General features: G+C 35.6%; 1 protein-coding gene across 1 annotated transcript; it reads right to left on the reverse strand.

Moving 5' to 3' along the window:
* Positions 1 to 6,799: 6,799 nt before the first annotated feature.
* LOC142355034 (uncharacterized) lies at positions 6,800 to 49,195 on the reverse strand (the record flags this gene model as incomplete). The annotated part of the gene is made up of 12 exons (XM_075407331.1): positions 49,046 to 49,195; positions 45,406 to 45,586; positions 44,517 to 44,760; positions 30,733 to 30,983; positions 29,463 to 29,697; positions 28,532 to 28,704; positions 26,330 to 26,543; positions 25,647 to 25,900; positions 17,389 to 17,594; positions 12,092 to 12,248; positions 7,758 to 7,924; positions 6,800 to 6,937 (listed from the first exon to the last, which is right to left on the reverse strand). Coding segments are annotated over exons 1-12 (2,252 nt in total), but the record flags the coding sequence as incomplete, so codon positions are not given.
* Between the last annotated feature and the right edge of the window lie 13,305 nt (positions 49,196 to 62,500).

Below are 62,500 nucleotides of genomic sequence, written 5' to 3' on the forward strand. Positions count from 1 at the left end.
TGTCTAGTATTTAATTTGAATTAAAACAAAACTGTTTCAAACAAAACTTGTTTCAAAAACTGGTTATTAAAATATTTGAAGGGAAAAATAAAAAAAAATAATGAGCGATTGAGTTAACGTATAGACTTAAGGAGTTAGGTTTTTTGTTTTCATATTTTCATTATCTGATTCTAATGCATAATAAGTTGAATTTTCGTTCTCTTTCACTTAAATAAATGAGATCACTGAATTACAAATATATAATACGGGTCTAGGAAATAAACCCCCACGGAAAAAAATCCCACTTAACTTTAGATAGGAAATAAACCCCCACGGAAATAAAACCCCCATTTTAAAATTAAATTTTGGTTCTGATAGTTTGTTCGGTTGTGATAGTTTCATATCAAATCCCATGGGCCGCTGAGGCATGGCCATGGCCCGCAAGGCATGACCAAAGGCGCTAAATGCGCAGTTCTTTAATAGTAAAGTGGGGTTTATTTCCGTGGGGGTTTATTTCCGTGGGGATTTATTTCCGTGGGGGTTTATTTCCTATCTAAAATGAAGTGGGTTTTTTTGTGGGGGTTTCTTTCCGCAACTGATATAATACAAATATATAAATATTTTTGGTCTACTCTCAAATATGTACAAGTATAAAGATGTGGAAAAGTGGTTTGCCAAAAAACGTTGATACCAACTCTTATGTGCAGAACACCATTTTTCAAATAAATTTTTTGCTTGTTGCAATATTTTGATTCGAATTTTTCTGCATAATTTTTTTAAGTAACCGTGTTTGCAAGTTTGTACTATCTTTTTTTCTGAGTGAAAGCGCTGAGTGATTCCATAAAACCATAAAAAACTGAGTATGGTCACCGAGAATCATATTTGACTTTGTATGATTACTAAGATATTTTTACAGTGTTCGAACCGTGAACTATATAACATCTGTCCGTTCTTAGAACAGAAAAAATCGATACTTTATGTATTCAAGATTTTTAAGAATCAAAGCAATTTTTCACTGTTTTTCACTTTGCAACTTGAGCCCTTGTTATCTTTATATTCACTTTATTAAAATTCGGTTATTGCGGAAAAATCATACGATTTGTTCTAATATACTTCAAAGCACATGAAAGAGGACTTGGACCAATTAATTAGTCCGTCACCACCTTCTACTTTGTTGATGTCGCGAATTGTAGACAGGTTAATAATAAATCACGGTTGATACCAAATATGATTTATGAGCTATTGTCACTATTTTAGCAGGGGTGATTTTTATGTAGGTACATATTACACCCGATCTACTGAACTAAATTTTTTGCGAAGATTTTGAGGCGATGAACGAATAGCAAACGTTAGTTTTCAACTGAGATGTAAACAGAGAAAGAAAAAAATGATACGCTAGAATGACCCATTCAACCAAAAAAGCAAGAGAATGGATGCACCCGACAAAGCAAAAAAAACTTCAGGAAAAATTAAAAATTTCGGTATGTAGTTGTTCCATTATCGATCTGGTATAATTTATGTAACGGCTCTCCATGTTTTCACAACCCAAAACTTGAAGATATTCTATTTTTTCCAGAAAGATAAGAGATGAAACAAAAGTGGATATTAATTGCGGTATTCCAAATTAATCAATTATTCCAACCTCAGAAAAATAATGAGCTCGGGGGAAAAGAATCGCATTATTTCAACCTCGGGAGAAAAGAATTGCATCTCGATGAGGCAATAATTGAGACAAGGAGGCTCGGTAATGTGCGTTCGCACATTAAGTTCCGACCCGCTCATCTACATTTTTCACTTAATTGTCTACCAAATGAGGATGAGATAAAAAAATTAACATATCAACAGATCGTTCAACAAACTACTAAAAGAAGTAAAAAAAATCTACTCTCGAGGGCCTATGAGACCTGTGACTACCATAATATGACTACCAGAAAAGACGGCAGTAAAAATCAAATAGTTTCAAATATTAATTACGACCAAAACTCCTTGTCCATTTTTTGAAACCACTTATAACCAAATCAAAATGGCATCAGATAAAATTTATACTAAGAAGGTTAACCGGTACTTTTTGGAACAAATTATGGGACTTTTCCTCAATGCGACTTGGCAACATTTCGACTAGAAATGAGGAAAAGCGTCAAATGTTTATTAAAACATCGCTTTTTTAAAAAAGAATTAAATTCGAAATGATTATGAACATTACGATTCAAATGAAATCATTGAGAGAGTCGTTTATACCTCAATAGAGAGCGACTGAGGCCTTTCATTATCCAGGATATGTCATACGACTACAAACAGAACGGCAAATACAGGCAAAAACGAAAAATTTGCACGAAAACGATGACCCCCCAATCAATTAAATATTAAGCCGATCACCAAAACCAATAAAATTCTTCGCTTGCATTTTTCGACGACATTGTAAGTCACATGACGCCCATTATTGTGATACTATGAAAAGAAAACAAAAACCTACAAAAAGGGGCAAATTTGCAAAAACCACAAAAAATGGTTTTGTGAAAACTGGTTGTTCCAAGAAGAAAGACCATTTAAGGAAAAAAACCGCTATGAAGAGCAAAAAGTATTTCAAAAAATAAAGGATGTGATTTTTATAGAGATGCTTAGCTACAATTTAACAGAAGTATAATTGGCTGATCTCAAAAATCTGTCTCTTTTTTTATTAAAAACAAATATTTTTTCAAAACTCATAGCCAACAAAAGTTTTCGACTAAAAAAGTAGACAGTTTGTCTTGCAACTACTCGGAAAAATAATTGCGACTGTTATTAATGAGACCAAATCATAAGACTATAAAATAACATTATATACAAGCTGAACTAATAAGGTTCACAAACAACTTTATAATACCACAGTTTTGAAGCCATCAAATTTTTAAGATATTAACCTCAAGAACAAAACTTCTTCATTTGCATATCCTTTGATCGTCATAATATCTTTTCAAAAACGACAATAAAAAAATGACAAAAAAAGAACCACAAAAACTGAAAAGTATCTCAACTTCACAAAATTCTTCTGAAACAATTTGTCTAAGCCCTGAAGACATCATTTTAAAAGTTTAAACAATATAAAAATTATTGTTTGATTCAAACAAAAATGGACAATCATGCGCAGAAATCAGAAAACTTTGCATGAAAACTTGTAGTACCAAAAGCAAGAAATTCTTCTGTTGGGAAATTCGGCCACAAAGTTAGTTTTTATTCTATAAGGAGGAAATATTGACCTGCACTTACTGAGAATAAGCAAAATGTTGACTAAAAGAATATAAAAAACTGACAAGTTCAAAAAATCACAGAAATTTCCGTAAAACAAATATATTCAATAACATAAGAGACATTAGGTAACAACCGAATGAATACGAAAGGTTCACTTGCAACTCTTGATGAAGAAATTTAGAACATTGAGTGGTTAATCTTAAAAATCAGACTGCCAAAAGAATGACAATTGAAGGCAAAAGACAAAAATTCAGTTAAATTTTACAAAAACTCTTCCTCAAAGCCGTAAAAACTCTTTGGTTCTCTGAAAACAAACTGTATCTACATTCGGCCTCAAATTTATGTAAATTGGAGCTGTCATTAATGGAGCCGTGAATATAAAATATTGTCAGTATTAAACATTAAAAAAAACAAAAGCAAAATATTTTGAAAAAAGCAGCATCAAATCAAAAACCAAAAAGTCTCTGATTCTATAAGTCCGTGATATTATCGAACCTCTCCTTGATTTTTTCGCGCGCCCAGCAAACCGACGAAGTGTTCCAAGTATTGGCGAATTAGACCAATTGTTGAGTGGAATTCTTCAAATATTGAAAAAAAAGATGCATTTTGTATAGTTATTGAGTTAAATCCGGCAAAACGTCAAATTTTTAATTCCAGAAGACTTTCATACGGTGCCTAATTGCAAATAGCGGTTTTTTCGAGATTAGCGAGTCTATGGTAAAGTTTCTAGGTCACTAAGTCTGGCAAACTTTAACAAAGTTTACCAAAAACATATTTTGTGCCATTTTTGATGAAAAAAGTTTGAATTTTGAAAATTTTATCAAAAATTTTAGCGAGAAAAAACTTCAATCAAACCAATTAGCAACGCTCTTCTATCTGTAACGGTAACAACAACACTCTGCCGTTAAAAATTTTAACTTATTTTGAATTATATTAGCGAAATTGTTAAAATTTTCAGCAAAAATTACTGAAAATGTGAACAAAAACAGTCGAATGTTCACAAAATTTTAAATCTCGATAACTCCCTGTAAAACACGAAAATCGAAACAATCTTTTTAATTCCGTATTCTATGCTGCACGGGCTTTTTAATGATACCACTCACATTTCTCTACGATGATTATATCGGTCGGCCAAAATTGACTGAACAAAAAAAACCCAGTTGAGTATATAGTTCCTCCCTCCCCACTAAAGTGGGGGTCGAAACAATAAAATGTCAAATAATTTTGTGGGCATAGAGTACTGGTAATTTTCGCATTTAGAGTTTGTTAGTAATGGGTTTACAGTTTGTAGGTACAATACAAAACCAGACCAAGAAAAAAATAGCCATAGAACGGAAAGCTTTTGCAGACACTTGGAGACAAAAAAAATCACACAAAATTATTATCTCGAGCTTTAATTGACAACAAATTATAAAGCGAGTCGGCGAAGTCTGCTTAATTCACATCCTGTTTAATAACCGCAAAAATTGAGTATATAAGCCCTAGTAGCCGTAATGACACAAATGAAAATGAGATTTCCAAGTGGGAAAAACAAACAATTTGGACCGCTTTACACATTTTTGGTTATAATTTTTCTTCAAACAGTAGTTATCAATAGTAATTTTCAAGGCAAATCTCTTTCAGCTACCTAAAAATATGAAATAAGATGATAACAATGGTTTCTGTTTTCTTTTCTAAGCAACTACAGCATAAATTCCAAAACTCACACTGTGTCTCAATTTTACAGAAGTGGAGGAACTCCAATTACAATAAAGGAACATGAAATTTCAAATTTACATCGAAAGTATTCATTTACTGTCAATAGTTACTGCCAACGGAGTTTCTCAAAAAAATAACAAGATACATAAACCAAACTTTTTAGGTAAAATTTTCGGAAAAAACTTACGTGTTGGTTTTGAATTTTTCGTTTTACTTTTACCTAAATACAAGAATTAAAAAGAACGAAAAACAAAGCCTTTAAAATTTTTATGCATATCAAGATCAGTTGATTGTCAAGTTCAAGTTAAAACTCAGAACAACATAGTTTTTAACGCAAGCTTGTCAATGATCATGTCATCAAAACAAAGCGAGTATTGCGGTTTTTGCAGAACACTGACAAAAGCTTCTTTTAGCCTAGTATTAAATTCGTCTCTAATCATTCTTCATTACTTAAAATCCAATTTTAACACTATTTGTTTTTAAAAAAAATTTTATGTCGATAACAGCTGACCTTAAGTTGGTATCAAACTGTGCCTAAACCCAGTCATGCAGAGGAGGAGCAAGCACATAAAGATAATATTTTGCATCATTCAGGACAAGACGGAAGACTGGCCTATTTCAATCCATTTCGTTCCTACTGATAAATTTGCAGCTTTAATCTTCATGAAATCTTTAACAGCATAGAAGGTGCAAACTTATAGAAGGTGTAGAGATTGGAACAAGCTCTACATTTTCAGCTCAAGTCTGAGTGGGCGTAATAGAATTTTGATTGAAGCTGAGCCTGAAACTTAGAAAAATCAGAAAGTTTAGTTTTCCAGTAATAACAGTTACGAAGTTTTATATATGAAATGGTGCTTATAAACGCAAGAAATTGTTCAAATTTGTGAATCTAGATAACTAGTATGAAAATGAGATTAATTGATGTAAAATCTTCCCATCATGTTTCGAATGATTATGGTACCATCGTAAACGTGAACGAATTCTCAGAAAAGTGCTAATGCCTTCTATGTATAGTATTCCTGTGACTTATTTTTAGGAACATTGCAGAAACAAACCATAATTGGTAACCCTTACGACTCCCTCTATATATCATGGTGCTACAATTAGAATTATATCTTGGCTTTTTGCTTTGATAATGGGTACATAGACAGCTGACTTTTGAGCATTTTTCATCCTTTAATCCAAATCTCCACCTTTATCTATAATTCGTATCTCTTCTGTAAATCTGTAAAGATTTGTTGTAAAATAGCATCTTGTTATTCTCTCATTTTTGAGAGATTATTTTTTTTGCTTAGTCAGAAACGTTTTTCATTCCGCCTTCAAAAGTTCTTAATTCAACAGTTTTAACCTACAAGAGTAGTATTGTAATGCAAAGTGAATTTATGCAATAATTTTTGCATTGCATTTCAATTAGTTTATGTCTTATTGAAACGTTATTTCTAGATATTGCGGCAAATTAAATCATATGTAAGGCGTAATGCGAAGAGTTATCAATAAACTATGACATGACTACTTAGACTATAGTCCTTTAACTCTTCATCTGTTAGTAAGTCTTCGTCTGTCAATTTTCTGACAAATTTTCTTAGCTGTAATAAGTATTCCTTAAAGAATTTCGCGAGATACGTTTCCAATCATGTTTATTCATAACATGTTCTCACAAAACATCTGAAATTTTGACAGTCTTATAATGGTAAGATTTAGTTGTAATGGCAACGTGCCTTTTAATAGCAATCTGTATCAACTGTTACTAAATTGATTAAGACTAATTACAATAAGAGTCACAGAATAGTTATTTTAAAATTACAGATTCAAACTTATATCTTTTTTAAGTCTCTGATGTCACAGGTGTCAGAAAAACCCCAATGACAAAATAAACGTATAATTAAGTACTAACTTGTTGTTGATGCAGTATAGTGATATTCCCGATGCGATGATCATGATGCCCATGTGAGTCATGAATATTAATGTCTCCCACAACATCCTCCTTATCATTATCCACATACTCCCCAATTTCTCATTTGCTAAGTAGAACCTTCACAAACAAATATACATAAAAATAAACAAAAAATATCTCTGAAAATCGATCATTTGGTCGATTAAGGCTGATTGACCAGAAAGTGTGTTTTCATTTCTTTGAAGCTACAGGCGCTTAGATGGAACAAAATACTGTGACAAACAAAATCAGTACTGAAACAGCATATTCACATTAAAAAGTTAGTCATTATGCTACGAAAGAAACACGAAAATTATTCAGAATGTTCAGTATAATTCATATAGAATATTTCATAACGATTTTTATTGGTTTTCTATTAATTGTAAAGAAATCGGTGTTATATTAGCCCTAGTGATGAGCGGATTCAAATTTTGCAAGAATCTTGCAAGATATTAATCCAGGCAAAACAAAATCAGAGCACTAATGTTTTAGAAAACACCTTTGAAGCAAATTTATTGTTTATTAAACAAGATACAAAACTGAAACCCATGGAAAATTAAGAAACTTTAATAAATGAACGTGATAGAGGATTCAATTAGGTAGTTGGAGGATCAAAATAATAGCCTCAGCTATCGCTGTGCGGCTATTAATCAAATGTTTCTGATCGGATTATGTCAGAAAATCGGACGGCACGCATTTCTAGATGCTAGTTCAAATATTAGAGACCCCCCCCCCCCGCCCCCACCTACTAAACCCCGGAACTAAGAACTCGCTGATAGTGGACCCGGTAACTGTTATTATCTACCGATTTATAAATGTTTATAAATTATCCATCATTTTGAAAAAAATTGTAAATATTTATAAACTATCCATTATTTTTCGACTGGGGTGTAAAACCACAAAACGGACAATTGTGAACCTTAGAAGTCTAATCCACATGAGGATAGAAGTGAGACCATAGAGTGCCCTGGCTATGGTCATAGGCCATCCGTGGTCCACAGAGCAGAAGAAAGCGACCAGACCCATTGAGAGGTAAGTGACGTCTAACAAGTTCCACTCACTCGAGCACCAGATTAGCAGCTTCACCTGTAAACAAGCAAGTGAAAACAAACAATTCCTTATGGAAGAAAAACTTTGATATCAATTCTTTTTCGTAGATATTTTGTGTCAAGTCGACACATCATCATCTTTTTTGAGCGAAAATAGCGGAATGTGAATAGATTTAGGCCAAAGCAGTGAGAGTGGCAGGAACCGCGATAAAATGAAATTGACTGAAAAAAAGCTGAAAAAATGTGAGTGAGAATGAAAATGAAACTTAAATAAAAATATCTTGTTTCCTCTAATTTGCACAAAAATTAACGATTTGATCTTTCCGCCCATGTTAATCTAGTAAACGAGAAATTTACACGAAGCTGTGCTTAGATAATGAAGTACACATTGGTCAAAAAATAAAGCAAAATTTAAAAAGATTTTTTTGAGGATCCTTGTGATATTGCTTCATATATCAGCCTATATTATACTTTATATATATATACAGTTCAACTTGATATATAATTCCTTCAGTTTAGCACTCCTTGGAAATTGCAGAATAATTACAATTTAAAATTTGTTTTCAATTTTTCTGTTCATGCACTCGTCAACGCATAGTATAGACTTATTAAGGGAATCAGTCATTCTTATTTGCTTATTAAATTTTATTTGAATTTCAACTGAGTAATTGGAAAAAACTAAAAAAAATTATTTCTGATTTGTGAAACATAAAAACTTGGAGACAGATCTTGGAAACTTAACAGGTACCAAAATTAATATCCTTTCCACTATTGCATGATTAAACAACAAATTTCTGCAAGCCTGAAAGGTATGCAGTCCATTATTGTTTTGGGAAAAAATGTCAAACAATAGAGGCTCGGTAATGAGTGTCAGCACATTAGGTTCCACATTGCTCATAAACTTTTTTTTACTTATTTGTCTACAAGATGAGGAATATATATTAGATAAGTTAATGAGTAGAACAAACACCGTTTTAATGTCAAACCACAATTTGAAATGAATAAAATCGCATTCAAAAGCCAACTCAACCCGCCATTGATTGAGACTAAGATACAAGATGAACAATATCAAAACAATCAAGAAACTATAGTTAAAGCAAATCTTCAATATATATTATGCTCAAAAACATTTAGAAACACAAAACACAATCAAATGGGTAACAGAAAATACTTCTACGGATACATACGAATACATACAATTATACGAATTAACTTGCACTTAATTAGAAAGCAGAAACTCCTGCCCTTAAAAAATAAAAAAGGGGCAAATTTCCAAAACCACATTTTTTTTGGAACAAAGTTATCTCAAAAGTCGCAACAACCAATATATTTTGCATCAAAAAAGTAAATAAACACAGATATAACACTTTAGGAAGCCACGGAGACCTGTTGTAAGTGACAATAAGTGACATTACTGCAAAAGAAAACAAACAAATTACTGATGAAACTCAAATCTTAACAATCAATTCACAAAAATTGCACAGTGTTTAAACCATTAAAACCATAAGACATCATCTGAAAAAATTATAAGTGTTCATTTGTGCCTGATTTGAACATCTATAAGTTCTCTTTGTAAATTTACCAAGTGAAAAGACAATAAAAAACAGAAATTGAACAGTATAAAAAACACACCATTTTTTTTTGAGAAAACCCAAAGCGTCAACGTCATAAAGGCATTAATTAACACACAAGTCCAAAACAATTATTAGTGACTGCTTCAGAAAAGAAATAAATGAGCCGTTTGCTACTGAGATTAAGATACTCGTCAAATGTGACACGTTCACAAAAATTTTCAGCATATAATCCTTTAAAAAACTAACCTAAAATTTTCTTGAACCTCTTTGCCGATTTTGTTTCTGGTACTTTTAAAGCATAAACAGAAAAGAAAAAAAAACTATTTTGAAGTTCAAAACCAACCAGCTATGTCTTTTTTTAAATGAAACGGATGATTTGATTAAAAATTATTACTAACCTTCACTCAAAACTTGAAATTAAAACAATTGAAGCACTGATTTATTTAAGAATCTTCTTCAAATTGGAGCTCGAAATTCTCGAGTTTGTATTTAATCAAGCCAAAAATTTACATTAATTAAATTTAAAAGTCAAGTATTTCGTCCTTTTTTATATGGTACCTCTACCCGAGAATTGATCGCGTCTTAACCATTTGCAATTTTTCTTAAATCCTAGACAATAGACGGGTCTTCTCGTGAGCACCATTATTTCTGCATCGTAATAAATGTAGAGTAGTCCCCAAAATGATTGTTGCCAATAGAATTAATCTTTAGCAAGTTCAAGCTTCTTTGTGCAGAAACTTTGTGTCTTTCAGTTTATATGGCAGATTTTTACAAATGATTTTTACAATAAAAAAGTAGAAGTCAGCTTGTTGATAGATTTTATTAATTTTTATGTAAAAATAAAGAGAAAAAATTAAAAAATTGAATATATTTCTTTCGATTTTATCTATCAGTTCAAAAGGAGAGATGGGTTCTTTAATTTTTTTTCTGATATGACCAATTGGTCTGATTTTCATTTTCAAGGGACAGTTTTTTCCATAAAGCATAACAAGACCGATAAGATATTTATCGGCCATTTTAGGCACATCAGACCAATCAACATAACTCAACCTTGAAGGCCATATTTAATTTCCATTCACCGCATAAATAATGTCCATATTTTTTATAATACACGAAATCAGCAAAAAATTTGTTTTGATATTTATTTATTTACTTTTGCTATAGATTGCTTGAAATGAGGCATGGACAGATGAAGGGAAACTGCCTCAAATATATCCGACGCGCTTTTCTGGGGAGGGGAAGGGGGTTCTTGGCCACTTTGATGGCGGGATTTCAACAAAGATAGACATTTTGTCGTGCTCAAAATTTATAACTTCCTGTTATCACAAAATAAATCATTACTTGTCGTCTGTATTTTTTCTCTAATTTCATTACTCGGATTTGCGCCTATCACAGTTGTTTATGAACTTTTCAAGGTCGCGTACATGTTAAGAGAAATTCTGACATCTGCAGTTAAAAGAGGTTATAAGAAATTCCAAGGACGAATGTTCAATTTGCATTTATTTTTATTTTTTTTTCAAAAAATTATATTTCCCCTATAGTTACTTATAGTAGATTTTTTCTCAAATCAAACAAGTGACAAAAACAGTCATGCAGTATTTATGTTGAAAAAGGGTGAAGGGGAAAGAATGGAAAATGAAAAACCGAAGAATTTAAAACTCCATTTTATTTTAAATTATCATTAGGATTCCAAGCTATCGGTAGCAGAGCTGTCTAGAAATTCAAATTTTGTTCAAATTCATTATTTATTGACATTACACAGCTTTAGGGTAAAGCTTTGCACAGCTTACAAAAACTAAAAGCTCAATTGATCCTTTTGAAAGCTTTTGCCCAAGGGGCCTAAACGATTTCACGCTCGCTTACAATTTTCATACTTCGTGGAAGTTATAAAATTGCTTTAAGGCGAATAATATTTGGGTTGCTCACTCGACTGCGCCCTACTTCCAGAAAAATTATTTAAAGTATCTTTTTTCTCGTAATAAAGTGGAGTCAGACGTAGTTTTGTGACAAGGAAAATATTCGAACGTCTCATAAGGAGTTTAAGCAATTAACCTCAAAAACATTGCCCCCTAACAGCTTTATTTGTAGAATGGATTTGAAGGTTCCTATCTTGCGTAGCCTAAAAACTAAAGGCCGAAAAAAATTGGAAGAACCATCTAAATTGTTTTTACGCCTTATGGACTCAAAAGAGATGCCTCTCAGACCTTTCTGTGAAATGCTTACCCGTACCTAAAGTTCAATGACTATCAGGACTGATTCAGAACAACTTCAGAGAAATTTCAAGTTTTAGTACTGATTCAGAAAGATTTCAGTATCAACTGTGAAGTGATTTCTGAAATTCTCTGAATCAGAGCAACATTCAGAAAAAACATTTTGTATTCTTCTGAATCCTAAGATAATTCAGATGAATCACTGAATTAGCTCTGAAGGAGACAATTTCAGTGCAAAATGTGACCTGAATTAGACTCTGATTCAGTACTGAATTCGGCTGAGAGTTAGGTACGGGTAATCACACAAAACTGAGTCAGTTAAAAATATCCTCCAGCATATAGTAATGGGAATGATTTCTTGGCTAGTTTAATTTCATTGGTGGGTTGATAAAAATAGAAGAATGTATCAATGAATAAGACCTTGATGCCGATGTCTCCCTGGTGGAAGTGCCAGATGATTTCGATGACGTAAGAGAGCATGTAGATGAAGATGGTGAGTTTCCACTTGTTGTCGAGCAGACCGGGTTTGTTCTCATAACAATAGAAGTACGTGTAGATCACCAGGAACAGAAAATACCTAAACAAACAAAAAAGAAATCAATAAACAACGTCAAAAAAATTGGGTCTGCTTGATAACACACTTCCCCCCATCTTTGAAGTAGCGGAGACGACATAAAACTTATAGTCACCTGCTAAAACTTATATTTTCCGTCCTTAATTTTGCACCAACCGTTCAATTTTGTTGGGAGCTGGAAATTTTCAAAAGCCCGACTTTTTGTGCGTTATTTTTGGCCGGCCAATCGATATCTTTAGCGGATAGATATAAAATTTGTATCAGTGAAAATCATATGGAAAAATGTCTTTTGGTGGAGAGGTAATTTTTTGTTTCTTTTGTGTAAAAGGGACTTTCCAATAATAAAGTCACTTTTCTAAGCTTCAGATGCCTCTGAGTCATAAACGCTTCACACAATTGAAATATGGTATATATGCAATAAGAGTTAAATAAAAATATTAAATAAAATATTTAGGAAATTGCTAATCCGCATTTTTCAGACTCAGAATAAGTCACTTTCTGAATCTGTTTCGATCCTTGTTAACAATCTAATTAATCAGGAACATCAATATAATTAAATTTATACACAGATGTCTCTCGAGAAAAAATTGAAAATTTAAATTCCATCTTGCACGATTCAAGTGTTGTATATAGTAGTATTAAATTTTGTATCTGAGTAATGTAATAAGGCTCAAAACATTGTCAGATTGTAGATTTATGTCACTTTTTTAATGACAATAATTGTTCCCATCGAATTAAATAAACCCGGTGAAAGCAAATGCAAATTGTTGAAATTTATATATAATTAAATATAAATTAAATATAAATTATATATATATATATATATATATATATATATATATATATATATATATATATATATTTGAGTACTTTTGGAACCTGCGGTTTTAAAACCAATAGTGTCACGCCTGCATTTTACAAATTTTAATATGAATAAATATAAATTAAATATAAATTAAAACTAAATATATATAATTAAATATAAATTAAATATAAATTATATATATATATATATATATATATATATATATATATATTTGAGTACTTTTGGAACCTGCGGTTTTAAAACCAATAGTGTCACGCCTGCATTTTACAAATTTTAATATGAATACTCTGTGTCTAAATATTGGGCTGCCTGAAGGATCAATTTAATTAACGACCACTTCTTGTGTTCAGTTTGTTAGAACCAGTAAATACGGATTTTCACAGAGATAGTAAAATTTTTTTTAAGTCACAGGGGCAAGAATATGACCACAAAATTAATTGGGCCTTCTACCGGCCTTCTATTTATTTCAAATGTTGATAAAGTCTGAATTCAAGAATCTGTCCAAATATTCTATACTCGATAGCTTTTTTGATAATACAACCTAAAAAGGCGGCTCGTTAATGTGCGTGCGCACATGATGTTCCGACCCGAGCTTATCTACATTTTGACTCAATTGTCAACCAAATGAGGAAATAACAAAAATAGATGTTTTAGCTTGAAACAATAGTTACGCAACCTATTTACTCATTGAACTACATAATGCCATGCCTTATAGCATGACAGCGCCAATAAGATCTGACCTTAAAGACACTACGAGACAAAAAAAACCAAAAAATCAGCAAAAACAAAAATTTCTCGGCAAAAACTGAATATCAAAATTTACAAGCACATAGTAACAACGTCAAAATGCAGTCAGATAAAACCTTAACTACGCAAATTTACTTTTTCCTAACTATAAAGCAGATGGAAATTCTTCCTAATGAAACTAGGTAAAAAGTCGACAAAGAGAGCGAATAATGAGGCGAAAATCAAAAATTAATCAATGTTTTTTAAACCAAGAAATTTCAAATGTCTTAAAATGGATTAGCTTTTGACTAAATAGAATTTGACAAATTTCTAAAAAGTTGTTAAGAAACGAAAAAGACCTGACTTTGGTTAGACTTAACCATAGAAACGGACTAAAGACGCGGAAAAACTCAAAAAATTACAAACGAGTTGCGAAAACACAATTTATTGATACCATTAAAATCATCAGCTATTCTCTGATTATTAAGTACTTTCAATTCAACTGTTATTTCAACTACTTCAACTGAAGGATTTATACTGAGATATTAACTAAGTTTACCTGGGCCACATTTGAAAACCATTGGGATCTGTTATTACGGGATGGTCTTGAAAGAAGAGAAAAAGAAACACAAAATTGACCAATCCCGAAACGTTTGAAAAAACGCATATTGTCCTCCAAACAAAACGTCAGTGAAAAATCGAATAAATAGATATGTTATTTTTGAAATACAAGAAATCGGACAGGACCTCTCAATGATGAAAATAAGTTACAAATTGACGAAAAGAACGACAAAGACTAAAATTTTTTGGAAAAAAAAATGAAAATGTATATCATAAACTTTAAGACCAGGCGCTATAAATTGAGTTCTTCGGGTAACATCATTCATTAAGCCTTCAATAATAAGCTTATGCGACCGGTCAGCAATTTACCGCTACCTAAAGAACAAAAAAAACAGGAAAAAACAACAAAATAAAGAAAAAAAATTGAGCGAGAAAAGTGTCGGAAGCTTTGAAAAGTAAACTTTTCAATAAAAAGTTTTCTAGTTAAAAAAAATTTTTTTGACAGCAATGGGATTATTTTTTTCAATAATATAACTTCAAAAAATCACCAAATATGAACAAATACATTAGAACCACGAAATTTTTGAGAAAACTCGTAGTATCAACTCCAAAATTAAAAAATTTCAACGGTAGCCAAAGGCGAAGCTAAATTGATTAAACGGTAAGATTTTTTGCCATTTTTATTTCTTCAATAAAACATTACAACGCGACATTGACTATGAAAACAACAACAAATAGAGGCAAAAGTGAAAAATTCAGTAGAAAAGTGCATGAAGAAAGTGTCGAAGAAATTTAAATCATAGGCTCTACTGTGAATACTTTGTCCATGATACATTGAACATCTTAAATAAACCAAGGAAAACAATCAGTATAAGGATAATTTGATAAGATTTCAAGTGGAACCAAAAATAAGAAAAAGTATCGAAAAATTAAAAAAATTATGAAAACCCGTGGCATTGAAGTCTTAAAACTATTAGGTAGAAGATAAAACCAAAAATTCAGGTTAATAGTGTGTGCAGTAGAAAAGAAGGTGGTCCTGTCAATACTGAAAAAGACTAACAGTTGACTAAAAAAACTTAGGTTGGTTAATCTTTAAAAAAATATATCAAAAATTTTTTTTTAAGGACTTAACAGCCAGCAATTTCAATAGCTTTTAACGGAAGTCAGTAATTACACTCCAATATGACCCAATGGGATAAAAGAGATTTTTTCATGCATAGTTAATCAATAAAAAATCACAATAAGTCTATGACTATGAAAACAACAACAAAAAAGGCATAAACCAAAAATTCAGTAGAAAAATGCGAGAAGAAAGCGTCGAAGCCATTTAAAACATATGCTTTTCTCTGAAAACTTTATCGGTGATCTACTGAACGTATTTTCTAAGCCAATGGGAGCTATCATTATTTGGATAATGTGATATGAGTTCAAAAGAAACCAAGAACACAAAAATAACCACAAAAATTAAAAAAAAATATGAGATCCTGTGTCATTGAAGCCATATATCCAATAGTTAGTAGATAAAACCGCTAAACAGATAAAGTTTGGTGGCAGTAGAAAAAAAGGTCCTTTCATTACTGAGACTGACTTGTATTTCAAGGAGATAAATTTATGATGGGTTAATGCTCAAAAATTTTTCGAAAAATTATGCTTAAAGACATATCAGCCATTAGCTGTCCCCTCAAAGCACTAGATATGTTCACTTAATGCTCACTACGGAACATAATGAACTCTACGGTCAAATAAAATAACGAAATCTCAGTGTCGAAGCCAAAAGAATCAGCAATTCCTTGAAAACAAACTTTTTTGTTCATTGGGCTTCATATGAATGTAAATGAGGTTTGTCGTTAGCGGAACCTCGACAAAAAAACTGACTAGTCTCGAGGTGACTTAAAAAGATTAAAAAACTGAAAAGTATTCTAAGAGATAGCTCTCAAACAGAATTCGATTTTTTTTATAGTGAACTTCTCTATGAGACCAGAACTAGTCTTTTTCCGCCTTCAGTCTATTAGGAACTCACAATTGATTCATTTTGTGGCATGAAATTTAAATTTGAAATACTATTTTAATAGAAAATATCTTAATTTGAAGAAAAATTGCACAAAAAAGGAACAAAATCATGCCAAATATCCCTTGTTCACACAAAACTTCAATCCTCGATAACTCCTCGAAAGAAACGAAATTCAAACAAATCTTTTTAGTTTTGAATTCTACGCTAGAACAGCTTTTTAATGATACCACTCACATTTCTCTACGATGAATATATCGATCGGCCAAATTTGACTGAACATAAAAAAATCAATTTGAGTATATAGTTCCTCCCCCCACAAGTGGGTCAGACCAATAACTTTTATTCTTACTGGTTGATTATCGTGTAACAATTGCTTGAAATGATTTTTGAATCACCCCAAGCCACCAATAAGATATGACCATCGAAAGGTGATATTTTGCATTTTGTTTGTATCATACAGAGATTCAAATGGCAAATTATGGGTTCTAATTTATGCAAACTTTAATTATTGGAAAAACAGGCATCATTCATTTAAAATTTTGTTCAATTCACATTAACAATTCACATTTCACAATTTCAAATTCACAGCAATTTCTACCTCTTCTTATTTTTTCAAAGCATTTCACAAAAATGCTATGAAGAAATAAAAATAGGATTAAATTGTTTACGGGTTCAAAAGGATAACATAATCTTATTTTCTTTTATCTTGCGAATGGTTTCCCTCTTTTTGACGCCTGTATGTTTAATCAACTATTTAATCAACTTCGACCAATTTTTCAAACATGTCTCTATAGTTTCATCCCGATTTTAATCCGTCATATAATTGGTACTATTAGCTTTTAACATTAGGAATATGTACGGTTTGGGCAAAAATTCCCTCGATATTGACACTCGAAGAAAGAAGGGATGTTTAGGGCGTTTGGAAAGAGTTTTGGGGTGAAAAGTTCAGGGTGAGGGGGGTATTAAAAGAAAAGGGGGTGAAGTAGAAGTAAAAAGAAGTAAAACCCTTGAGAACTTACATTGAGATGTGAAGGAAAAATTTTGTAGCAGGTGCATGGTAGAACTGTGAATAGGTTGTCTGTCTCAACTGAACACCTGTGTTATCGTCTAACTGACCCATTCCTCCAATCACACTCAGCTCATCCATTTCTCCCGTTCCCTCTAACCCCCCACCCCCGTTTTGACTTTTATCTCCAGAAGGAACTATGCTGCCGTGGGGAGATCTCTGAAACAATTTGCCACGTTGAGAAACCAGGCAAGAAACATTCTCGGATAGTAATCATTGGGTAACATGGCATTTTATACAGTGAGCCAAAAAAAACCCAATGCCATGATAGTCAAATGCTAAATAGGCGTTCTGATAATTTGAGCTATCCGGTAAAATACAGGGTAAACTTTGGTTGTTCTGGCATATGCTATGGTACCGAAAAACTATGTAAAACACAACTTGCGTTCTTTAAGCGTTATATTTACTCATTACGTTTCATTTGCGCTAAGGCGTGAAAAAATCCGGACATTTTGAAGTTTAAACCGAGGTTTGTTCTCATTTTCTCCGCATACACAGAAAATATGCTTAGGATGCTTTGCTCTTTTACTGTTCGCCACGCCGCAGTAGTTCCAAATCGACAATTTTATGGACGAAAACAAAAATAACAGCTTTAAAATCAGTACCTGGCATGCATACAAACGTTACCGAAAAGTTACAGGCTCAAGACAACTCCAGTGACACAAAACACCAAAAGATTTCTTGGCAAAGGACACGAAAAAGATTGTCAGCAGTTTGTTGAAAGACAAGGAGCAGGAGAACTATGCGTAATTTTGAAGCAACAGATACGAAACTAGACATCTCTTAGGGTAAATTTGGAAGAAAATTTGCCTGCAATTTGACGCAGGTGCCGTTTAAAAAATGTGTGAAAATTGAAAACCGTTTACTAGATGATAAAAAATTAGAAAGCGTAATGACTTGTTTCTAGAGAACTCATTTCAACTCAAAATGTATTATTTGAGGCCCGTGACTTGTCTCAAAAATTCTTTAGGTGTGGGTAGCTTTTTGCTTCCACAGTGAACGTGTGCTTAGGTTGTAAAAAGACGGACTTAAAAACACGGTGCATCAAATTTATCAATGAAGAGAGAAATAAAAAAACAACTAAACCAAAATCGAAAAAAAAATTAAACGAACTCTGAAAATTGCACTATTTTTCGGAATTTGTTTCTCTCAAGCGTTCAAATTTATGGTACTGTGCTGCGACAATCAACAGTTTGAACTTTAAAAAATAAGGAGGCTCGTTAATTTGCGTTGGCACATGATGTTCCGACCCGCGCTCATCTATATTTTTGAATTAACTGTGCTTTGACTTACATTTTTGACAAAACGCTAACGATAATCAAAAGTAGATGTTTGAGTTAAAAAAAAACTGTTACACAACCAAAATAATAATTGAATTAATTAATGCCATGCCTCATGAGAACGAGATCTGCATTGAAAAGAGTACGAGAAAAAAACAACAACTACAAAAAAGCAAAATCAAAAGTTTCAAGTCAAAAATGCAATATCTAATTTTAAAAGCACCTACAAACAACGTCAGATTACAATTAGACAAAGCCCTAACTATACCAATATAATTTTTCTTAACTACACAGAAGACGGGATTTTCTCTTACTGAGACTAGGTAACAATTCTACAAAAAAAATAATGAGGCGAAATTTAAAAATCAATCAACATTTTTTAAACCGAATAACTTCAAGTCTTAAAAATCATTAGCTTTTATAGAATTAGTTCTTAGAAAATTTATTGAAGAGTCATACTGAAACCAATAGGACTTGTCTTTGGTTTTAGACTAAGCCATAGGAATCAACTATAGAAGCAGAAAAATTACAAACCTTGCGAAAAAAACAATTTAGTGAAGCCATTAAAATATTTCTTTTTTTTTTGAATATTATATATTTTTATTTCAAAGTCCATTTATAATAATTCAGCTTATTATATACTGCATGAATAAATAAGTTGAAATGGGCCACATTTAAAAATCATTAGGATCTGTTATTACGCGATTGTGCTAAGGGAAGAGAAAAAGGAACACAAATACACCACTCACATAACTTTTTATGCAAACACATTGTCCAACAAACGGAACATTAGTTACGTCATAATATCAGTAAACTTGTTATTTTTTTTGAAAAAACATGGGACTTCTCAGTGATGAGAAGACGTTACAAGTTAACGAAAACAACAAAAACTGAAAAAATTGAAAAATCCTGTAAACCTCAAAAACGTATAAAATTAATAACTTGATGAATAATCGCTATAAACAGTCTTCTTTGGGTAGGGTTACATTATTCAATCAATTCTCACTTACAAGCTTGTGAGACCGGTCAGCATTTTATGGCTACATAAAGATTAAATAAACAGGTTAACAAAGCAAGTTGAAAAAAAAATTGAGCGAGGAAAGTGTCGAAGCCATTAAAAAATGAACTTTCCAGTTAAAATTATCCTATTTCAATTATTTTTAACATATCAAGAGGTTTTTTTAGAACATTTTGACTCTAATAAATCAACAAACATGAACAAACATTAAAACAACGAAAATTTTTTGAGAAAAACCGTAGTATCAACGCCATTAAATTCAATATCCTTCAACGGGAGCTACTGAAAACGCTAAGTTATGCCTCGATGAGACAACAAAAAAATGGCATGTTCGGAATTCATAACTCATCAATCAGACATTACAAAAAGTCATTGACTATGAAAACAACAAAAAACGCAGGCAGAAAAAAATTGGTACGAAAGTGCGCAAGGAGTGTCGAAGCCCTTTAAACCAGAAACTTTTCTCTAAAATTTTTGGTATGATCCATTGAGCGTTGTCGTCTTTGAGCCAATGAAACTATCAATATTAGTATAATGTGTTAAGATTCCAAAAGGAACCAGAATTTAAAAAAAGATAGCCAAAAACTTTAAAAAAAGTTATGAAAACTCGTGAATCGAAGTTATAACACCAATAGTTAAATTATAAAACCGCTAAACAGAATAATTTCGGTTGAATTAGAAGAGAAAGGTCTGGTTTTTAAGATCTAAGGGATAAGGGATAAAAACTAAGGGTTAAGATCGTTTAACATTAAAAAAATTTCTCGGAAAATCATTTTTAAAGTCTTAACAGCCATTAAATCCAATAGCTTTCAACGGAAGCCAATAAATACACTCAATTGTCCCTCGAATGAAAAACAAGGACATTTTTCATGCATAGGTAATCGATAAGACATCACAGCCATCATGCATAGGTAATCGATAAGACATCACAATAAATCATATGACTATGGAAACAACAACAAATACAGGCAAAAACAGAAAATTAAGTGAAAAAGTGCGCGAACAAAGTGACAAAGCTATTTAAACCATAGACTTTTCTCTGAAAACTTTGCCAGGATCCATTGAAAAATACTCTGTAAGCCAATGGGAGATATTATTATCAGGAGAATGTGAAAAGTTTTCAAGAGTTACCAATAAACAAAAAAATCCAAATTTTTTTTTAATTTCGAAGTTTTGTATCATTGAAGTCATATAACAAATAATAAGAAGATAAACCGCTGACCAGACTAATTTTGATTGCAGTAAAAAGTAAGAGGGTCGTGTCATTACTGAAGGTGACTTCTAATTCACGAGATTAGTTTATGATCGGTTAATGTTCAAAAAATTTCTCGAAAAACCATTTTTAAAGTCTTTAACAGCCATTAGCTGTCCACTCAAAGCCCTCGATAAGTTCCTTTAATGCTCATCATGAAAGATATTGCAATTTTAGAGTTTACGACAAAGGATTCCAAAAATTTAGTAAGATCTCAAAAAAACAAAATTTCATTTAAAAATCAGAGTCGCAGCCAAAAAAATACGAGCGATTCTTTGAAAAGGAATTTTTTCATGGGGCTTCATTGGACTGTGAATCAGATTTGTCATAAACGGAACCTCGAGATGAAAAGTGATTAGTGTCTATGTGATATAAGGAAAAAATCTGTTTTTTTTTTAAAAAGGAGGTCTCAAATAAAATTCGACGATTTTTTTGATAGTGAACTTCCCTATGAGACCAGAACTAGTTTTTTATCGCCTTTCGTCTATTAGAAACTCAATTTTGATTCTTTTTGTTGCGTGAAATGTAATTTTGAATCAAAATTTTTTATAAAAATTGTTTTAATTTGAAGAATTACTCTAAATTACACGTAAATTACACTAAAATTGGTCAAAATATCACAAGTTCACACAAAACTTCAATCCTCGGTAACTCCTCGAAAAAGAGGAAACACAAAAAAATCTTATGATTTCGATTTCTATGCTGGACGAGCTTTGTAATGATACCACTCACAATTCTCTACAATGAATATATCGATCGGCCAAAATTGACTGAACAAAAAAAGAACAAAAAATGATAATGCCTACAATCAGACGAAAAAAAAGTTTCAACAGGTGCACCATTTTTTTCTCAATAATTTTGTACAAAAGATATAGTTTATTCGAAGCTCATGACAAAATTTAATCCTTTCCGATTGTCAATTCTTTTACAATAAAAGCAACCACACATAAAACTCATTTGAGTATAAAAGCTTCTTGTTCGAACAAAGGTTAAACAAAGGTTATCAAAGGTAAAACAAAAAAAAAATAGAAAAGTGTACAAAGTTGACCCCGGTTTTCCCTACCTCCACATTTTCTACTAAATTAAGCACAGTCATAAAATTTTCTCAACAAAAGGTAAAATGTTGTAGCTTTCATATCTTTCAGTACCAAAAATGAAAATAGTCATTTTAAAAAGAGAATTAACATTTTAGTATTCGGGACAAATAATGGAAGTTTTTTATCTAATAGAATTGGCCGTGAAAAAAAATAACACTTTATGGATACTTTTTCTTACAGCGCTGGAGTATATATTCCCGGAAATAGCAAAGGTAATCGAATATTGAATCCCTTCACTTTAAAGCACGTTAATATTATTCTTTATATTTAACTCACTTTTTAAAAAGCGGGGGAGATTTTATTTTGAGAAATTATCTAAAACCAATGACAGTTGTAGAACAAAATGGATGTTCCAATGAAAAACACTTACCAAAATGTATTATGAAAACTATCATAAAGATTTTATATTTCAACAGGATATTTTAGAGTCAACAAATTATTCATGGCTGTCTAATAAAAAGAATTTTTTTCTGGATGGCCTTGATGTTTGAGACAGCTATGAAAGATCTGAGAGAGTTTTAAATAATATCCCAACAAAACTGTGTAATTCTTCATTTTTTCAGATCGTTTGCGCAGAAAAGACACATTTTGTAAAAACTTATAATTTATTGTTGTTCATCCTCATTTCCGTTCAATAGAGTCATAACATTTTGGAAACAAGTTTTTTAGGTACGCGCTCTTTTTTAGCGTACTTCAATCAAAATGCTTATTTCTGGAATTAGCATCTATCAGTTAGGTCAGATATGTTCTCAGAAATAGTTATGTGATTTGACGATTTAATAAACAGAAATCATATGATCATAGGTAAACACAAATTTTAAAACCCGCAATTTATCTTTCTGGTGAAAAAACTTAGATTTTTTCATCTTTCTGTTTTTTCATGTTTTTCAAATAGTAAACGTAACTTGAGGAAAGCAAAATAATCAACTTGAAAATCAATTTGAAAATAATAAATTTGAACTTATTATTTTTAAAAAATATGAAAATAGTCAAGCAAAATAGTGTCTATGTGATATAAGGAAAAAATCTGTTTTTTAAAAGGAGGTCTGAAATAGAATTGGACGATTTTTTTGATAGTGAACTTCCCTATGAGACCAGAACTAGTTTTTTTATCGCCTTTCGTCTATTAGAAACTCAGTTTTAATTCTTTTTGTTGCGTGAAATGTAATTTTGAATCAAAATTTTTTATAAAAATCGTTTTAATTTGAAGAATTACTCTAAATTACACGTAAATTCCACTAAAATTGGACAAAATATCACAAGTTCACACAAAACTTCAATCCTCGGTAACTCCTCGAAAAAGAGGAAACACAAAAAAATCTTATGATTTCGATTTCTATGCTGGACGAGCTTTGTAATGATACCACTCACAATTCTCTACGATGAATATATCGATCGGCCGAAATTGACTGAACAAAAAAAGAACAAAAAATGATAATGCCTACAATCAGACGAAAAAAAAAGTTTCAACAGGTGCACCATTTTTTTCTCAATAATTTTGTACAAAAGATATAGTTTATTCGAAGCTCATGACAAAATTTAATCCTTTCCGATTGTCAATTCTTTTACAATGAAAGCAACCACACATAAAACTCATTTGAGTATAAAAGCTTCTTGTTCGAACAAAGGTTAAACAAAGGTTATCAAAGGTAAAACAAAAAAAATAGAAAAGTGTACAAAGTTGACTCCGGTTTTCCCTACCTCCAAATTTTCTACTAACTTAAGCACAGTCATAAAATTTTCTCATCAAAAGGGAAAATGTTGTAGCTTTCATATCTTTCAGTACCAAAAATGAAAATAGTCATTTTAAAAAGAGAATTAACATTTTAGTATTCGGGACAAATAATGGAAGTTTTTTATCTAATAGAATTGGCCGTGAAAAAAATCACATTTTATGGATACTTTTTCTTACAGCCCTGGAGTATATATTCCTGGAAATAGCAAAGGTAATCGAATATTGAATCCCTTCACTTTAAAGCACGTTAATATTATTCTTTATATTTAACTCACTTTTTAAAAAGCGGGGGAGATTTTATTTTGAGAAATTATCTAAAACCAATGACAGTTGTAGAAAAGTATGGATGTTCCAATGAAAAAAACTTACCAGAATGTATTATGAAAACTATCATAAAGATTTTTTATTTGAACAGGATATTTTAGAGTCAACAAATTAATCATGGCTGCTAATAAAAAGAATTTTTTCTGGATGCCCTTGATGTTTGAGACAGCTATGAAAGATCTCAGAGAATTTTAAATAATCTCCGAACAAAACTGTATAATTCTTCATTTTTTCAGATCGTTTGCGCAGAAAAGACACATTTTGTAAAAACTTATAAACTTATTGTTGTTCATCCTCATTTCCGTTCAATAGAGTCATAACATATTGGAAACAAGTTTTTTAGGTACGCGCTCTTTTTTAGCGTACTTCAATCAAAATGCTTATTTCTGGAATTAGCATCTATCAGTTAGGTCAGATATGTTCTCAGAAATAGTTTTGTGATTTGACGATTTAATAAACAGAAATCATATGATCATAGGTAAAAACAAATTTTAAAACCCGCAATTTATCTTTTTGGTGAAAAAACTTAGATTTTTTCATCTTTCTGTTTTTTCATGTTTTTCAAATAGTAAACGTAACTTGAGGAAAGCAAGATAATCAACTTGAAAATCAATTTGAAAATAATAAATTTTAACTTATTATTTTTAAAAAATATGAAAATAGTCAAGCAAAATAACTTTGGGGTCGATCACCACAAAATAATAGTTAATTCATAAATAATTCTTTCTAATCATAATATTCTATGTATAGTTTTATGGTCTCGTAGTTACCACAGAAAGATCATATATGACTCTTCAATAATTATGCCACAATCTAAAAAATGAGCAAGTCTTTATTCTTTAGTAGGGTTACAGTTATTGCTTTTTGAACACTCAATCCGAAAAATATCGTTGAGAAAAAATGGGACAAACTATTTGTCATTGTAATTATGGTGGGAGATGTGTGTTGTACTGGTCTGAGTAATAGTTTTTTCCATTCAAATACAAACCGTTTAACATTTTTTGTTCACATAAAAAGGTTTTTTTTTGTATTCAGCATACACAGACCGCATATAGTCTTTAGATATCATTCACAGACCAAATTCGGTTCCTAGTTTATTTCTTAAGACCATATATTTAAATCATTGAAAGAGCATAAAAAGAGATTTTGGGTCTTAAATGAAACAAGACTGCTCATTGTATGATCAAAAAATGCTCAACTCGGTTTTTGTTCAATACATAAAAATATAATTGAAAAGCAGCTGTCTGACATCTTTTTCTCTCTTCGTTTTGGTTTTGGCAAAATCTGATATTTCTTTTTTTCTTAAATCAGTGCAGTATTGTACTATTTAGACCGCGAAAAGAATCATGGAAGCCGTGTTGTTGTGTGTTCCAACGACACGCATGGATGAGGCTATCAAAAATTATTCACCAAATGAGCCGTGGAAATTGGAGCATTCGACCCAAATTGGGCTATCTAGTTTCAAAATTCTACTTCTATTTGTTTTTTTTTGTTTTAAAACTAACCCCAATGCTCTTTATATCGGATAGACGGCGAAACAGAGATCCAGGAGCTGACGATGTTGACGATGTTGGTCCTGAAGACTTCTTGGGTTCAGCGAATCGCACACTTGGTAGCGAGTCGAAGTTGCAGTCGTCTTGATTGACTGATTTTTCATTCGGCTGGGAGGTCATTTCATCAAGTGCGGTATCTGTGTTGCCATCTCCACCACCGCAACCTCCGTCCGCGATGTTGCCAATCAAGCCGGCTTTCTCACCTGCTGAAAGTTGATTGAGTTAATTGAGGTAATGGAAAATTGTGTCGTAAATTCAAGAACTGCATATCGCCACATTCAACACAGTTATTTTTCGTACAGATCATTTCAAACCCAAATTCAGCTTACATTAAGCTAATGAGCTGAATAAAAAACAAGCAAATATTAGATCCACTTAAAGACTTTTGGATTTTTTTTCGGATCTTTTCCGTTTGTGCCCCCCCCCCCAGTACGTTATACGCCCCCCAGTTACAGAACACGTGCCATTAAATAGTAAATCATCATGTAAAAATTTGGCACGTGCGTCTGGGGGGGGGTGCAAATAATATGCGCCCACTAAGCTGGGGGGGGGGGCATAAACAGAAAAGATCCTTTTTTTTTCATATAATTGGAGATTTCAACTAAACGAAGGCACCTGATCATGATTAATTTTACCTTCTTTTCTGTTTTTGTCTTTTTTGATTGATTTCGATTTCTTGCTCTTTTTCGGCAGTTTGGAATGACTTTCGCGTGGCTCCTGTGGTTGGGATTTAATCACACTTGCAGGCGACTGGGCTGGGTCCCCGTTGAGCGAGGCGGCTGACTTTCGTTGTTGTTCAGTTTTTTGTTTATCAACTTCTTGTTGTTTCAAGAGTTGTTGACGCTGCCTCTGAAATTGAACAGAAATTTTTTTATTCCAGGGTTGAACATTCAATATAGGTATCCAAAGATAAGGAATCATACAGATGATAACCAGTATAGGATTCCTGAACGGAAACCATGGATTTGTATACGATCCTAGTAATTATACATGTCCTGCTCAAATTACCAGGAAATAAGATTCTTTTAAGATCATCAAAAATTCGTCAACCTTTTTTTCACTAAAATTACTACTTTTAAAAGCCCTGCGCGTGAAATGAAAGTTTCGCCCGTTTTAAGAAAATTTTCCAGCCTGAATTTCTTGCTATATCAAAAATAGCGGAACGAGCAAAATAACTTTGCTCGCCTGTGCGCAATTTACTGTTTCATTTTCACTCAAACGAAATTATTGATTAAAAAATACTTTCTATCAATACTCATAACATACTACGACATAACAGACTTCCAATTCTTTGAATTGTAAAAATTACAAAGAGACCCATCTGGTCTCCGGAGACCTAAAAAACAGAAAACTACAACGCATCATTGAGTCGTAAGAAGGACAGCGCATAAATGAAAAGCCGTTTCAGAAGCTGACGGCCACTATTTATAATTGCATCATTTGAAAGTTGTTATTCATTTCAGAAAATCGAAAACACGAGTTAATAGTAAAAAAACAAGGAGGCTTGGTAAGGTGCGCTCGCACATAAAGTTTCGTCCCTGCTCATCCACAATTTTGACTTAAATATCTTCCAAATGAGGAAGAGATTGAAAACATTTTTTGCATTACTTAATTTTTTTCGAAAATAAGTGGTGTACGAATAAAAAATCGCTGTAAAATCTGACCATCAAACGAACTTAACAATGCGGCTTTAAAGGGCCAGTGAAATATGCCATTAACGAGACAAGGCAAACAAGGCAAAAACTTGACTCTTAGCATTGTTACTACACCGTATAAGTAGTTGAATAGAAATGTCGTTCTTAAGACTATGCAGGAAGAGCACAAAAACTTTCATTCAATAACAAAAACTTTAATTTTTTGAAAATAATGTCAAAGTCATAAAAACGAATGCTATGAACTGCAGCGAATAATTGATTTCCCATTTTCATTGTCAGCCACCAATAAAAAGTTCCTTAAAGGAGATTAAGGGATAGGGTTAAGAAATAAGGGATTAACAATTAGTGTCCTCAGTTTAACACTAGTTGATAAGATAACAAAACGTACAGCAAAAAATCGGTAAACTCAAAAAATCACTTAAGTTTTTTTTTGAAATTATATAGTGTCAAAGTCAGGAACATGACTACCAAAGAACCCAAATCAATAATTAGTTGCATTTGTGCCCCATCAGCAACCAATGAAATTGTCATTAATGATACTAATGATGAGATTTCGGAAATAACAAAAAAAGTGCGCAAAAAATTAAAATTTAACTACGATTATATAATGAACAAATTGTGTCGAAGTCAGAAAAAGCATTAGCGGCCTGTTAATGCACTCACGCGATTGCAAACATGTGCAATTGGAACACATAATCATCACATAATCATCATAATTATCACTCAAAAGAAGCAGGAACAAAAACAGAAGTTTAATTGCTCGCGCGTGAACAAAAATTTGCTTTCTAAAGCCAAAAATATCTTCAAATATCCATTTCTGACTTCACTTTTAGGTGCTTAGAAAAAATCAGGTTTCAAACCTGCTTGCGAAAATCATATTTCAAATCATGTTTCAAGAAAATCATGTTTCAAGAAAATCATGTTTCAAAGATTTTACCTTCATGGAAATTTCTGTACCTGGAATATAAAATTTCAAATTTCACGCTTTCGGCACCTGCATGATAAAATTCTAACTATTTGATATATTAGGACTTGCATGTTGGAATTCCATATTATGGGACTTTGCTGTAAATGAATGATAAAATTCCAAATTATGGGATTTTTCTGTAACTATATGATTAGAGTCCAAATTTTTGACCTTCCTAAATATGATAATTCCAAAATTGATAGATACCGCAGTACCTGTATGATTAGTTGACTCTGTTGTTCGAGAAGGAGAATCTCCTCCTCCAGACTGAGTCCGTTGTCATTGGAGTCCCCCTCCCCACCTGCTCCTGTGCCCATCAGGGGGGCACTAAGATTCTCGCTGTAGATAGAGGGAATCGAGGGGGGACAGAGCACAGAGAAAATTATACCTGTCAAAAATATAAAAAAATAAGAAGTTACTACATTGATAATTTACATGTTAGATTAAACTAACTGAACCTTAATTTTTCTAATATTATGTTTAGTTATTCAAAGGAAAGATGTAGTATGTTTGATTTATAATATTACAACATATAACTTTAACCTTGGGGTTATTCGAATTTACATGTTTGAGATTTTAAAAAAAAATCGCCTTGACCTTAATTAAATCCTTCTGCAACGATTCCATTTGCTTAGTAAATAACTGATTTCTCTTGCTCCGGCTTATGTTTTGTGCTCTAATTGACGATGTTGGAACGTTCTGTTCTACTCACAGACTCCCATGAGATGATTTAAATTCTCTTTTTTCAAAGTTTTTGAACCAATCTTTCAATCTTTTCTTAAGATCAATAAACCTGATCTTAGAAACTTTTAAAGCAAATACCCACATCATTAGTGTTGCATTTTGTTGCGCAAATTGCTAATTTAAAATTTTGCTAGATTCAAGGAGTCAAAAATCAAAGATTTATGGAATAACGTCAAAATTATACCAGTATGTTTTCCAACCACCCCACCCCTCTCCTCCCCCCTCCCAATAGAATTCGATTCGTTCTAACAATATATATATATATATATATATATATATATATATATATATATATATATAATAAATTACTATAGGGAGGTTATTGAGTGCGAATTTCAAGTATTATGCACCGAATAGACTGGATGGAAGAGGGCTGAAAACTACAATTACAACACTTTTTACCTCTAAATGAGCATCGCATGCCCTTTTTCCATTTATGTTCTATACAAATCTGCGCATCACTAGTGGCTATGAAGTCTTTATTGTCGGTGAATCCAGCAACGTCGATCAAGTCGATCCCTCCAAACTTTGGGTTCTTGTATGTCAAGAGGTAGCTGCTCAGATCCATGTTCGTTGATTGGTACTCTTCTAGACAGAGTAATGCCAGTTGTGTGTATTCGTCAACGAGAGGAGAGACCTGTAAATTTAAAGTTATCATCAAGCAGCTATCTTAATAATTATTCTATCCCGTGACTAGATGCTTATCATACAAGATCTTGTGATATTCTTGTAAGACCATTGTTATGTTGAAAGAACTTGCCAGACCATGGTTGGCTTGCAAGATCTTGTACGACCATTCATTGTTATCTTGCAAGAACTTGCAGACCATGGTTTGCTTGCAAGATCTTGCACGACCATTGTTATCTTGTAAGATCCTGAAAAACGTGTTATCGTGCAGGTTAATGCGAGATTTTGGAAGTAGATATTGCAATACGATGTATCGTCGTGGAAGATTCTGTCAGAAGTTTTCAAGACACAAGATAACCAATAGACATCGACTGGAAATAGTAATTTCAGTGTTAAAATGCTAAATTTTTCTCGGAGCACGTTGTTGATGTTGAGATTCTTTTCTGCGTTGTAATGCCCTTGTCTGATTTGTTCATGTAATTTAGAGAACATTTAGAGAAAATCTTGATTTTGAGCTGTGACTATTGTAAAATTTAAACCTAATCATAAAACGTGACAGATAAAAATACAGAATCAAAATAAAAGTTGCTATGATTCAGCGCTGAAAGAAATATGAGCTCGGTCCGGCCAATTGGACCTTAATTGTAAATTGTGCAATGTACCTTTCACAATGATAATAAAAGCTCAGGATTGGAGAATTTTTATGTTTTTTGTTTCTTCCAAAATGCAAAATTTCTCAAAATTCCCGCAACTTGGTGTCAGAGCAATTCAGTACTGAACCATTCAAAAATGCATTCTGTTTTCTGTCTTAATCTTATTCTGGTCATGTCACTTTTTGCTATTTACAGTTCCTTTTACAGTATGCTTCATGCAAGCGGTCTTTTCTACTGTATTTGTCATGGCCCAGAGCTGAGTGTTATGGAATTACTATGTTTCAGTGGTGAAACCCTCTGAGACCAAGGTACGGGTTGGCACTTGATAGTGGCGCATAAAATTGAAAATTTTCCCTAAAATTGAGTCAAGATATTTTAGAAACAAGATCAACCTCTTCTTTCAGATCCATTTCCCCAATCGACAAACAGTTGTACATTTGGTGCCACAGTCTGGCACACATGAGAGAGAGGATAAGAGGGTCCTTTGCCTTGCTCCAGAAGAACTGGCACAGCTGGGGTTGCAGACTGAACAAAGACCAGAAACAGAGTTCTCGGAAAGGGTCTTCGAAGCCCTTCTGCAGGATTGTCGGCTTTGATTGGGATGGGTCATTTAGAGTTGGGCTGTCGCCTCCTTGTTTGTTATCTGAAATTCAATTTTTTCAGTTCATTTAACCATCAGCTGTTCATGTTGCAGAGAAATATCATCAAGTATATAACTAACCACAGCCCCCCCCCCCGTTATTTCAACCGATAATTGATATTTTTGGTACCCTGTAATGTTATATATCACTTTTAATGGGCAGTTACGGGGCTAGGGATATTAGCCTACATGGTTATTAGAAAACACGCCAATTGGAACTTAAAGGGACCAAGTAAAAATGAAAATCAGAATTGAGTAATTCAAATAGTATTGTTTTTGTCGGCTATTTTTCTCGTTTTCCGGACCTATCTTGGACGATTTGTCGGCTATCTGTCGCGTTTTCTGGTGGATGATTTGTTGGCTATTTTTCGCGTTTTCCGGACCTATTTTGGACGATTGTTCGGCTAATTTTTGCGTTTTCCGGACTTCTTTGGACTATTTGTCGGCTATTTTTCATATTTTCCGGACGTGCAAAGACTTGAATCGAGACTTGTCAAGACTTGAATCGAGACTTGACGTTCAGTCAGGGCAGAAGCTTTGACTTTATTATTTTTGGTTGTGATAGCTTGTCCACTTGTGATAGAGTCATATCAAGTCCCAGGGGCCGCTGAAGAATCACCAAATTATCTAGCGGTTTAAACCAATTTGTCCGAAATTTTTCATATTTGCAACAATTTCATAACAGTAAACTTGTTACTGGTGGTACTTATCAACAAAACAAAATTAAAAACCAGCAAAATTTATCAGGAGCATCAAACGGAGTGGCCGATGCAGGCTTATAACATATTTTAAACAAACAATGAGTGAAAATCCAAATTCACTGGAGGGTATGATAACATTTAATGAACACCATTCATTAAATTAGATTAAAGATTTCTTAATTTCCCTGGCGTTCTTGAATTTTTAAGAAAAATAGTTAGATGAAAGAACTTTTTTTAAATCTCAAAAACCAGAACCGCGTTCGGGCAGTCACTAAAATTAAATTTCTTAAAGAACAGTTATTTAACTAGGTATATATGAAGTAGTTCTGGGTCTAGTAAGCAAAAGATTTTAATATTTAATTTAAAATTTTCCTTTACATACGTGTTAACAAGTAGTCGAACTGTGTTGGAAAAATGAAGTCTGAATAAATTTTTTATTGATGCGTCGTGGTCGATAGCACGGGTCGAAAGGATTTAAATAGTTGAATTTTAAACTAAACTTGGAACCGAAAAAATTACAAAATTTAGCTCGTATTCATATTACTTATTCATACAAAAATATACAGAGAAAATTTACATTAGCTAAAAATTTTTTACTTGATTGACATGTGAATGAATCTCAGTTCCGAATCCCGGACGCGATTTATTATTTTCATCAACATTTCACGAGAATCAAATTTGGCCTATATACAATCGAGTTCATTAGTTGGAGGTCAGTGGAAGTCAAAATCAGGTTCCTATGGGTAGAAGAATTTTCTTCTGACATCTGATTGATAGATCAATAAGTTAATGATAGCGGCAAAACAAAATTAGAATCATTCTTAGTTTTGTGACCATAACTTATCGACATAGCAGCAAAGTTCGTCAGGAAAGTTCTTCCTTCGTTCTTTGAAACCCTAATAAAGAAAACTTCTAAGTTTCTCGATTCTTCTTTAAAACCATCAAATCTTCCTTCCTTTTTAAAGCAAGTTTGTGGGTATAGATTCTCCAAATCTGTCAGGTTCGTTTTATTTCTTGTTGTTCGCGAAGGCTCTGATTGTTCCGTTTTTTTGGTGCCTTAGGACAGACGTGGCTGCAGAAGCATCGTCTTGATGTGGAGGTCGCTTATCTGTGTTCTGAACTTGTGGTTCTAGATGAGATATGGTCTCCTCCACTGATGGTTAGGTTTTCACATTGTCCTCGTCTGTTTTCGCAATTTAGTTGTCACTCACTAAGATTGTCCGGGTTGAGTATTTGGGCTATATGGAAGATGTGTTCAAGCCCCTTATTGTGATTATTGTAGCAGGAACTGTTTTTGCTTTTTCATTGGCCTTGAACAGATTGTGTTCGCACAAGTAGAAATCATCCATCTATTGCTGGTAGTATCACTCTGCGTCCGATTAGTAGGTCGGCCGGAGTTTTGCCCCTTGCCTTTGAAGTGTTTTGATATGTCATCAATGCCTTTTGCAGGAACCTTGAGATTTATTGTCTGAACTGCTCACTCAGCTAGTCCATTAGCTCTGGATAATAGACGGGTGATTCCATTTTCTTAATTCCCAGTGATTCAAACCACTGTTTGAGGTCATCGCTTACAAAAACAAGACCATTATCAGACACTAAAACTTTTGGTATACCGAATCTTGCGAAGATTTGATTATGGTATGTCTTAAATGTTTCTAATGTTCTGTTTCCCGAGGTGAAAACTTCTATCCAGCCTGAACCCGCTTCAACAATAACTAAGACATTGCCTTGGTTCTTAACATAACCCCAGTCCACGTGAAGCCGTTCCGAAACGTCGGCTTCTGGCCACGTAGAGACTGTTTTCCCAGGACAGTCCTGTTCATTTGACAATTCTAACATTTACTAACAACATGTTGAATGTCTTGGGTAATACCAGTTCCCAATGCTATCATTCTGACTTTTGGCACAGTTGCATTCTTCCCAGGATGTGTCTCATGCGCTTTTGCCGAAACCAAAAGTCGTAATTCGGTTTGAAAGAAAAGAAAGCACCTCTGAGGATGATTCCATTGTGTATGGTCAGTGCATCTTTCTGTCATTTGAATCCTTTCCCCGCTTCTGAACATTGTTTCCTATTGCTGCTTTTGATTCGTTTCATTGTTTCCTGGAAGAGTCTGTCTGTTCCAAGTTTGTGGGTATAGATTCTCCAAATCTGTCAGGTTCGTTTTATTTCTTGTTGTTCGCGAAGGCTCTGATTGTTCCGTTTTTTTGGTGCCTTAGGACAGACGTGGCTGCAGAAGCATCGTCTTGATGTGGAGGTCGCTTATCTGTGTTCTGAACTTGTGGTTCTAGATGAGATATGGTCTCCTCCACTGATGGTTAGGTTTTCACATTGTCCTCGTCTGTTTTCGCAATTTAGTTGTCACTCACTAAGATTGTCCGGGTTGAGTATTTGGGCTATATGGAAGATGTGTTCAAGCCCCTTATTGTGATTATGGTAGCAGGAACTGTTTTTGCTATTTCACTGGCCTTGATCAGATTGTGTTCGCACAAGTAGAAATCATCTATTGCTGGTAGTATCACTCTGCGTCCGATAAGCAGTTCGGCCGGAGTTTTGCCCCTTGCCTTTGAAGTAATTTGATGTGTCATCAGTGCTTTTTGCAGGAACCTTGAGATTCATTGTCTGAACTGCTCTCTCAGCTAGTCCATTAGCTCTGGATGATAGACGGGTGATTCCATTTTCTTAATTCCCAGTGACTCAAACCACTGTTTGGGGTCATCGCTTATAAAGTCAAAACCGTTATCAGATACTACAATTTCTTGTATACCGAATTTTGCAAAGATTTGATTATGGTATGTTTTAAATGTTTCTAATGTTCTGTTTCCCGAGGGGAAAACTTCTATCCAGCCTGAACCCGCTTCAACAATAACTAAGACATTGCCTTGGTTCTTAACATAACCCCAGTCCATGTGAAGCCGTTCCGAAACGTCGGCTTCTGGCCACGTAGAGACTGTTTTCCCAGGACAGTCCTGTTCATTTGACAATTCTAACTTTTACTAACAACATGTTGAACGTCTTGGGTAATACCAGTACCCAATGCTATCATTCTGACTTTTGCCGCAGTTGCATTCTTCCCAGGATGTGTCTCATGCGCTTTTGCACAAACCAAAAGTCGTAATTCGGTTTGAAAGAAAAGAAAGCACCTCTGAGGATGATTCCATTGTGTATGGTCAGTGCATCTTTCTGTCATTTGAATCCTTTCCCCGCTTCTGAACATTGTTTCCTATTGCTGCTTTTGATTCGTTTCATTGTTTCCTGGAAGAGTCTGTCTGTTCCAAGTTTATGGGTATAGATTCTCCAAATCTGTCAGGTTGTTTTTTCTTGTTGTTCGCGAAGGCTCTGATTGTTCGGTTTTTTGGTCCTCTAGAACAGATGTGGCTGCAGAAGCTTCCTCTTGATGTGAAGGAGGCTTCTCTGTTTTAATTTCTACTTGGGTCACCAAATCACTCTGAGCGAAGTAGATGTTATTGATTGCGAAGCACTCTCAATCGTTGTCGGACTCTTCATAATCAAAATCCAAACTGCTAACAGCATCTGCGTGGGTTGTCTGCTCTCCTGATGTGTACTTCAACACGGAGTCGAAACCAATTAGAGCTACTGCTCATCTCTTGATTATAGTTGATGCAGTTTTCGGGACCTCTTCGTCTTTTGCAAAGAGATTTTTGAGTGGTTTGCGATCTGTCCATTGGGTAAATCTTTTTCCAAGAAGAAATTTTTTCAATCTTTGCTACACAAAGGCAATTGCCAGTTATTCTCGCACTGTGTTTGGGTAGCTTTGCACCACTGGATTCAATTTTCTCGAGACATATATTACTGGATGTCCTTTGTGCGAAAGATCCCCGCCAACTCCTTCTTCAGAGGTGTCAGTAGTTACAGTGGCTTCTTTTTACGAACTGTAAGGTTGCCAGTGGATCAGCACTTAATTAGTTTTTTATATCTTCAAAGGGTTTTTGCTGCAATTTGTCCCTGTAGAAAATGCTATTCCTCATGTCATTTGGTGGTAGCACTTTTGTTGCAAAATCAAGAATTATTCTTCCGTAAAAATCTGCCAGTGCAGCGAAAGATTCGAGTTGTTTACTGTTAGTTGTTGCTTTTGATTTTTTTCGACATGTTTGGGATATTTTGCTATTCTATCATTTGAAATGGATTATTCCAAAAAACTAAGACTATTGACTAGTTTTGATTTAGATTTTCTCTCACGAATCGTAATGTTTTTCCCTTGTAGTCGACTCCTGACTGCAAGCTTTCTCTTGCCGAACTGCTTAACTGTAGTTCAATGAACAACACATCCTTTTGAAAGCTCACAACACCTTTGATTCCTTTGAGTGTTGATTCGATAAAATTCTGGAAGATTGAGGAACAGTTTTTCAATCCCTGATGTAGTCGGCACATCTAGATCAGTTCCTGAGATGTGTTGATTGTGCATATGTGTTTTGCCTCCTCGTCAAATTCAATTTGATAGTAGGCATCTGAGAGATCATTTTTGCCAAAGTTTGAGGGCCCATGTAGGTTGTGGAAGATCTTCTCCATTACTGGTATTGGATAGTCCTCATCCAAGTCCTTGCCCTTGATAAGCAACTTCCAGACCACACAAAGTCTCAGTTCTTCACATTTCTTGCACTGCCACCCACTGGAGATGTATTAGTGACTCCTGGCTGAACTGGTTCAAGAAAGCTCAGTCTGACCATCTGTTCCAGCTTCTCTATGACCTTGTCCTGGTAACAGATTCACACGATTTTTGTAACCCTTGACAGCAGGTAATTGTTCGGTTGTGATGTTTGCATGCCGTGCTAGGTTAAAAGGTCTGTACCAAGTAGTTCAAAGTTTTTATTATAGTTTACAACGGCTAATTCTTTTTTTTGTGATTTCCTGCTTCCCTTCCATTCAACGTCACAACTAAGTGATCCCAGAAGCGTTAATTGACGACAATCATAACCTCCGAGATGGCTTGTTTTACCATCTAACTGAGGTTTACCAGGCTCACTCCTTATTTTTGATGATATCACTGTGCTGTCTGCACCTGTGTATACCTGCATTTTTAATTTGCAGTCATTTTTTGTGTTAAATTTGAATGTCGCAGGCATGCTAAAGATTGTTTCTTTCCTATCCCCGATGCTAGAGATGCTTGCTCTGAAGAATTGTTTTCTATTTCAAAAAGTTATTTTTTTATTGTACTTATCTGAACTTGGTTGGGGTTTGCTTCAACACTTTTTTGAGAAGTGTCCCACAGTTGTTGCAATTTTTACTTAGAGCCGGACAGGGTCTACACTAGCATGCGTCGTACCTCCTACCCTAGTGCACATATCGTTGCTTTCATTAGCCCTGAATTTTTTGTTTGGTTTTCGAAATTGCTTTTTGATGTTGTACCCAATTTCTTAATTCACATTAAAGGGCTTATTACCTGACGAATAGATCGCAAAAGCCATTGCTTGACTTCTGAACTGTAAATTCTTGGTCATTTCAGCAAGCCACATTGCTGGGTTTGCTTCCTTAATGCCGTCTAGCAGTCTAATATTCGCTTCAGGGTCCCTCAATCTTGAGGAAAAAACATAATTTCATCAACTCTTCTTCGGGTTTGGTCCCTGATCTGAGTTTCTCCAAGACACAGTTACTTGATTCGCCTCTGAGACGTACTAGGGAAACGTCGCTTGACTCCACTACAGCTGGTATTACGGACAGAAATTTAGCCCTCTCTGACGTTACTACTCTCTTTTTAGGAGAAATATAACATTGAATAGCCAAACTGATGTCTTTATACGGAGTTGCTATCAAATATTTTGGACTCATTAGGCTCCTAAGTTCAATATATGCATCGTGCCCATACAAACTTTGAAAAAGCTGGGCTACCTGTAAGTGCAAAATAATACCATTTTTTTTTTATCTTGTCCTCTTTCTTCTCTGTGCGACATTTCAGCACAAACGACATTATCTACACAGTAGCTGATTGTGAATTCTGTAGATCTTGAATTGGTCATTGGTCTGGACACCATTGTCGTGGTCGATAACACGTTTCTATAGGGCTTAGTAAATTGGAACTAAAAAACTGGAACTAAAAAAATGCAAAATTAAACTCGTATTTATAGAACTTATCTATGCGAAAAAAACAGAGAAAAATAATATTAGCTATAAAGTATTTTACTTGATTGAACTAAGAATAGATCTCAGTTCCGAATCTTTGAAGTGACTTTTTTTCATCAACATTTTATGAGAATCTTTTATGGCCTAGATACAATCGAGTTCATTAGTTGGAGGTCAGTGGAAGTCAGAATCAAGTTTCTATGGGTGGGAAAAATTATTTCTGACATCTGATTGATATCTCAATAAGATAATGATAGCGGCAAAAAAAATTAGAATTGAGTTTAGTTTTGTGGCCGTTGTTTTTTGACATAGCAGCAAAATTTGTTGGGTGAGTTCTTCTTTCGTCCTCTGAAATCCTAATAAAGAAAACTTCTAAATTTCTCGGTTCTTCTTCGAAACCATCAAATCTTCCTTCCTTTTTAAAGCAAGTTTGTGGGTATAGATTCTCCAAATCTGTCAGGTTCGTTTTATTTCTTGTTGTTCGCGAAGGCTCTGATTGTTCCGTTTTTTTTGGTGCCTTAGGACAGACGTGGCTGCAGAAGCATCGTCTTGATGTGGAGGTCGCTTATCTGTGTTCTGAACTTGTAGTTCTAGATGAGATATGGTCTCCTCCACTGGTGGTTAGATTTTCACATTGTCCTCGTCTGTTTTCGCAATTTAGTTGTCACTCACTAAGATTGTCCGGGTTGAGTATTTGGGCTATAGGGAAGATGTGTTCAAGCCCCTTATTGTGATTATGGTAGCAGGAACTGTTTTTGCTAATTCATTGGCCTTGAACAGATTGTGTTCTTACAAGTAGAAATCATCCATCTATTGCTGGCAGTAACACTCTGTGTCCGATTATTAGTTCGACCGGAGTTTTGCCCCTTGCCTTTGAAGTGTTTTGATGTGTCATCAGTGCCTTTTGCAGGAACCTTGAGATTCATTGTCTGAACTGCTCACTCAGCTATTTCATTAGCTCTGGATGATAGACAGATGTTTCCATTTTCTTAATTCCCAGTGATTCAAACCACTGTTTGAGGTCATCGCTTACAAAAACAAGACCATTGTCAGACACTAAAATTTTTGGTATACCGAATTTTGCAAAGATTTGATTATGGAAATGTTTCAACTGTTTCTAATGTTCTGTTTCCCTAGGGGAAATCTTCTATCCAGTCTGAACCCGCTTCAACAAAAACTAAGACATTGCCTTGGTTCTTAACATAGCCCCAGTCCATGTGGAGCCGTTCCTAGACGTCGGCTTTTGGCCACGTAGAGACTGATTTCCAAGGACAGTCCTGTTCATTTGACACTTCTAACATTTACTAACAACTTGTTTAACGTCTTGGGTACTACCAGTACATCATGCTATCATTCTGATGTTTGCCTCAGTTGCATTCTTCCCAGGATGTGTCTCATGCACTTTTGCCGAAACCAAAATTCGTAATTCGGTTTGAATGAAACGAAAAATCCTCTGAAGATGATTCCATTGTGTATGGTCAGTGCATCTTTCTGTTATTTGATTGCTTTCCCCGCTTCTGAACTTTTTTCCAATTGCTGCTTTTATTTCGTTTAATTGTTTCCTGGAAGAGTCTGTCGGTTCCAAGTTGGGTTTTATTTTCTACTTGGGTCACCAAATCACTCTGAGCGAAGGAGATGTTAATGATTGCGAAGCACTCTCAATCGTTGTCTGATTTGTCATAATCAAAATCAAATCTGCTAACAGCATCTGCGTGGGCTATCTGCTCTCCTGGTATGTACTTCAACTCGGAGTTGAAACCAATTAGAGCTAGTGCTCATCTCTTGATTATAGTTGATGCTGTTTTCGGGACCTCCTCGTCTGTTGCTAAAAGATTTTTGAGTGGTTTGTGATCTGTTCATTGAGTAAATATTTTTCCAAGAAGAAATTGTTTCAATCATGTGAACACAAAGACAATTGCCAGTTACTCGCGCTCTATGTTTGAGTAGATTTGCTCCATTGGAGTCATTTTTCTCGAGATATATATTAATGGATGTACTTCTTGCGAAAGATCCCCGCCAAATCCTTTTTCAGAGGCGTCATTAGTTACAGCGGCTTCATCTTGCAAAATGTACGGTCACCAGGGGATCAGCACTAATTAGTTTTTTATATCTTCAAAGGGTTTTTGCTGCACTTTGCCCTTGTAGAAAATGCTATTTCTCATGTCATTCGGTGGTAGCATTTTTGTTGCATAATCAAGATTTATTCTTCCGTAAAAATCTGCCAGCGCAACAAAAGATTCGATTTGATTACCGTTAGTTGTTGCTTTTGAATTTTTTCGACATTTTGGGATATGTTGCTATTCTATCCTTTGAAATGGATTAATCCAAAAAAATTAAGACTATTGACTGGTTTTGATTTAGATTTTCTCTGATGAATTGAAAAATTTTTCCCACGAAGTCGACTCCTGACTGCAAGCTTTTTCTTGCCAAACTGCTTAACTGTAGTTCAATGAACAACACATCCTTTTGAAAGCTCACAACACCTTTGATATCTTTGAGTGTTGATTCGATAAAATTCTGGAAATTTGAAGAACAGTTTTTCAATCCCTGATGTAGTCGGCACATCTAGATCAGTTCCTGAGATGTGTCGATTGTGCATATGAGTTTTGCCTCCTCGGCAAATTCAATTTGATAGTAGGCATCTGAGAGATCATTTTTGCCAAAGTTTGAGGGCCCATGTAGGTTGTGGAAGATCTTCTCCATTACTGGTATTGGATAGTCCTCATCCAAGTCCTTGCCCTTGATATGCACCTTCCAGACCACACAAAGTCTCAGTTCTCCACACTTCATTCTCTGCCACCCACTGGAGATGCATGAGTGACTCTTACTGGCTGAACTGGTTCAAGGAAGCTCAGTCTGACCATCTGTTCCAGCATCTATGACCTTGTCCTGATATCAGATTCACACGAGTATTGTAACCCTTGACAGCAGGTAATTGTTCGGTTGTGACGTTGTTCATACCGTGCTTGGGTAAAAGGTCTGTACCAAATTGTTCAAACTTTTTATTAGAGTGCACAACTCCTAGATTTTTTGTGTTTGCCTGCTTCCCTTCCACTCAACGTCACAACTAAGTGATCCCAGAAGCGTTAATTGACGACAATCATAACCTCCGAGATTGCTTGTTTTACCATCTAACTGAGGTTTATCAGGCTCACTCCTTATTTTTGATGACATCACTGTGCTGTCTGCACCTGTGTATACCTGCATTTTTAATTTGCCGTCATTTATTGTGATAAATTCGCATGTCGCAGACATGCTAAAGATTGTTTCTTCCCTATCTCCGATGCTGGAGATGCTTGCTCTAAAGAATTGTTTTCTTTTTCAAAAAGTTATTTTGTTTATTGTACTTATCTGAACTTGGTTGGGGTTTGCTTCACCATATTTTTGAGAAGTTTCCCACCCTTTCACAGCAATTTTTTACTTAGGGTGTTGCAATTTTTTTACTTAGGGCCGGACAGGGTCTACACTAGCATGCGTCCTACCTCCCACCCTAGTGGACATATCGTTGCTTTCATTAGCCGTGAATTTTTTATTCGGTTTTGGAAAGGTCTTTTGGATGTTGTACCCAAGTTCTTGTTTCACATTAAAGGGCTGATTACCTGATGAATAGCTTGCAAAAGCCATTGCTTGACATCTGAACTGTAAATTCTCGGTCATTTCAGTAAGCCACATTTCTGGTTTTGCTTCTTTAATGCCGTCTAGCAGTCTAAGTTTCGCTTCAGGGTCCCTCAATCTTGAAGTAAGATATATTTTCATCAACTCCTCTTCTGGTTTGGTCACTGATTTGAGTTTTCCGAAGTCACAGTTACGTGATTCTTCTCTGAGACGTACTAGAAAAACGTCGCTGGACTCCCCTACAGCTTGTCTTTCTGACAGAAATTTAGCCCTCTCTGCCGTTACTACTCTCTTTTTAGGAGAAATATAATTTTGAATCGCCAATCTGATGTCTTTATACGGATTTGCTATCAAATACTTTGGACTCATTAGGCTCCTAAGTTCAATATATGCATCGCGCCCACACAAACTTTGAAAAGGATTGGCTACCTGTAAGTCCAAAATAATACCACTTTTTTGATCTTGTCCTCTTTCTTCTCTGTGCGACATTTCAGCACAAACGACATAATCTACACAGTAGCTGATTCTGAATTTTGTAGATCCAGAATTGGTCTGGACACCATTGTCGTGGTCGATAACACTTTTCTAAAGGGCTTAGTAAGTTGGAACTAAAAAAATTGGACTTTATAAAATGCAAAATTAAACTCGTATTTATAGTACTTATATTTGCGAAAAAATACAGAGAAAAATAATATTAGCTATAAAGTATTTTACTTGACTGAACTGTGAATAGATCTCAGTTCAGAATCTCGGAAGTGACTTTTTTTCATTAACATTTTATGAGAATCTTTTATGGCCTAGATACAATCGAGTTCAATAGTTGGAGGTCAGTGGAAGTCAGAACCAATTTTATATTTGGTGCGAAAAATTACTTCTGACATCTGATTGATAGCTCAATAAGATAATTATAGCGGCAAAAAAAATATAGAATTGAGTTTAGTTTTGTGGCCGTTATTTATCGACATAGCAGTAATCTTCGTCAAGCAAGTTTTTCGTTCTTTGAAAGTTTAATAAAACACTTCCAAATTTCTTGATGTTTCTTTGAAACCATCACATGATGTTTAAATGATATGTAGTGAGTTGTCATTTCCAATAAACGTTCCATTATTATTATCAAACTGCCTATTCCGAAGTTTTTTTACGTAATAATTCAAATGCATACTTAGTGTTTAAACATATGCAATCGGTGGTGGTTATTTTACTCGGGGGGGGGGGGGGGAGTTGGGGAGTACGTCTTTATAGGCCAAAAATGAATTGTTAGCGCAAAAGTATGCATTACTTTTTTTACACAAGCTAAAGAAAACAAACATAAACGACTAATGTCGGATAAAGTGCTCTAAAAAAGTGGAGGGCTGTGAAAGTCTAATACTCCAATGTTTACCTCTGGTATCGCGAAATCAAGTCTTCAGCAGTATCGGTGGATTGGATAATTAGAGACCATAAAGGGTCTTAGAGAACTACTCATCAACCTAATGCCCTCGGTCATTACCAGTTTATTTAATTTTGCTGGTCTGATGAAAAACTGGTAGTGAAAAAGTTGCTGGTACAAAAAGTTGCCAACAAAAATGATGGCAGTTCTATTATTACTACATTTTTTTGTGAGGAATTGAAATTTTTTGCTGGGGAAAAGACACAGACCCAAATTTATCAATCCCTACCCCAATTAATCAGAAGTCGATAGTAGACAATTTGGAGCGTTGCCTTTTATTGAATATTTTTTTGCCATAGTAAAGCATTATAAATTCTTCCATTTGGAAATGTTCATTAGATTCTGTGTCAGTTTTATGAAAGCAGATGTTTCTGTTTACTATGGAAGGATACATAAACCTTATAATTAATTTTAATTTGATTTATTTTGTGAATTTCGGTAAGATTATAGTGAAGGTTATTAACTAGAACTTTGTAGATCTCATATCAATTCAGCTTAGAATCAGCAAATAAAAATGCAAATCACTGAAAGATTTCTCGGAATTAGTATTTGATGAATGGTCGTAGTAAAAGAATGCTCTCTTGTTTCAATTTTCACTTGCTTTGATTTCATCCCGTACCTATGGCTGAGTGACACTCGGCACTTTTCAGAAAACTTCAGAGAATTTTCAAGTTTTAGTACTGATTTAGTATAGAAGGATTTCAGAACCAACTGTAAAATGATTTCTGAATTTTTTCTGAATCAGATTATTATTCAGGGAAAACATTGAGTATTCCTATGAATCAGAACATAATTTAGAATGAATCTCTGAATTAGCTCTGAATCAGACAAATTCAGTACAAAATGTGACCTAAATTAGACTCTAACTCAGTACTGAATTTGCCTTAGAATTAGATATGGGACCAGAATTCAAAAGAATTTTGACATGAATGCGCAATTGACAAATGTTACCATAATACGGATAAGAGTTCTAATAGCGTACAATTGCACAGTGATTTTACGGTCTAATTCGAACAGTTTTTTTTCTGCACATTGTTATGATAATTGGCCATTTTTATCATCCCTTTGAACTGAACAGGATAATATTTGAAAGAAAAAAGCGGAACATATTGCGAAAATATACCCATCACAAATTTGTGTTTATAAATTTGTGCTCTCAAAACGAAAGGTAAACCCCACCCTAATTTCAGACAGGAGGGGCTTTATTTATACCCCTCAAGCCCGTGGACCAAAAATTGTTATGTAATCTGTGTTTTTTAAAAGTTTGCAGTTTGATGATCATAGTTTCCGATGATAATTTATGTAAATTATGTAGCAGATAATAAGAGATAAGGGACCTTACAGCAACAAATACAAAATGACAAAATGGTCATAAAAACTTTTTGTCAATGAATGGTTATATAGACATATTTTAACGGATGAGATGCCAACACCATGAATTTTTCCCTGCTAAACACATTGCACAACGCACGCTAAATGTACGCATATACAGAAACACCTTTTACTAGTTATTTGCACTCTCGCGCTAAAAAAATCTCTAAATTAATTTCTATCCATTTTGGATTTCTAAATAAGTTATAACACCCCCCCCCCCTGTAGCCAGCGCTCGGTAACAAGCACTCTCTTCTCGGAGGTAACAAGCACTCTCTTCTCGGAGCAATCAAGACTTCGGGTGATTAAGATTTCTATTCTAACATGTCGTCAGATTTTTTAACCTGCGATATTTCCCTGTGCCAGAGTGTCATCAGGGAGGTCTACCAGACTCTTAACAGGATAGGCCAGAGTGTAGTAGTAAATAGTGAAGTAGATGTCGTCCAGTGAGTAACTGTCTCTGGGTCCCACTGTCTTGTTCAGGAGCCGGAGAAGTGGACTAGAAGTGTTGTCACTGGATTCAAGGGTGTGTTCGTACAGTTGGGCTAACCGGTTTGGGGTCAGAAACCTCTTCATTTCAAAGCCCACCTGAAGTATTAGTCAATGGAGTTTTTACAAGTCGGTATGAGACTTCTGAATTTCATACTAAAATAGTTTCAGATCTTTTCCATTTGAGCCGTTTTTAAGCACGCATGGCATTAGCTTTAGTATTCAGGTTCGCCAAAATGCGGCGCACAATAAAAAAGCTGAGGTTGAAAAATTTCAGGAAGTTTTTGAAATAGCTAATATAGTCTACGGTTCTGAAAACCCATGCAAAATTCAGTCAAAGGTAGTTAACGTTAATTGTGCAAATATAAACTCAGAAAATTAGTTGGACTGCAGCAGATATGGCTTCTATTGCGATCTTACAGGAGTTTTGCAAGATCTCGTAGCTAATTGCACATACTACTTGATGCAGCAAGTCTCTTTCATGTTAGGGTGCAAGAGTGAAGAGGGGATATTGAGCTTATCAATCGGCACATTTCAAGCTTAACTTCTGCAATTTTCGGCCAATCGCAGCGCAATATTATTTGGAGACTTTGAGCTGAAACTTTTCAGCATCGTGCGCGTTTCTGCGTTTTTTTATAAAAATATTTTCTATAAACATTTTCCTTGGGCTGGACATTAGTACCTCAGGTAACAATTTTGCAGGAAAATGAGCAAAGTCAAAAGTCTATTAGTATAAGGGTGTACCTCAAGGAAGAGTTTTACGAATGGGAGCTGTCCCTCAGTGAGAGCCCTGAAGCAAGTGTTGTTTATGTTGTGTCTCTCGTTGATGTCACTCTCTGCCTCCACTATGCTCTGTACTACATCGTCACACTGGTGCAGATTCATCGCCAGGTGCAGTGCGTCGTACCCGATGTCCGAAACAGACCTGAAATATAGTTTTACTACGATCATTTGGATCTTTTCCGTTTGCGCACCCCCCCCCCCCCCCCCCAGTTTAGTGGGTTCATATTATTTGAACCCCCGGCGCACGTACCATGTTTTTACATACTGAATTACTATGTAATGACAAGTGCTCCATAACAGGAGGGTCCATGACTATCAATAATTTTGAAAAATATCGGCAATTTGAATCCACATGTTACTTTTATTCAAAGTCCGCAACGACCTAACTAGTCGTTCAAAATAGACCAAAAAATTAGTTCCTAGTCTAATAACAATTCCAGCCCGTACGCATCCGGCATTACAAAGCAGAGTCTGTACAGAATTGCAAAACTATACTGGTTTCGAAGCCTGCAAAAACTGTTTAAATAAATTATGCCAAATTGCGGCAAAAACTAATCTTCTTGGAATTAATAATCGCAAAAATTGTTTTTTAAGGCAATTGCGGGAGATACTTGCTTAACGACGAGAAACTCATATTCAAATTTTGCTAGGAGATTTTTGCAGTTTTTGTGGGTAAAACTTGTTTCCTAAGTATCTTTATTTATAGTTTTTTTCATTCTAAGTCTTTATCTTATGCATGCAAAAATTACCGTCATATATAGTTACCGTGAAAAAAACTAACAATTTATATCGAGAAATTATGTTGCCGAAAAGGGCTGAAAACGAAGAATACCGTACTGGCACAATTTTATCCAATGTTGAAGAATCAATTGTAGTTAATGAGATAGAAAAAATAATTCTTATAGAAACATTTTGAGAAAATTGAACAATTAGTTGAGAAAACTCGCAAAAAGCTTTAATATTGAATAAATTAAACTGAGGTGCTCGAGAATAACACTATTTCACAAAAACTTGAAAAGTTGTTTTGAAATCCGAAGGAGTTCAAATTAATAATGGCGTTATGAGCTTTGATTGCCACAGTCCAATACTGCGGGAAACAATTACAAAATGACACCGCAATCAGGTTATCTACTACTGGTTTGTACTATGGATACCTACGAGACGGGATTATTCGCAAGGACCATATTTATTGTCTATGAGTTGAACTCGTAGTTTTTCTCCTCATATATAGTCAACTGTTGAAAGCAAGTATGAACTTATATATTTGGTATAGACAGCATCAAATATGAACAGAGCAGAAAGGGATAGAGTTAACCTAATTAAAGAGTTCAATAAGTTTAAGATAGCGCAATATAAATTGCTTTTGTAACATTAGATAGGAACAAGAGATCTTAGATAGTGAGAATGAATCAACGTCAAACCCAATGTTTGTTCTAAATTTTGAAAAATTTTTGACATGGAAAGTTTTTGGTTAAGAAAATATGATAAAAAATTAAAAATTATCTGAAAAAGTGGATATTAAATCGCTAAAGCTGAGTTGGAAGCTCATTTTATACTTGTGGACACATGCTCTCTACCATCTTGTTGGATAGAAATGCATGTCCAAAGTGGTATAAAAAATTTTTGTAGGCATTCTGAAGGTAGTGTGCTGTTATCAGATCTTGATGTTATCCTCAGTTCCAGTTTTTGCCCTTAATACAATAGTTATTCAAAAATTAACTTAGTAAATTGTTCAAATGATATAATGCACTTTGTTCAAGGTAATGCTGCACTTCACGCGCTATAATATATTTCTTTAGAAATTTTGTAATCAAGCAACATAAGAGAAACATCACTGATATCTGTTAAGGAATTGTTTTATTGTTTGTTTAAAACTGAAAATTAGAATAAGCCAGATTTCTTTACATATACTTTCCATGCATTTCATTAATCTTTTTATTTCTCATCATTAATACTCATTATCTCTCAAGCCGCTTATGGACCGCAATTAGTACTGTTAACATTTAACAAATCGTGTTTTTGCAAAAGTTGCGTTGTTTGCAATCAGTACTTCTGTATACGAAAATTACTTATTTTCTCAGCATAGGAAGCAGCTTAAGTTGTTAAAATTTTTGTTAAAAGTCTGACTAAATTTTTATTTAACCGGAGTTTGAATCAGATCCTTTGTACTTTTCATGCATTTTTTTTTTACTGAAACTCTCAATTGTTTTTCAAAGCTTTCAACTGTTTTCCAGAAGTAAAAGTTTTGTTTAAAATTATTTTGTTTAGTCTACCCATGATCTTTCCAAACTCTCGTACAGGCTTTGGAGAGTTCATATAGTTACTTTGTTTGGATTGCCTCAACTCAATGAGGTGGCCTTAGTGTTCTTCAGATAGCCATCAAATGACCCTAAAAATTATCATCCAAACTCTCACCAGCATTTTAATGACATAAGATTTTTACAATAGTCCTTAAAGTATCATATGAGAGATCCTGCTAAGTATAATAGGGTTATTTGTGATCTTATTAGTTGGGCAAGGATTTAGAAATGAGTTATCTTTTATTTAACAAGAGATCTATCTAAACTGGAGTAAAGACAGAAGTATCAATTAAAATTACAGGTGTGATACTGGAGGCAAATTGAGTTGAGATTGTTTTACTTTGAGCATTGCTATTATAGCACAAACTCAGAGAGTATTCTTGAAGGATATCTTCACAATATTTTAAAATAAATCGGTACCTACTGAAATTTAAACAAAAAATAACTGGAGAAATAATCAAACGACACGAAAGCGTTCCAATAGACAGAAAAGCGAAACTTAGGTTCCTCTAAGTTAAGAAAATAATAATAGTGTTTCATTTGTAAGTTTAACTTCTAGCATGTGACATTAACCAAGTGGATAATTTTAATTTACATACTTCAGAAATTTTTTTTTAAAAAAAGGGATTTGAATCTCGATTTCCCAGACACAAGTTGGTATCATTTAAAGAGACTGAGAGACCGAGGACCACTTGTCCGCGACCCGAGCGGGGCTGATCAGAACCATTTTTGGGTCTGCTCAGTATGAACGCACATGTCCGTGACCCAAGTTGGTTTGATCAGAACCATTTTTGGGTCTGCTCAGTATGAACGCACCTGTCCGTGACCCAAGTTGGTTTGATCAGAGTCGTCTTGAGTCGTGGACATCACCTTGATTCGAATGATTTTTTGGAAATAAGTTTTAAGGATATACCTCGTTCCGTCGCCTGGCATCAACGATGTTGATGAAGTATCGAACTTCATAAAACATGCAAGAAATTGGTGCAAGTCTGTTCATATTACCGTTTTCTTACTAAAAATTTTATCAAGGTATTATCGAAAAATTTTGAGTTTTGCATCACTAGTTTTATTTTATTAATCTGATATTAAATAATGAACAAGCTAGGTAGTATGCTGATAGGCGGCAATACAGAGAAAAGAGCTAAGAGACTAGCGCAAAGATATTCGAACTGTTACGACTGAAGATAGCCCTTTGAAATTAAAACGTGAAGCTTTGGCGCAAAACAAAACCGTAAAAATGTGATTTTTGAGCTGATCATTAGATGGACATGAATTGTCAAATTAATTTGATGATTGCTAACCTTATAAGAGCTTTGAGGATGCACTCGTCCATGTGTATGTTGGGTCTGTCTATCCTGTAGATGATGACGTATCTGGAATATTCTAGAATGATCTTGACAAACTGTAGCTCCGTCTGATTCACTTCGTCCACTTCTACACCCAGGCGTCTAAACAACGAAATTAATCAGTTGAAGTTATAATAAATTCTATTGTTCAATTTTATTTCCAAATACATGCAGTCAAATCGAAGGAGAAAAAACGGACAGAGACAGAGCTCTAATGGATCCGTTTTCAATGACTCTTCATTAAGAATTATGAGTACTTTTCTTTTATAGAATACAAAACCTGAAATGAACATAAATGTTCAATCTGGGTGATCATTGGTATGAAAACTCCTGACAAGGAAAATCACAGGCAAGGTTATCAAGGAAGCTTGGTAACCTTACACCTGGTCATAAAAATTATCTCGTTCTAAATTATTGTTTTATTTTGTCAGCACAGTAATCTTAAAATCTTGTCAATAGTTGCAAATCTTGGCAAGGTTTATCAATTGACGATTTTAAAAGTAATTGCTCAACACAGATCAAAAGAAAACATGTCAGGACTTATTAGTCAAATCTTAGCTCAGTTAATTCTGCTTCGGTTTCCAACGTTTAGTCGAGCTAATGTTTTTTTTATAAAAGCTGCTGGAATGTTCCAGTAAAATGTTAGTAAGGTGAATAATTCCTCAAAACAGGCGCACAAATTTTACAAGTTTGCTTTCATCTAGGTGCCTTGAATCTAATAATTAAACTAATCACGATTTTGTCAAGCTTTTTCAAGTTTCATTTTGCAAATTTTTTCTGTTGAGAAACCAAAGTTTTGTTCGAGAAATTCCGAAGGCCATACACAGTTTTGACTAAAGAGTACTATAAAAACATGGACTTCAATATTTTTCTGAAAGATAACACACAAACTCTAATTTCAACTTCGGCCATTTCGGTCTTGTCAGCGAATTATTAGCTCTGTTAGAGATACTAAATAGCATGGCCCGCAAGCTAGAGTTTACAAAACTTTTAAATGCATTTCGTTTTCATTAATTTTCGAGCATTCCATCTGCAAAACAGAATAGCTCTTATTAGCGTCGGAAATATAATTAATTATATCAGCAAATAGAAAGTTGAGACAAATTGAGTTTCCCGCCAAATGTAGCGTTGCCACTCAAGGCCAAAATTGAACAACTGTACGCTGCTTAAGCTTGCTTAGTCATCTCTCCGTTTATACTCGCTCCGTTTATATTTGCTATTTATGATCTTTTCCATTTTCCTAAGCCTCACATTTTGACTTTTCTTTTTCCCCTGTGACCATAATCTCTTTCTCCTTGAAGATGACTGTTTCTTCCGATCATTTTCAAAAATGGAATTATATGTGATTGAAATGTGTATCCAATTTAATTTTCTTTTCAGTTAGAATTTGATATCTCTTACTTCAAAGTCGACCTTCAGAAACTGAACACGAATTAACAAAGTAAGTTGAACAGAGTTTGGTAAAGAATAAACTATTTTGGTTTCGCAATTTGTTAACCGGTATATCGTTTTTATACGGAAATTTATATCTCAAGAAATAAAAACATTATAATAAATAGTTGGTTTCGGCTTCGCCTCGGAGTTTGATAACTTCTCGATGACGATAACAACCGTGTGGTAATTTTCATTACCATTTTAACACTGTTTTTCTCTTGGTTTTTATGTGTGCAAGGACTTGCCCTTGAATACCTGGCAGAAGTTCTAATTCAATTCTGTTTCCCAATCAAGACGTGTAACTTTTATTCTCTTATTGAAATATATTTTTTTCGTAGACTTAAAACAATTGAACCAAACAATCTTTCTTGATTATTTTTCTGATTAATAAATATTAACTTCAATTGAGAGCAATCAAGGTCAGTCAAAAATCAAGAAATAGAGTATGAAAAAATCACTTGCGTCGCGAATTTGAAACAATCATTAACTAAAAATTTTTGTTCAGGATGTCAAGGAAAACAACCCAATTTTGTTTTGTCAATGGTGTCATCATTCAGTCATTAGTGGTAAGAATTCTACCTTATTGAATTTTTTACTAACTCCAATTTGATTTCATTAGCTTTTGAGAAAAGTATACGATTTCTATTGCTTTAGTTTTACAGCTAACTTTTACTGTTTGCAGGCGTTCCCCCATCTGTCATTGATGACCTCAAAACTGGTTGGTTGAAACACGTTGACGCTCTCGCGATGGGAAAAGTTTACGACGAAATACGTGGAGATGGAAAACCAAACTAGTGACTCCTAGGAAAACGGAAAGATTTGCAAATGCCAAGCATAGACAAAGCGACAACAGGGTGTGCTTCATTTAATTATAGTTGTAACAAAGTATGATAACTATTAAAATATGTTTTAATTTAATTCACATATAATGATATTTTACAGTACAAACGTTTGATTTTATTCGGATGAAAACTCATTCCATTTAGAAAATTGGTAAATTTATGTCGAATTCTTTTAAATTTAATAGCTAAGGTAATCGGCTTTTATGAAAATGTTTTTGACTAATTAGCTTGCGGGGGCGGAACCTAATTTTTACAATTAAATTGACACTGTTTTCTATTCACTTTTTAATCAAGAGTGCTCAAAATTCCAGTTAGAGCACTTCCTCAATCTATATAATTGTTGGGCCATTAAGCAGTCAGAAATGATTCTTCCGAATTGCAAACTGTTAACGGCCTTCTAGTCAGCCATGCTGAAACCTCTTATGTTCTGGGACATAATTACTTAAACATGTCAATTACATGAAATTACAATAGGTGAAGGATTTTTCCAATAATCGTGCAAATTCATGGATCGTGATCGAATCAAATCCACTAATCTTAAGGGCTAAAAATTCTGGAATGGGCAGGTTTAAAATTCTGAAATCTCTTGTTAACAGTTCAAAATCTAAATTTGTTAAGGTTTGGCTCTTTCCGAGTGACAACTTGGCAGCTCCTCAATTTTGAATTTCTCAATTTGCTGTTGCTACAGAAGAGCTCTTCAATCGAGAAACCATTTTAAATGGAGGTTTTTGGCTTTTATTTTCCAGGAATAAACGAAGTTTAAAGTTTTTGTCGGTATTTTTTCTGTTTTCTTTTCCAATTCTTGAGGAATTTTTGCGCTTTTCCAGTCATTTGTACAAAAAATGCCAAAACTAGTAGGAAAGCTTATTTACTTTAGTCTTATCAGGTTTTAAATGTTATTAGATTTTTTCGTACAGTGCTAGTTTTCTTCCCAATATTGCTAATTAAGTAAAAAAAATAACATTAATTTATGCCAAATCAAGTACTTTACAGACTTTCGTGTTCAACTTTGATATAATAATTAACCCTGAGAGCTACCGTCTCGGATAAATCGACTAAATCATCAATTAACTTCCTCAATAATGCTGAATTTGAGCAAAATCGATCTTTCTTGGTGTTTAGGTGTTTAGTTTGACATCATTAGCTTTGGTCTCTTGACTCTTGTATTTGATCGCAACTTGAGGACTTCTTATGGATTTAGGTTCAACTCAGACCTAGTAATTTGGAACGATTTGTTATCGCTCTCATTTTAATACTTTTAAAAAATTTGTCTCTTGGCTTACCATATATTTAAATAAAAATTTGAAAATTTTTGATAACTTTATAAATTATTTATCAAGTCTCTTTAATTATTGCATTTTTCTTCATTAGACTATGAAGAAAACAAAATAAGTGTCAGCACACCATTGAAATCCAAATCCTTAGTTTTGAGTGAGCACCACAATGAGAGGAAAAAGGCGTCGCCATCGTTCGAGGCCCTTTAATAATAGTTTTTTGTTGCTCTGAAGAGTTATATCAAATTAAAAACTATGGATTAAAACATCCTGTTTCGATATCTGAAACATCTGAAGAGTTATATCAAATTAAAAACTATGGATTAAAACATCCTGTTTCGAGAAATAACAGAACCTCCATGTGTATTTTTTTCAGAATTAAGTGGCCAATGTTGGGTTAAGTGTAAATATACTTAATTTCGTTTGTCCCTGATTTTCACGATCTTGTTTTGATATCAGGGTTATAGGCATCTGAAGAAGTTTTTGACTGTTGAATTTTTTCGAAACCATTTTAAATTGGTAAGCAATACTCTTATTCTTAATATCAAAATACGGTTTTCCCGATTAAAGCTGATAAAACAGTCTTTCGTTAAGGATTCAATTCATTCAAACGTATTATCGGCCAATTCAACGTACAATCCAACAACGTATAAGCATCAGTACGATCATAGCAACAAGTGAGAGTTTAGACGGCAAGGTTTTTTGATGCTCTTTTACTGGTTTTTTGTCTGATGTCATTGACGTCAGAATCAGTTCATAATCGATCAACAATCGTCTAGAGAACCTAAAAATATTAAGCCGAAAACCGCCTTATTCGATACATATCATGGTATTATTTACTTAAAATTAGGTTATACGAACTTTTTCCGAACTTTCTATGCATATTAGAACGTTTTATATGCATTTAAATACTCAATTCTGATTGGCTAATAATCTCTCGCTTTAAATCTATTTAGTTACTAACATCCTCCGGCCCAGAAGATGCTGGGAGAATGGGTACTAATTTTACAAGCGGGCGAACGAGCGATCCGGAGGACGTGCGCAATACGGCGGAGCGTGCGACGCTGTCGGAACCGTAACGGAGTTCAGTGATCCGAGCAGTGGGGTAGTAACCCCTTGGGTTGGTCTCTTCAACTACCCAAACCAAATCACCGGTCTTAAGGTGATGCTCGGCAGGCGTCTGCCACTTGGAACGTCGGTTCAGCGCCGGTACGTATTCTTTGATCCAACGAGACCAAATAGCGTTAGCGTAGGACTGCGCGCGGGCGTAACGTTTACGATGATCAAACTCATCTACACCAATGATGGACGGGAGACTACGTGCTTGGTTACCGAGGAGAAAGTGATTAGGTGTTAAGGCGCCTAAGTCGGACGGGTCGGCGCTTACGGGCGTTAACGGACGTGAATTAAGTGCATGTTCGACCAGACAAAAAGTGGTACTTAAAACCTCATCTGTGAGGCGACGTGTTCCAAGGATTGTGTAAAGTACGCGCTTGAGACTACGTACTAGCCTCTCCCAGATGCCACCTTGGTGTGGCGCACTGGGCGGATTGAACCTCCACTTGATGCCTTTGTGGGCAAGTTCCACAGCGATGTTGGTGGTGTTCCACTTTTCGATGTTCTCGCGTAGTTCTTTTTCCGCGCCAACAAAGTTAGTGCCATTGTCTGACCAAATAATGGCTGGTGTACCCCGACGGGAGACGAACCGCTCCACTCCCATTATACACGAACTGGCGTCCATGGACGGAACGATTTCAACATGAACGGCACGAGTAGTTAAGCATGTGAAGAGGAATCCCCACCTCTTCTCGGTAGTCCTACGTACAGTAACGTAAAACGGGCCGAAGTAGTCGACCCCGGTGTTTGTGAAGGGAGGAGACTGGTGTGCGAGTCTTTCTACTGGGAGGTCAGCCATGATTGGTTGGATAGTGGCGGCTCGAAACTTTCTACACGTGACGCAGTTGGATTTAATTGAACGCAGCGAGGACCGTAACTTAAGGATGGTATAACGTTCCTGTATTTTAGCCCTCAGGTAGTCAATACCTTGATGATGATGTTTAACGTGGGTGTGATTGAGGAACAACTTTACAAATGCATGGCGTGCGTCAAGAACGATAGGATGTTTTACATCAAAGTCAACTTCGACCAACCGCTTGATGCGGCCTGCCGATCGGATTAGACGGTTTGGCCCAATAAAGGGAGAAAACGGGGCAATACGACTACTCCGTTTAACGGGTTTGTTTTCGAGAAGATCTTTTCTCTCTGCATTGAATGACTCCCCTTGCACAAGATACTGGAGATGACGCTCGGCTTCGTCAAGCTCCGTGGGGTCTATGATGCTACCATCGACATTACGGTAACATTGGTGAGAAGGTAACATGCGGAGTGCGTACGCTGTTATCCGTAGCAACTTCTGATAAGAACTGTACTTATCGAAGGGAATTAGTTGCGGGGGCGGTTCCTTAGTTGACTTGGTTACGGATGTGGCCAATGATGTATTGGTTTCGTCAGTTTCCTTGGTTACTATACCAAGTTTGATGTTTTTAACTACTTCGATGCTTGGTTCGAACGGGAATTCCTTGGTTCTTAAGAAATCTGGACCCCTCACCCAGCTACTTGATTGCAAAACCTCAGCGGACATACCACGAGTACCGGCATCTGCTGGATTATTGCTTGAGGCAACGTGGTTCCATTCGTCAACGCTAGTGTGTTCTAAAATCTCGCAAACACGGTTTGCAATAAATATTGGGTGCTTGGTTGCAGAGTTAAGCCATTGCAAGACAGTAGTGCTGTCGGTCCACATGAAAACCCTGTTGACTTTTACTGTGAGAGCTCGACAGATATCTTGTTTCAATCGAGCGGCCAGTAGCGCTGCCTGTAATTCCAGCTTTGGAACAGTCATGACCTTCATAGGTGCTACGCGAGCTTTACCCAGGACAAACGCAAGCTCCGTTTGGGGCCCACTCGAAGTAGTTACTCGAGCTCGGAGAAATGCAACGGCACTGAAAACTTCTTGTGAACTATCGCCAAACATGTGTAGTTCCAGGTGTTCAAAGTTTCCAGAAAAGTAGCTCCTTGGTATAGTGATTGCGGCAAGTTTGGGTAGTTCTACACTCCATTCGAGGAACCTTTCAACAGTGTCTTTTGGTAATTCTTCATCCCAATGCTGCCCGCTGACACGCCAGATGTCCTTTAGTAACAATCGGGCGCCAACAGTAAATGGTGCCACTAGGCCGATGGGATCGAACACCTTAGACACTAGGCTCAATACCAAGCGTTGTGTTAAAGACTTAGTTACTGTACTGGAGGTACCCCGACTCACAACTAGAGTATCATTGTTGTGATCCCATTTCAACCCAAGCACGTGCGAAGAATCCTCCTTAGATGAGGCAATTACTTTTGGTTCGGTTGACTGAGTTGACCCATCAATTCTATCAGCCAGATTTGGTACATTGCTTAAAAACTTAGTAAGCTTAAACCCACCTAGATGGAGAAGATGTACCAACTCCTTCGATATTTTGAGAGCCCTCTCAGGTGACTCCACCGAATCCAAGTAATCGTCCATGTAGAAGTTTTCTAGGACGGCTTTGGCTGCTTCCGGGTACTGATTAACATTGTCTCGGGCCGTGCGTTGCAGTGCATAGTTAGCGCATGTGGGCGAGTCTTTAGCCCCGAATATATGGCGCGTGTATTGATACACTACAACATTTGTTGTGGGGTCCTCCCGCCACAAAAAACGCAGTGATGGCTGGTCCCAATCAGGGACACCCACTTGGAGGAACATACCCTCGATATCTGCGGACACGGCAAACTGATGTTGACGGAACCTAAGTAGTACGTGGATTAGGTTTTGGAGCAGGTCGGGGCCAGTGAGCAAAGATTTATTCAAAGAAGTACCGTGGAACTTTGCTGCACCATTTAATACCCTACGCACTTTTCCCGGTTTGTTCGGATTGATTACGGGATGGTGTGGTAGGTACCACTCTCTATCCGACCGTTGCTCTACCTTGTGAGCATCAGGGACTGTAATCAAGTAACCTTTTTCCAAGTCTTCACGGATGGTATTAGCATAAGTTTCTTTCAATGATGTATCTTTCGATAGCCGCTTTTCGAGAGACTTGAGCTGTACCAGTGACGAAAAGTAGTTATTCGGGAGCTGGGTGTTGTCATCAGCCCATAACATACCGACATCGTATCTTTGGCCGTTATGGAAGGTTGTTGTTTCAAGTATTTCCTGCGCGCGAGCATCCGCTGCGGATCGTGGGTCAACTTGCTTGAACGCGCCGTACGATTCCATATCATACCAAGATTTAACCTGACAAGCTAATTCAAAATCCTGTTCAATATTGGCTTTGAAACACACCGAGACTAAACTTGAACTTGACGGGAGTGGGCCACTTAAAACCCAACCTATGGGCAAGCGGACAGCGAACGGTGAGCACTTTTCGTCGGCTGAAAAATACTCTAACGGGCGGATGGCATGGTAGACATCCTGTCCAAGTATCATCTCAATTTCTCCATAGCTATATTTTACTGGATCTAGAACTGCCAAATGTGGGTAAGTTTCTTGCATGGACTTGACGTCAATGATGTCAGAACCTACGTTTAATGTTTCTCTCACGTAGGGACGCACAGTGAACGCTTCGAAGTCTTGGTCTTTATGAGGTGTCACAGTCAATTGAACCACCTTTGTGTCTATGAGTTCTTCCGTGTTTATACCCTTGACGGTCAGTTTTAATGCGGTACCCTGCAAACCGAGTCTAGCTGCGAGACTATCGGACACCCAAGAGTTACTGCAAGCGGTATCGCATAAAACCAACGCCGTAGTATTGGTACCAGAAGAATTAGTAAGTTTCAGTTCCGTGACCTGAAGGAGGCCTTTAACATCGGTCACGGAAGACAAAGTGGTTGTTTTGCTTGGTTGCTGTTGACCCGTAGATGGCCTACTTGTACCTGCGTTCGACTTCGAAGTATCGATGTTGTTGTTTGTTGAGGGTTTAGCTGGAAAAACCCTTTCAGCTCCATGAAGTAAGGTGTTATGGGAGCTGTTGCAACCATCTTTCCTACATTTACGGGGACTTGGGCATTGCCTAAACATGTGTTTATCACGCAAACAAGAGAAACAGAGCTTTGCCTCAGCCACGACCTTGGCTCTCTGTGTGGGAGTCTTTTCCTTAAAGACACGGCATTCCCACAACCGGTGGTTGCCTTTGCATACAATGCAACTAGAGATTGATGTTGACGGAGATCTCTGTTGCGGCTTAAAGTTACTCTTCTGTTGCGTATTTGCAGCAAATGCCTTTGAAGCAACTTTTGATCTGGTTACTGAGTTGTTGGTATCCTCAGTCCTTGCTTTAAGTGCGGTATTCTTCATTAAATCGTGCGCTTCGGCCTTCTCTTTCAACCAATCGTTGAAATCAAGAAGAGTAGGTTTCACCCAATGCTTTTTGACCGTGAAGAGTGACCATGACTCCTTCATATTGGGTGGTAGCTTCTGTACGGCGGTGTTGAGAAGCGCAGCGCTCTTTAAATCCGAATCGTATGACAGCGATTTAAATACCCCGACAAGACTTGAAATGCACCCCGAGTAGTTAATGATGTTATCGCTATTGTGCATTTTCAATGGTGGAAAGCTGTTGAGTTTGTCCAAATGTGCACTTACGACCGCCTGTGGTTGGCCAAATTTACGTTCTAAGGTCCTCAGTGCGTCTTTGTACATTGCGCCGCAGTAGGCGAACTCAGCTATAGCTGTTTTAGCTTTACCTGTAACGAGGGTCTTAAGGTATGTCAATTTTACATCATCAGTTAAGGACTGAGAGTCAATTGCGCTTTTAAATTGACCATACCATTCGTGCCACTGTAGAGGATCCCCACTGTATTGTGACAACTTCCATTCGGGTAGTGGGTCATTCCTCTTGCTAGATAAGGCGTCAGTGAATGCCTTAATCAAGCTTGCATTTTCAGATGCTGGCGCTGGAGGCGTGGGATGCGGTGGGCCACCCCAACACAATGGTATCGGAGCAGTATGCCCGTATGTTGGATGTATAACCGGCGTGACGAAGGGTGGCACGATGTTAGTAGTTGTACTAAAGGGGTTAACAGGGATGCTACAGTTAGCTGCGTAGTTGCTTTTTGGATTATGTTGTGCACTCATTTGCAAGATGGGATGGCTGATGGTGGGGTTAGCTGTGCTTGGGGGTAGGTACGGTTGAACATTTTTGTAGGCGGTAGCATTATTTGTCGCCTGGTTTACGTTTGGGGGTTTATTCTGTGGAAAACTCCACAAGTTTAGATCAAGGTTACAGTTCTGGGGAGGTCTTTGTGCTGTAGGACACGGTACCAGGCGGGTTTGAGGTGAATGGACAATGTTTTGTTGTGGAATGTTGGGGACGGGTAAGTATGTTGCTGTGCTCGCTGGAATGGGCGACGGAATCACGGGAGGCTGAGGATTTAATAATTGTTGAGGCGGGATTACGGGTGGCGGGTTCACGAGTGGGTTTAGAGGTGGAGGGACATTATGCGGGGAATGGGCAATAGGGACTTGTGTTTGGTGTTGAATGTTACTTTGAGGTGGATTCTGTTGTTGCGGAACATGAGGCATTGACATATGTAATTGACAAGGCACACTGGAGCTTTTTGGACCCAAGAATTGATTTATTTGTGGGTTTGTTGAAAAATCAGGTACAAAGATGGCGTTCGTTGGTGCAATAGCGGGTGACGGTGGCCGGGGAGGTTGCATAGGTGGCTGAAGTGGTGGAAGTGCAACATTTTGTACGTCGACTGATACTTGGTTCACCTTACCACTGCCTGAGGGACTATGTGCCTGCTCGACTCTTTGATCAATGAGTGATTGCTGCAGTTGAGCCTGGAGATATTCCCGATATAAAGCTTCCTGCTGGGCAACAGAAATTGCAACTCCTGGCCGTGTGTACTGAGAAAGCATTTCAAGATGATGTAAGTTATCGGCAACATCACTTGGGTTTTCTGGAGGATTACTAGGGGAAGTATCTTTAACAGGAGCGTCGGCGGTTGCTGAACCAGGACGAGAAAAGTTTAACTCACTTGAATTACCTGCTGGAAACGCATTTACCCAATCCTGAACAAGTGCCTGACTTCTATCTGATCCCCTATCTTTAAACAAATTCAGTTCACTTGAGTGGTGACTAAACAATGAATGATTATCCATTAAATCAGCCTCATCTAATTTAGCTGCTGCAACACGCTGGCGGTGGTCTTCCTCCAATTCTTGAAGTGCCATCTGTTCCATTTGTATTTCAAGCTCCTTTTTTCTCATGGCAATTTCGTGTTTTTGTTTAGCGAGGCGCATGGCAGCTTGTTCTTGTTTCTCGGCCTCTTCGCGTTTTAGTTTTGCCATGAGAAATTCATGTTTACGCTGGCTAGACATTGATGATGTTGTTCGTCGTGAACTTCTCTTAGATTGGCCTTGAAGATTAGCGCCCTCACATACGGTGTCTCGGTCAGCAACTGAGTCAATATAGCTTCTAGCCGCAAGCAAGAATTTATCATTGTTCTTGGTTACATCATCCAACCATTGCTCAAGGACAGGGTAAATTGAATCTGGGTTCTCCGCTTTACTGGCTAAGTCAAATAGTTCTTCATTCTTATGCACCAGTTTACTGAAGACATCCTTTAACTTAGAAACCAAGCGTTCAACCTTAACCCTCCTGTCTTGACGATCTATGGCATCTGTGATGTCCTTATGGATGTTACGTAATTCAGATTCCAAATTAGATCTTGCATTAAAGGGCTTTTTCAATTTATCCTGCTGTTCGGCCATGATATTGAAATGGCTAGTTTATCAACGTACAGTAACTTTCAACCAAACACGTGGAATGGGGGTTATACCGAACCCAAATGACGACGACTTGATAATCAAGACGTCGAAGAGCAGAAAAGAAGTTACCGAGTAATGAATTACTCGGCGAAGGTAAGTAAGAAGACGGAGCACGACGAAACGGGAAGCGAAGCGGACGGGGCGGGAAGGACGGGCGAACGGCGCGCAACGCAACAGTGAACGGAACGAAACTGGCGAAAACGCGGGTGGTAAACGGGCGACGCAACGGACGGGACGGAAACGCTGAACGAGCGACGCATGAAGAAACGTGAGACGAGGCGGACACAACGGAGGCGTTGAGCGAGTAGCTCGCAACGAAATGGAAAGGCGGGTCGGAACGGGCGGGAGACGATTACACAGCGAGCGGGGAGGTCGGGAACCACTATGCTAGCAGACCACAGCAACAAACTCAACCAAACAAACTAGCCGTAACTCCAGAACAAACTTAAGTCACACCCTAGGATGGAGGAGAGATGCTACTGCACGAGGCAAACTAGCACAAGTCATTATGGGGCTTAATATATACAAATAACGAACTAATTTACGGCAAAGCTGTAGTATACTAAATGGATGAAAAGAGCAAGAAATTTACTAGCCGTAACTCTAGAATAAACTTAAGTCACACCCTAGCAGTATTCAAACCTAAACAACCGATCAGCATACCAACAATATTAAACAAACTACAGCAAAACTTAAGTAATATGCAGCGCTTTTGTATTCTATGAAAGCTGGAAAAGTGAAGAAACTATCTAGCCGTAACTCCAGAATAAACTTAAGTCACACCCTAGAAGGCAAAACCTTAAACCAACTAACATTCATACAGTTACACTTAAACATACAGCAGCAAAAATCAAAATATACTACAACAGGGAGGCTAGTAAATTAGTAAAGTTGAAAAGTCGAAGAACAATCCAGCCGTAACTCGAGAATAAACTTAAGTCACACCCTAGAAAGCTGTAAGACCTGAACAACAAACCAGCATACTAGCATATTCAACATACTACAGCAAAAACAACAGCATACTTCATCATATATGACATACTATATCGAAATACGGAAAAGTAAACGTAGGAAAAGAAAAGCAAAGTTTTGGGAGAGCGACGTTATCGAAAGAAAAAAAAACGGAAAACGGAGAATTGTAAAGTTAAAGAACGAAAAGAACGCGGACGAAAAATGGTATATAAACGAGCGACGAGAAAAATTATGCGAATTCGATAATTTTGTAGGCCGGAGGTTGTGAAAATTTTCACAACTTTTTCTGTGTAATAAGTTTCACTCAATTAACGAACCTTCTTGCTGGAAATTTTTTTTTTTTTTTGACAATTTGATGCATTTGTCCAATTTTTTTCAAATTTTGGTCAATTTTTTGCAAATTCTTGATTACGGAGCGGTAATCCAGTAAACTGGACGGTTTTAAGCTCGATAATACAGTTTATCAATATTGGGTATTGATTTTCTTAAGTTTTTAGAATTGCATCAAAATTGACCAAAAATTTTCAAAATTGAACAATTTAGCATAATGTTTTCTCAATTTTTCGGTATATCAGAGGTTTTTTTTCGATATACGAACCGACTATATCAATTTTCTCGAATTTTTGGCAAACCTACCAAAAAACTTTAAAATCAAAGTTTTTTGCTCTTAAAAAACTCAACTGTAGGGGTTATTGGTGACCAGTTATCCAAAATTTTGATTTGACTGCCCCATTCAATATCAAAAGTTCAGGGGATTGGGTTACTTGCCGTCTAAATTGTTTTTAAATCAATTCATTGAAAAAAATTCCTGCTCTTACAGTCTTTTTGAAATACAAGTTCCAACTCTCGTTTTGTTGAAGAAAGTGTTGATCAAACCATCACCGCCTCTTGCAATGACGCCTCGGCATTTTTGTAAGTATGTAGGAATCTTTCAACACAGTTGGCCAAACAGCTCGTTTCGCTTCGGTCCAGGTATCTGCCGGGTTTGTAGATACACTTGGGGTATGTACACTTATCACCTGCAGACTGCAGT

This window comes from Convolutriloba macropyga, unplaced genomic scaffold (genome assembly GCF_964194025.1).
Source record: "Convolutriloba macropyga unplaced genomic scaffold, txConMacr16.3 SCAFFOLD_1043, whole genome shotgun sequence".
Classification (NCBI taxonomy): domain Eukaryota; kingdom Metazoa; phylum Xenacoelomorpha; order Acoela; family Convolutidae; genus Convolutriloba; species Convolutriloba macropyga.